Source organism: Bidens hawaiensis, unplaced genomic scaffold (genome assembly GCF_021521415.1).
Source record: "Bidens hawaiensis isolate Kalapana, Puna unplaced genomic scaffold, B.hawaiensis_p1.1 tig00015702_1, whole genome shotgun sequence".
Lineage (NCBI taxonomy): Eukaryota > Viridiplantae > Streptophyta > Magnoliopsida > Asterales > Asteraceae > Bidens > Bidens hawaiensis.
Window position 1 is genome coordinate 70038 of NW_027492401.1, and position 72089 is coordinate 142126.

Here is a 72089-nt window from a genome sequence, read left to right on the forward strand (position 1 = left end):
ATCATTTCTATAAATTTAAAACTCAAATGTGTGAAAATTCATTATTAAAAATATATATACTTCACGCACACCATTGCTGACCATGAAGTATAATTTAATTTGAGTATTTAACAAATTGTAGGTTGGTGGGTCTCGTAAAGTTGCGCGCTTGACACATAGGTAGTTTGAGTTTCTAGGGGATTTACAAAATTGTGTTTGGTTCATGTGTTTTTTTAGTTCTTGCTAATGTTTTTCTTTTATTTTTCTTAACTAAGTTTCCGTTCTTTTAATGTGTCTGTTCACGTTACGTTTAACTTTAACGGTTTCGTCGAAGACGCTAAGTATTTTGGGATTTAACGACAACTTTTTTTACCTTTGTTTTTTTCCCATAAACTAACCACCACGACAAAAGAATATTCGGCTTCGTTGCGTAGTTTATCACGCAACACACGTGGGAAACACCTAGTTTGCAAGTAGCGCACAAGAAGATAACAATTGTAATCATAAGAAAGGTAGCCAAAGTTGACACGTTAATTAGTTTCGCATGAGATCTTGTAGTTGTAACATCCTGAAATTTCTAAAGTAATATTTAATATATTATTTTGTCGGGTGAAATAAACGAGTTAGTGGAACGATAATAATAATAGCAAAATATGAAGACTTAGTAGGATAATTAGATGGGATTAGATATGGACCAAAAGGAAATATGGGCCTTCGGTCCATGGGCTTAAGGGAGTATAAATACCCCCTTAAACCCCAATCCTTTCCATTCCATCCATTTATCCATCCTAATCTCTACACACTCCAAAACACACACAACCCGAACCAAGATCCAAGGCGAGGACCCGAGCTCGTTGGTGCTAGATCGTCGTGACGAACCAAAGCAACAAGACCAGCTCGTGTTCGTAGTTCGACTCATTTACGGTACGTTTATATCAAGAACATGTTCGTTTAGGTTTGGATTAGTATAGAAATGATAGATCTGTGTTTGTATGGTAAAAACGAATCCAACAAAGCTAAACTTACTGAAAATGGTTACGATTTGATGGGTTAATCGATTGATAAAAGAACCCGTAACCTATATGCCTAAATCGCACCCCTTAAACATCGATGTTAGGCCGATTTGATGGTTGGGGTTTGTAGGCGCTGGTCAGACGATTCCGTGGATACCTAAATCGAGTTGTTTGGTTAAGAAACGAAGATGATTAAGGACGAACAGTAGTTGCAGCCGACAACTTCGCCTGCAAGCTAAGTTCGCCTGATGAACTTCGCCTGCAAAGCTAAGTTCGCCTGATGACAACTTCGCCTAAAAGCTAAGTTCGCCTGATGACAACTTCGCCTAAAAAGCTAAGTTCGCCTGATGACAACTTCGCATAAAAGCTAAGTTCGCCTGATGACAACTTCGCCTAAAGCTAAGTTCGCCTAAGGTTTAACTTCGCCTAGAGTCAAGTTCGATTAGAAAATAAATTAAAACGATAAGTAAAAGTAATCTAATACTAAGCCACTAGATTAAATCAGGCGAGTATTGATACGTGTAACTTATACAGTCAGCCGAGCTCAGTTAAAGAAGGGATTTACAACTATCGGAGGAAGAAGCAGAGTTCAGGTGAGTTTCTAGCCCCATTCCTTGTTATGTTTTCGGGGCTGTGTGGATACTCGATGTGTTGTTAATACATTTATCCTAAGTGATAAGTGTATGCCATATGTGATATATGTGATGGATATGAATGATTGCTTGTCGGTACGCGAACAATCTTCGGATATTGCGCGTACTGTCAGGTTAAAATAAAGATACGAATATTATATATCGAAGATGTATGAACATTACAAATGAATACTTGTCGGGGCGTGAACGATCTTCGGATATTGCACGTATCGACAAGGGGTATGGTTGTTAAATGAATGATGTAAAGAACGCCTAGAGTGTTCTTATGCTATAATGTAATTATTGTATATGTGAAGTATGTGTATACAGGTACACGAATGGTATGTGAGTTCTACGTTCGACATAGTAAGTTAGGATGGCAAATCCCTCTAGCTTCTATCGGACATAGACTCGGCTGGTGATGGCGTAGTTAAGGACTGCGGACCTTATACGTATTATAGATAGGCATCAGCATAGGAAAGGACTGTGGACCTTATACGTGCTGTATTTGTATTGTGGTAGCATAGGGGAGGACTGCGGACCTCGTACGTGCTATGTATTTGTATTGTGGTAGCAGAGGGGAGGACTGCGGACCTCGTACGTGCTATGTATTTGTATTGTGGTAGCATAGGGGAGGACTGCGGACCTCGTACGTGCTATGTATTTGTATTGTGGTAGCATAGGGGAGGACTGCGAACCTTGTACGTGTTGTGGATGTAGGATGGTATAGGGAAGGACTGCGGACCTTGCACGTACCATGAATGGTGAACATAGGTAAGGACTGCGGACCTTTTACGTGTTCACGACCTTGAGTACAGGTATAGACGGCGGACTATGAACGTACTCTCGGTAGACTGAGGTTAGTGATTGTAGATATGTATGTATGTATGGTAGTAAATATGTATGTAGAACAGAAGGGTAACTAGTCAAATATGGATATGTATCTTCGGATATGTATGTATGTGTATGTATTGTATGGCGTCCGATTAACTAGAACTCACTCAGCGTAGCTGACTTTTAGTATGCACGCAGGTGAGTAGAATGAGACAGCTAGCTTGAGCGGGCACATGGTGGGCGAATAGGAGACTAGCATCTGAAGACTCAAGATGTTTTAATGTAATTGACGTTTATTTTTGAAAGTCAATAATGTTTAATTAAGGCAAGTTTTGGATTGCTGTAAGGTTTCATGAAAGTTTTTTATATTCCGCGAAAGTTTTAATGAACTCTGATTTGTAAGAACTGTGTTTATGAGTAAATCCGACGCTAAAGTAGGGCTACCGGGTTCGGGGCCTTATAGTAGTGTAATTCCATTTGTACATAAGATGGATACATGACTATTATTGATGCGCAACTATTGTACGTAATGGATAATGGCTATCTACAAATTTAATGAATTATTGATAAAACCACAATGACAGTTATAACATACCTTTTTTTAATAAAAGCTCTTTAGCAACTTTTGCACATTAAATGTTACTTTTGAACTAAACTGTGAAAAATAAATTTTAGCAACTTGAAGCTGGTACATCAAAATTGTTTTAAAAAAGAATAGAGAAAACAATATAACTATGTAAAAACAATCACTCAAGAAAAATAGCCGGGTGTATCGATTCCAAATTGTCTGAAACTTTTTTTGTACTTTTGTTCAAATTTCACATGTAAGACTTTAATGTGAAAAAAATTGTTAGATGGCTGCCATGATAAAAAAAAAACTAGTTCTTCGTAACCGGAAGAAATAGTTGATTATATTATTGATAGATGTGTTCTATAATAAGATACAAGAGTTACGTATATAGAAGAAAGACTTATACAAGCTAATTTATTTAAGTGCCGATAACTATAATAATATTTACATTTGCAAGTTGTAACAATTTATAACATTAGTTGTACAAAAAGTATCAACACATTGCACAAATGACAATCCTTTATACCAAGAAATTAATTATTGACAAACATTTTTAACGTCCATTATTGATGTATAAGACAAAAAACTAACTATTAGTATTATTTTTTCTGAAAGCCGACAAACTAGAAATAAATATAAGATACTCCTATTATTTTACAAAAAGTAATTAAATATCACAACCTAGAAAGCAACGTCGGAAGGAATAGTCCAATCCTCGCAATTTACGTTTCCAAATCTAGAAGAAATAATGGTAAACAAGTCTTCAACGAGTCATCGTTGCTATTTTCGGAGTAATTGTCTTTCTTGAATTTCTTTTCACGTTAAATGTTACCTCTACTTGACTCTATTTTATATTACACTAAATATATTATTCGTTTTGGATTGAATAGAGGAGTTCTCAGCTAATAAACTTGCACCTCTATCATATGAGTTAGTTTTACATTAACAAAATAACATTATATACAAATGTTTAGCCCTTGAGGGCGAAGGTCACAAGAGGTGAGTAAGGCTCAACAGGGGCGGACCTACATATGTTCATACGGGTTCATGGGAACCTACTGAATTTTTAATTTTTATTAGAAAATGCATAAGTAAAATATGGGTGAACCCATAAATAAAATGAATGGATACATGTAACGAATTGAAAGTTGCTGGAGCGCTTAAGCTTTGTATTTGTCTATTTAATTATTGAATTTCGCTAGTTCGAATCCTGTTAACTGCAATTATCTTTTGGTTTTCCAAAAACTAAAAGCATTAATTCCTCATGGAGAAACGAGTTGAGAATTAAAACTATTAGGTGTATATTAAAATTATTATATCTATATTAAATTCTCGTCCATGCAATATTACTAGCTTTAAAATTTTTGATCCCAACAACTAAAAACATTTTATTTAAAAAAAAATAAATGTTCTTAAATTTTAGTAGGAGAAAAATATATAGATTATCCCTTCGGAGAAAAATATGCAAATTTGGCCCACGTGTAGAGATGAGTTTCTGAATTAATGGGTATAATATTTTAAGCTTCCATTGTTGCATTTGGAGCAAGAAGGATTTGAAGTTCATTTGTTGAATTTGTTCTGAACCTATGAAGATAAATTTGGGATTTTAGTTCCCCAGCTTGACCCGACCCAACCCAAAAAGTTGATGTTTGGTTTTTAGAACCGAAAAAGGTGATTCCATAAGGAAAAAATCATTGATCCGACACTGGGGCTCAAGCCCCCATATATTTCTACTAGGTCTTGTGGTAACCACTTGATGAGTGCTTGGTTAACCGATCATTTTTGTCGTTAGAAATAAAAGTTTGTATTTAAAATTTCATCTACAACTATAATAACATTTGTCAAACACTTAGGTGCTGGGTACACAAACTTTTATTTATTTATTTGTATCTATAATCGAACTCGAGTTCTTTAGTTACCCAAAATTTATATTTTTAAACTTTGCATTTGAAGTAATTAGATAAATTTAACTATATCACCCAAAAATTAAGATAAAATCAACAAAAAGAACAAAAACTTTCAACAAAGATTAAACTAATAATTGTAAAATAATGAATCAATCATAGTAGGCATCTTATTTCCCACACGTTTACATCACTTCTAGACACATGCAACAATAATATAGTAAACTAATAATATATATCACCATCCATGATGTTTCCTGTCTAGTGGTCTTCATAGGCGGCTCTCCTAAGTCCTAAAACAACCTCTTTCTATATATACCTCTCAACACATTCAACCTTAACACATACAACATTAGTCTTTCAACCATGATTGAGTTATTTTCATTCGAGAATCTTTTGATCAAAGCCGCTGTTTTTATTATTGTACAAGCTTTGGTTTACCTTATATAAACCAAGTCATCTGATTTGTTCTCCAAGACCAAGATGAAGAGGTCGTTTAGCTTCAAACCAGCACGATCCGTTAGTATTCGCCGCATGTTTGCTGCTATAGCCGATATGCCTCCAGGCGGTGAGCCGTCTCCTTCCTCGTCAAATAGGGGGGTTCCGGTCTCATCTTCGGAAGATGACTTTTGTAAATTTGAATAGGTTCTTGATTTGTTACTTGATGTATGATTGTATGTATACATTAGTTTGATTATTATCATTAAAATGGTTTGTTACTTTTTTGTGGTACATATGTGTCATGTTAAGTTTTTAAGTAATCACAACAACTTGTTCTATTTGATTATTGTATATTTGTATAGTAATTTAGTAGTTATATTATTGATATAAGTTAAAGTTATAACTCATCAAAATGAAAAACACACGGTGAATTTGGATTATACAACTCTCAATCTTATTAATCAGAAGTCTATGACTCTAAAACTGATTACAAACGCATAACCATAATTACAATTTCGATTAGGTTATGTGAACCATAACTCGGTAGAATTAGAGTGCACTTGAACTATTTATTAGATAATAAATAAAACTAACATGTTTATCTACTAATCTAATTAGCTATCGTAACTTAAATACAACTCATTTAATTTGATCTTAACTCATTTAACTAATTAATTAATCCAATTCCATCACTCGAAATGCCCCACTTGATCCAACCGGACAATGTTTTGTGTTCTAGAGGGCATTAAATCCAAGTAACAAAATCGATCTCTATAGAAGAGTATTTTTTCCTAGTGTCACGCATGGAAATAAAAACACCATACTTAAAAGAGATTTTTTTAAGTTAATCAAAACACTCTATATCTCTGATGGATTTAAATGTAGTCTCTCAATAAAATCAGTAAGAGGCTACCAAAATCCATTACAGTAACGCCACTTTTTTCCGATTGTCACATATGAAAATTCATTACAATACTTCTAGCCTGGACTCTAAACATGTTTGTTGGTATATTTAAATAAAAAAAAACGTTAAGTAGTTGAATATTAATTAGTAGTTGGTCATTAAAAAGTTCGGCATTTGTTATATACGTGTTTGGAATTGTGACATTGCGTATCACTAAAACTATAAAACATACTTATTTAAAAACATATAGATAAGGGGATAATGTATGGGAGGTTGAAAAGTGAGGACAGTGGTCCAAACATGAAAGCAACTTACTAGTGGAGATATCAAATTATACATTATAGAACCTAACTTATTTGTTAAAGGCCACATATAATAATTGCTTTAATAATTCACTTTTAGTAATAGATATAAGAGATTTTTTACATTTTTTTGATATTCATTATCTATTTCTTACTACTTAAACAATACCTTATAGAAATTTTGACATGAAAAACTAGCATATAACAACAAAGTGAAGAACAAAAACATGACAAAATCCTAATATTATAACTATACACAGTATCGTTGTTAGTCACGTATTACATCACTCATCGTAAATACGTTGATTAATAATGATACCTATTGAAAAGCTTATACGAGAATATGATGTCATTTTGTCATGTACCATCTTACTATATACATTAAGTCAGCATTGATTAAAATACAAACTCATACACTGTGACATGCGAAAAATTTGAAACAATAAAATAATAAAAGTAATAAATGTCGAATAATAACGAGTTGATAATTATTAAAACGATCGAATACTAGCGTCAAGTAACCGAATTGTTTATAATAATAATGACTTTGAATACGTTATTAATTTTAAAGTACAGTGTTCAAATGAATTCAAAGCTAAGGTGGAGGGTTGATTTAGAAATTTGTCAAAACTATCAACAAAACAAATAAGTAATATAAGATATGCTCATGCGACGGAATTAAATAATGGTTATGCATTTTAGAATTTTTAAAGTATAACATATATATGTATAATAATATAATAAACATGCAGTTAGGATATTTGGATAGATACCATCGTTTTAAATTGCTTATCCCCAACAACAAACATACGGAAACATGCAAGGGTTTTTGAGTTTAGCGATAACTATCGATTTGGATATCTCTATATAAGGCTCATTAAACTCCTATATCTCTATGCTAAATTCTGTTGCTCCCTCGCCATCTCTGTCTCATTCGGAACCATCGCCGCCGAGCGAAATCCATCGGAAATCACCACCGTGTACCACCAACGACCGCCACAATTTAGACTGCACCAGCGTCTTCGTTAGTTCGCATCTGGTTCCGGTGACACACGTCGTGCACCGCCACTCGTTTCAGTTTTCCGCAAGCACCGACCGTTCGAGTTCCGCCTTCGATTTGTTCGGTTCGAAGAACCGTCTCGTTTCCGTGCGTTGCCAACTTTGTTTGACAATAGAGGTAATCGCCGCCTCCCACTCTTCTAGTTTGCATGCCTAATTGGGTTGTTCGAATACGGTGTCTATGATTGTTGATTTTTCCGACGATGAAAACGTTTAAATATAAATTGTATCTAAAATTTATAATATAAACCACGCATGCATGGTATAAGGGAAAAAAAAATCAATAGCCTCTGTTGGTTTGCCTTATTCTAATTCACATCAAATATTACAAGCATATTGAAGAGGTAGGTCCCAGCAGGGCTCAGTTGGTCCCGCATGACTCACCTTGAACAGGGATGTCTGCGCAAAGACCATCTACTCCCGCAGGACCCACCATGCTCAGAGAAGCCTACGCGCAGTATGCAAGCTGCATACGCAGGGAAAAGCCTCCCAATGGTAAAGTAACCCGCCTGTTCCCGCAGTTGCGGATACAAGCCATCAGGGAAGGCTACCCGCACAGCATAGCTACACGCATAAGGCTTAACACTTACAAATATTCAGTGTCACCTGAAAGAATGAGCAAAGGCGGGAGGGGGAAAACTCCCGCCAAAATGGGCCAGTCCGTATGATGGAGGATCTTTTGCGTGATACCTGGCGAGGTAAAGACAAAAGATCTGACCAAGAATGCGACAGCTCACTGACAGCAGCGTGGCAGACAGCACGCCACTGCACTGTGACCAATAGCCGCCGCCTGCTCACCAACTCCTGCCAGAGCACGTGCCTAGCCTGCAGTTGGTAGAAGACGAAGAGTGCACGGCACGCCTGCTCTATGTCAGACGCTACCTGTCCACCACTCACAGGCAAGGCACGTGCATAGGTTACAGTTGGTAGCGTGTTGGGCCGGCTAAACCCCTTGGATACCCACCTTCGGCTATAAAAGACAGCAAATGGTATTATCATTTCATCATCTACTATCTCGTATAACTTACTTGATAACTGCTCTAATAGTATTCATATACTTTGATATTCAAAGAGCAATATAGACTGATTCTCACGCCGGAGGGTGGTCACAAGGAGGAACCCCCCCCTTCTCAGTGACGAGCTTACGGTGTCTGTTTTGCAGGTTCCCTGAAGTACAACTTACTCTGCTGGACCTAACCTTCGTGGGAAACATTACTTAGCCCCCAGATTACCTATAATCTGCCCGGGGTCACTTAGTGTTTCTTCATTGGCGCCATCCGTGCATAAAAGCTAGAACTACATCTTTCTCCAGTTTTTCAAAACTTCCAAGATGACTAGAGAAACTCCGGTAACCACAACCCCAGCCACTGGGGTAAACACCGGCAACACAATGTTTACAAACACTACCCCAGCCACCCAAGCTGGGGGAAGTGAAGTACATTTTACGAACACTACCCCAGTCACTCATGTAGGGGCAAGTGGAGTAAATATTCCACTGGGATTCACTGATGCCCAGCTGGAAAAACGAACTCGAGCCCCTCGCCAAACACTTGATCAAGTGAAGGCATGGGCCGAGGCACGTCAAAGAGAATTTCAGGCTGAGTTGGAAGAACGCTTGCGTTCAGTCCAACAAGCTGAGGAATTCGGTAGTACTCGCCAGCACCTCAACATGAGTAGTGAGTGCGAGTACTCAGACGACGAGAGGGAAGACTCCGACACCGACGCGAACCCTCGCCATAGGGCGAAAGGGAAGCGTAAGGAAACGGACCCCCAGCCAAAAAGGAATTTTGGGGAAGCATTCCAACCGGTCACGGAGAGAAGCTCGCGTGACTTCTCCAAGGCCTTTAGACCTACTGCCACAAACGCAGGAAGGTCAAAATTTGCTAGGGACATTGCAGAAGCAATCGCCCCGAGGAGTGCCAAACAAATGTCCAACATTGGCACATACGATGGTCTATCCGACCCAGATGACCATCTGAACAGGTTCATTGCGGGGGCAACCGTCAGTAACTGGACGGAGCCCACGTGGTGCTACATGTTCCAGATGACTCTGGTAGGAGCAGCCAGAGCATGGTTTGACCGTTTACCGGTCCACCACATTTATGACTGGGCAGACTTCCAGAACAAGTTCAGTCAACAGTTTAGTCAACAGAGGAAGCACACTGAGGAGCAGTGGACGATCCTCAACTGTGTGAGAGAAGAGGATGAATCCTTACTGGACTTCATCACCCGCTTCAACTCCAAGAAGCTGAGTCTGGGCAACGTCAGCGAAGACCTCGTTCGCGCCGCTTTCATTCAGGGCGCTGAGTACCCAGAACTTATCCGCACTTTGACGGGTAAAGACGGCATGCCATCCACATGGGATGCCATAATGACGGCAGCCAAGCGCTTTGCCGAAACGGAGAAACAGCTGGGAAGAGATCTCCCCCAGAATACAAACCTCTACACACAGAGGACAAGGGAGAACAATGTGAGAGCCGCCCGGCTAAACAAAAAGAGGCGGCAAGGTATTTGGCAGTCAAGGATTAACTTTGACACCCCCTCAAGCTCTCGCCCTCTGGTTGGCGGAAGGGACAACACGCACCCTTCCAACCGGAAGAACCGTTGGACGCCACTCACCAAGAGCGTCACGGAGATATTTGCCACGGAAAAACTGCCATGGCCAAAAGCCCCAGCGATCCGACAGAAACCCAATGCGGATCAAAGCAAGTCTTGTGACTTCCATGGGACAAAGGGCCACAGCACTGAGGAGTGCACATCCTTGAGGGACATCGTTGAGACATTCGTCAAGGATGGGAGGTTGCAACACCTCGTGGCATCTATCAAGAAAGGGGGAAGAAACGACAACAGGTACAGGGGTAACGGACGAAAGCCCGTCGACATCAGCATCAACATGGTCCATGGTAAGGTCAGAGGAAGAAAGAGACCGATGACCGAGCCATGCGCATGGAAGGAAGCAGAAGTGCGCTTCCCGCGAGTGCCGGGAGGCCCAAACAAAGAAGGCCCCATTGTCATTAAAAGCCAGCTGGGGCACTACATCACCTCCCGCACACTCGTTGACAATGGCGCATCGTCGACAGTGATGTACAGGCAGTTCTTCGACAAGCTCGACGATGAAGACAAGGAACGCCTGGAGACGGTCTACGCTTCAATGGAGGGGTTTGACGGTAGCATGAACACTCCCTTGGGCATCCTATCTTTCCCCGTCACTCTCACCGATGGGAATTATTCACGCACGGAGGATGTGGATTTTGTTGTAATGAAAAAACCACATCATACGTATGACATCCTATTCGGGAGAGACGGGATGGCAAGATTCAACGCCGTGGTATCCTCAGTCCACGGCATGATGGGATGGCCAACAACTGACGGCGTAGCGATGATCACGGGCATTCCCCAGGTATGCATCGCATCTGTCTCTTCTAAACCCAAACCGAAGATGGCCAAACAAACCATCACTGAACCTGAACAGTGGGCATTCAATGGGAAATATCCTGATCAGGCCGTTACCATTGGCCCGACAATTGTTGATCCAACACGCACCTTACTCAAGCGCTTACTGCAGCGAAACGCAGACATCTTCGCGTGGACACCAGCCGACATGACTGGTGTACCCCGGAGTAAGGCAGAGCATAAGCTCAAATGCGATCCGGCCGTTACGCCGATCGTACAAAAGCGCAGAGTAATGGGGCCCGAGCAAACCAACGCGTGCAGAACCCAAGTCAAGGAACTCCTTGATGCGGGCATCGTGCGCGTTAGCAAATATCAAACGTGGGTTGCAAATCCCGTAATGGTACCGAAGAATAACAAACAATGGCGCATGTGCATAGATTTCAAAGATTTGAACAAAGCATGCCCCAAAGATTGTTATCCGTTACCAGAAATTGATCTCAAGGTGGATTCGGTGGCACCATTTCGCCTTAAATGCTTCTTGGATGCGTATAAGGGGTACCATCAAATCCACATGGCTGTAGATGACCAGGACAAAACCGCCTTTCGGACGCCCGATGGCACATTTTGTTATAAAATGATGCCGTTCGGACTTAAGAACGCCGGGTCCACGTACCAACGACTAATGGACAAAGAGTTTCACGCCCAAATTGGGAGAAACTTGGAAGTCTATATGGATGATTTGGTCATCAAAAGCCCCGAGCCAGAGGCGATGTTGAAAGACATTGAGGAAACTTTCAACACGCTCAGAAAGATAAACATGAAGCTCAACCCGAGCAAGTGTTCATTTGGGGTGGAAGAAGGGAAGTTCTTGGGAGTCATTATTACTAAAGATGGCTTCAGAGCGAACCCTGAAAAAGTCGAAGCCATTGTCAAAATGGAATCACCTACCACCATAAAACAGGCTCAAACACTGAACGGACGACTAGTCGCGCTTAACCGCTTTTTGGCAAACCATGCGGATAGGTCGTTCCCATTTGTGTCAACACTAAGAAATTGTTTAAAGAAAACGCACTTCCGCTGGACACCAGAAGCGGAAGCAGCTTTCCAGGAGATTCGATCACGCCTGATCGAACTCCCAACACTCACAGCACCACAAGCGGGAGAGGAGTTAATCCTATACCTCTCCGCAACAGATAGAGCAACCGGGGCAGTCCTGCTTGTAGAACGAAAAGGCATCCAGATGCCAATCTATTATGTTAGCCGCGTGCTGGCTGACGCGGAAACCCGGTACTCTACCCTGGAAAAACTGGTCTTGGCACTTATACACGCTTCACGCAGGTTGAGACGATATTTCCAGGGTCACCCGATCACTATTCTCACCAACTTCAAACTCTCAAATGTTCTAGGCAAACCCGAGTTATCGGGACGCCTAGCCAAATGGGCAATTGAATTGGGAGAATATGCGATTCAATACAAGCCGAGACCAGCCATTAAAGGCCAGGTCCTGGCTGATTTTATTGCAGAAGTCCCCGCTGTGCGGGAGAAAGAGTGCCAGGAGGAGGTTCAACCCTCCCCAGCACACGAAATCGATGAGGTCTGGCGACTCTACACTGATGGAGCAGCTAGTAACGAGGGTTCAGGCGCAGGGTTAAAATTAACAAACCCAGCAGGCCAGGAATATACTTATGCTATTCGGCTGGATTTCCCAAGTACGAATAACGAAGCTGAATATGAAGCATTCCTGGCCGGATTGAGGATTGCGCGTAAAATGGGTGTAAAAAATTTGGAAGCCCATGTAGATTCCATGCTAGTGGCAAACCAAATAAACGGGACGTACACGGCTGTAAATGACACAATGGCCCTGTACCTCGCCCAGGCCAAAGCCATCATGCGCGATTTTAATGATTGTAAAGTGATACATGTCAAGCGCAGCGAAAACAAATCTGCGGATGCGTTAAGTAAGCTTGCATCACTGGCCTTCACCCACTTGGGAAAGGACATCCGCGTGGAACTCCTCGAAACACCATCAGTCCCGCACAAGGAAATTTGTGTCATCCAAACCGGTACAGAAACATGGATGACCCCAATAATAAAATACCTTGAAGCAGGAACGTTACCAGAGTCGAAGTCACAGGCAAGAAAACTACGCTGTAAAGCACTGAATTATCAGCTGGTCAATGACACCCTTTACAGACGTAACTTTCTTGGCCCATTGTTAAGATGCGTAGACAACCAAGATGCTGACTACCTCCTAAGGGAGGTTCACGAAGGCATCTGTGGAGTACACGCAGGTCCCCGCGCTGTGGTAGCCAAGCTAAACAACGCGGGATACTTCTGGCCGGGTATGCATATGGACGCGTTGGCATACATCAGAAAATGCAGATCTTGTCAGCTTTACGCACCCAACACGCATCGCCCGAAAAATGAACTTGTTCCTGTCACTTCCTCGTGGCCATTTCAGAAGTGGGCCATTGACGTGACAGGCCCATTTCCAACAGCAGCTGGGAATGTTCAGTTCCTAGTGGTAGCCATTGACTACTTCACCAAATGGATAGAAGCGAAACCTTTAGCCCAAACAACTGCAAAGCATATCAAAAAATTTATTTGGGAATTTATTATTTGTCGTTTTGGACTTCCACAGAATTTGGTAAGCGACAATGGCACCAACTTTGCTGACAAGAAGCTACAGCAGTGGCTGAAAGAACTTCAAATCACCCACACCTTTACCTCAGTGGCACACCCGCAAGGTAACGGTGAGGTAGAAAGAGCAAACAAGAGCATCGTCGAAGGCATCAAGAAAAGACTCTTGGAACACAGATCCGGCTGGGTGGATGAGCTTCCGCACGTCCTTTGGGCAAACAGAACGCTGAAGAAGACCAGTACGGGAGAAACCCCGTTCAGTCTCACTTATGGCACTGAAGCCATGATCCCAGTCGAAATCGGTTTACCCTCACCAAGGGTCTTAATCCAACCAGAAGACAATGATGCGGAAAGACGGTTAGACCTTATGCTAACCGAAGAGCGCAGAGACTTAGCCGCCGTGCGTGAAGAAAACTACAAACGACAAATGCAAAAGTACTACAACACGCGGGTAAAACTCTGCAACTTCAAGGAAGGAGACTACATACTGCGTAACAACGAGGCTTCGAACCAACAACGCCCAGGAAAGTTGGCCCCGATTTGGGAAGGGCCATACATTATCAAAGAAGTTCTGGGAAAGGGCGCGTACCGGCTCGAAAGGCTCGATGGCACTCCCATCCCTAGAACATGGAATGGAGCTCAATTACGCAAATGTTATATGTAGATCAATTCCAACTTGTAAAGAAAAGGCCTAGAGCCACTTCTAATGGAAATGATTCTCCTTTCATGATGTATTGATAGCTTGTAACCTATGAACTTCCCTTACGGGAAGTAGTTGCGTGTGGAAGGCGGCAATACCCGCATAAACACAACGCCAAAATGTTAAAAAGTTCTAAGGAAAACCTACACGCAGGTCAGATGAAGGTAAAGTTTAGCCATCCTTGTAAGTGCAAGTGACGGTCTTACCCGCACAATCACGAACAAGGAAGCCAAACTTAACTTACCATCTACCACGTTAAAAGGTTAACTTATGAACACTTAAAAAAGGAGAAGAAAAACCTACACGCAGGTCAGATATAGGTCTAAAGTTAAAGCCATCCTACTAAGTGCAAGTGACGGTTACACCCGCACAATCACGAAAGAGGAAGCGAAAACTTTAGTCCATTATCAACCACGTTCAAAGGTTTAACTTAATGCCTTAGAAATTTCGAAAAGGAAACCTACACGCAGGTCAGATAGAGGGTAAAGATTAGCCATCCTACCAAGTGCAAGTGACGGTTTTACCCGCACAGTCACGAAGGAGGAGGCGAAACTTTAACCCATCATCAACCACGTTCAAAGGTTCTTATTCTAAACACTTGGAAAATTGCTAAATCAAACTAAGTATGCAAGTCATAAGTTTATAAAGCAAGGAACCCAAGGAAGGAAATAACAATCTTATACGCAAAGAGATTAATATTTCACAATCAATTACAACAATGGCTGGGTAACTACCCGCCTAAAAGAAATCTATACAAAGCTAAGTCTATCCTAGCAGCAGGAAGGGATCTTCAGGATCAGGCTTCAGGGCCACCTCCGCTTGGGCCAGCACCATCAGAGCGCGGCTGCCCAAGGAAAGCCTTAAGGATGTTTAGCCCATCATCAGCAGCAGCAGCTTCATTCACCTTCTCCACCACTGGATGCGGGAAGGCAGCGTACTGGTTCACAGCTTGGTCATAAGCAGCTTCAGTGTTAACATTGAATAAAGGGAAGTTGGAGGGCGGAAAGCCTCTCTCAGCAAACCCTAGACCAAGCAGGAAGCCAGTCTTCTGCCCATCCTCATGAGAAGCGTTGAGGGCTGCGCTCATCGCATCGTCATAAGAGGTCTCTGAAAGGACCTGACGCACAACCTACAAAAGAATTAAAGTTAGAACATTTTCTAATTACGAGCAGAAAGCGTAAAGAAAAAGAGGATACCTGAGGCAACGCTTCTCGAAGCAGCCATTGGAGGGTAGCTTGACTTTCTTTGTAAGCACGTTCGGCTCCGCTTCTATCAAGGTTGGCAAGTTGAATTTCCTTGGCGGCAGCTTCTTCGACGCTTTGAAGTTTCCTCTCAGTGCGGTCAAGCACCCCCCTCTGGTCAAGGATCTCTTGCAGCTTCTTGGCATCTTCCATTGCCAAGGCGTCATGAGCATGTTGAAGAGCTTTTAATTTGCATTTAAGCTGCTCATTCTCTTCGCGAAGCGGCTCAGCAACAGCTTCAGCCTTGGCAGCCCTCTCAGTTGAGTTTCGCGCAGTCTCCTTAGCCAGCCGAAGCTGTTCATTCACAGCTTGGGCAGCCTTGGAGCGGGCCTCGAGTCGCGCCTGGACTTCAACCTCGAGGGCCTTGAATGCCTTCTCCTTCTCGGCTGCGGCAGCGGCCAACTGCCGGTTCTCCTCCCGAAGAGCCCGCGCTTCAGATACATCTTTGGCGCGAGCTGCTTTTAACTTGTCGTTTTCACGACAAAGCAGCTCGACGCGGGGCTGCGTTCGGGCCTGGAGAACCCGAAGCTCATTGGTTAGCCTACCCTCTTGGTAGCTAGCCATGGCTTCCCCCAACGCACCATGAGGAGCAGCGTGGCGAGCCCAGTCCACGCACTCCACAGGGGTGCGAAGGGTTGTTCCTCGGCGTATGTTCCATCTTGGAACATACACTTCATTGGAATCCGACACTGCAAAAGAAACAAAGGCAGTTAGGAAAAGATGACAAAAATATACAAAGAAAAAAGAACCCTACGTACCTGTAGGGTCAATAACAGGCCGATAGCCGCCAAACCCATCACCTGAACCTAAAGGAAATCCATCCAACAGGTCAGGCAGACGGGAAGGTGGCATAGATCGGCGGGAAGCCCGGCGCGTACCTGATGGTCCGGCCGTCGGTGCCGTTGGCGCAGGTATAGTGGCAGCCGCCGTGGTAGCCATTGTTGGCGCCGACTGCTCAGCAACAGTAACCGCCGGCTCCGTGAAAGATGCTGTAAAAACTGCACTCACGGCCGGCGGAGACACCTTCGCAGCTGGAACAGCCTCAGGAAGGCTGGAACCAGCGGAAGCAAGCGTAGACGCTTGGGTCGACGCCTCGGGAAGGCTGACCGAGCCTACCGTCATTGGCGGGGGAATACTTACTCCAACTCCACCCTGGAATGCGTCAACATCCGCACCTGCACGAGCAAAAGTGTTAGAAAAATTTATTCGAAACAAATCTAGACAAGAATTATGGGGGTACTTACGGGGTCTCTTGAGCTTGAACGCACGGACGAGCGGGGGCGAACCCGATGGAGCCGGCCTCTTAACACCGGTAACCGTCGTCGTCGCTGCCTCCCCGGAGGTAACACCTGCAGCCTCCGGAACGGTGGTCTCTTCACCACCGGGCTTCCCCGCCACCTCTGCATTATCTGACTCCGAGTCAGATAGGACTACCGGGTCGGCCGTAGAGGCCACCTTCTCCTTGCCTTTCCCGACGGCAGCCTTTTTCTTCCGCACCAGCGGAGGACCTTCTGCGGATTCCTCAGAAGAAGAAATGTCATGAACTCCAGCAGCAGGCACAGCATTGAGAGGATCAGGGTAGAAGATAGGCTTACCTGGCCGTCGGTGGCTCAGGATCTCTTGGCCTGGCGGGTAAACCTCCACGAACCGACCCGCAGTCTGCTCTAAGATGGGCAACTCGTTCTCGTCCAGAGCACGAGTACCCATCCGCGCAGGACCATCTTCCTCCCGCGGATTCAGGAGCGATTGAAGATCGTTACCCTCTGAAATCAACAAGAAAGTTAGAAAAAATCGTAGTCAGCAAAAAGAAACAAGACATACCATAAGGGGTAGAGTTCGAACCATATTCAAGGACGATCGGAACCTTATCCGCATTCGCCGCCTTCCACACTCGGCTCATCCCCAGCATCACCATCGCCGACTCTGGAAAACGGAAAACCGGGGACTGGACCCGGGATATCTTCGCGAACCATTCCGCCTCCTCGTAGTTGATGGCGGGAAGGTTCGGAAGCGGCTGGCCATTCTTGAACTTCATGGCAATGGGGATGGCTCGAGCGGATATGAAGAAGAACTCTCTCCTCCATGAGCGAAGACTCCGCTCGGTGGCACAAATCTTTAAACCCTTGATACGGGTTGTAAGAGTGTACCACCCTTGGATGCACCTCCAAGTATAGAAGGTCATCAGGCGGTCAACGAGGGGCTCAAGGCCCAGTATCCGGCACACCCACTCAAAGTGCCGGACCTTGGCAATAGCCATGGGGTGCACCTCTGTCAAGTGCACACCGTGCCTCTCTAGGACACGGTACACAAACTTTGTCAACGGAAACCTAAGGTTCCCATAGACAAAGAATGCAGCATAAACCCCGATCTTGCCACTTGGGGCATCGTACACAGTATGGTGGGGCTCAGGAAACTCAGGCTCGAGAGACTCGAGCATGAACTTCCTGACGATATACTGGTACAGCTCGGCAGGAAGAGAACACTGGCATTCACCAGCAGTCTTCTGGTCATCAGCATCGTGAGAAGACATGGTGGAAGAAGAGATTTCGGAATAATGCTTTACTGAAAAAGAAATTCGCCGGAAATTACTTGAGAAGAAGAGATGAAAGTGGAAAGTGTGAATTGCAAATAACCTTCTCCCCCTTTATATAGTAATCGCAATTAATGCGATGCATTTAATACGGAAGAAAGAGAAAGCAAAGGTGCAATGACACCATGACGCGTGGCAAAAACAAACTGGCAACAGCTGTCAAAAGGACGTGTGCCAGAGATTTCGCGGCCACGCGCCCGAAATCCCGTGCCCACGCGCCTGGAAAAGCAACTGGAATGACCACATAATGTCATGTCGCCATAACTTCTGGCACGTCCTGACACAGTCAGAAGAAACCGTCGCACGACGTTTGAGGTATTGGGTTGTTATCCATCCACCAACCCTTCAAATTTCAAAATTTAAAAATTTGAAGACTTAAGGTTCAAAAAATAAGCGGGAAAATACCCCTTGGCAAACAAGTAACCATAAGCCGGGTGTGGGTACAGTGTAAAGGCGAAACCCTTCACATACCTAACACCCGCAGGGAATTGAAGCCAAAATATTTGGCAACCAAGTAACCATAAGACGGGTGCGGGTACAGTGTAAAGGCAAAACCCTTCACATACCTAGCACCCGCAGGGAATGGACGCCAGGAATACCTTGGAAGTAAAGTAACCGTAAGACGGGTGCGGGTACAGTGTAAAGGCAAAACCCTTCACATACCTAGCACCCGCTGAGAATTGAAACCAAGAAGGATCTTCTGGGCAATGCTTGCGGAAGCGGAAATAACATCCCCGCATAGCGGGAACATCGAGTACTACGTTGTTTGAGGCTCCAAGATGGAATTGGTGGTTTAAACATAATTGATCACTATGTTCAAAACCTACCAGAACCACAGGGAGAATCCGCACAACTAAGACTCAGTGCTCCTGACTTGCGAGGAGGTTACAGACCTACCCGCATCATACCCAAAGACCAAGCAGGAAACTCGGGAATTTCTGCAAGTGACAAGGACTTCCGCGGGAAGAACCCCCATGGAAAACCTTACAAAAACCCCTTTTCAAAACCCTTTGCTTAAGTCCAAAAGTTCACCTCACTTTATTAGACATTCATGAGAAGAACATTGGACTGGGGGGACTTGAAGAGGTAGGTCCCAGCAGGGCTCAGTTGGTCCCGCATGACTCACCTTGAACAGGGATGTCTGCGCAAAGACCATCTACTCCCGCAGGACCCACCATGCTCAGAGAAGCCTACGCGCAGTATGCAAGCTGCATACGCAGGGAAAAGCCTCCCAATGGTAAAGTAACCCGCCTGTTCCCGCAGTTGCGGATACAAGCCATCAGGGAAGGCTACCCGCACAGCATAGCTACACGCATAAGGCTTAACACTTACAAATATTCAGTGTCACCTGAAAGAATGAGCAAAGGCGGGAGGGGGAAAACTCCCGCCAAAATGGGCCAGTCCGTATGATGGAGGATCTTTTGCGTGATACCTGGCGAGGTAAAGACAAAAGATCTGACCAAGAATGCGACAGCTCACTGACAGCAGCGTGGCAGACAGCACGCCACTGCACTGTGACCAATAGCCGCCGCCTGCTCACCAACTCCTGCCAGAGCACGTGCCTAGCCTGCAGTTGGTAGAAGACGAAGAGTGCACGGCACGCCTGCTCTATGTCAGACGCTACCTGTCCACCACTCACAGGCAAGGCACGTGCATAGGTTACAGTTGGTAGCGTGTTGGGCCGGCTAAACCCCTTGGATACCCACCTTCGGCTATAAAAGACAGCAAATGGTATTATCATTTCATCATCTACTATCTCGTATAACTTACTTGATAACTGCTCTAATAGTATTCATATACTTTGATATTCAAAGAGCAATATAGACTGATTCTCACGCCGGAGGGTGGTCACAAGGAGGAACCCCCCCCTTCTCAGTGACGAGCTTACGGTGTCTGTTTTGCAGGTTCCCTGAAGTACAACTTACTCTGCTGGACCTAACCTTCGTGGGAAACATTACTTAGCCCCCAGATTACCTATAATCTGCCCGGGGTCACTTAGTGTTTCTTCACATATGGTTTTGATGTTTACTGCATGTGCATATGTAAATTTATATTGTTATATAAAGTGCTACAAAAATTTATATGTAATGCTTAATCAAATGGAAGAGTTTTTCTAGTTTTAATATTATTTCAAGATTAGTTACTTTATTCCAGATTATTTCCTTTATAATGAACTAGAGATTTAAAATTCAACATTTACATAGTACTTATTTTTGGTAGCTCTAACGATATTTAAAAAAAAACACCACCGAAACAAGCCAATGGTTAAACAAGTTTTCTTATGGATTCTTAAAAGGGTTCTCCCGGAAAAAATCAACGAATCATCCATCGTAATTATGTTCGTATATCTAAATTAAAATGTAAACAAATCTTAGGTTCTTAAATATTTTTGAAGACTAGCCAATTTGTTACATTGCTTAATAACTAAGGTACGGTTTCTGTTTTTGTTCACTCATAGTATATTATATGTCGTTACTTGGTAGTACGGATTATGTTTTCTTCACTCATAGTATTGGTTCTAGTCCATTTTATATTCGATGTCCGTCACTTCGTAGTGCGGATTTTTGTTATCTAGTTCGGTTTATTCGTATGATATGGTTATATTAATTTTATAGCATGCAATAGGTTATATATATTTTGAATTCATTATTGCATGTTCCTGTTTAAATATCTTTAGTTATACGACTTTAGTTCAGTACTCTGTTACCCGAGCATTTCTGACTTGTCGTTGGGGCGTCAACGACATGGCACTTATCGTGACAGTGCGAAATCAAAGTTCACGGCGTCTCTGAAAGTACTCATGTAGTACCTTGGCCACTTAGAGGCGTATAGATCGATCTTAGCTCCAACTCCTGACTCCTGACTCCTGACTTCTGTTTGAGATGGAACAATATGTGCACGCCACCCACACCGTCTCCTTGGTGCATGGACTAGCTAGCTGTGTACCCCTCTGTTTAGGCTCTGGGTGCTTCCGTATTACACGACCTATTTATTTTAACATCATCGTCGTGTATATTAGTAATTATATTTTTTTCGCTATATTTCTGGTCCGTTTTGATATGTGTATATGCATTTGGTTAAATTTGAGTATATTCAGATTACGTCCCGATCGTGTATCGGATTATGTTTCGCATCTAATTATAGTTCGGTCTAAAGCATGGTTTTATATCCGCAATAGTTTCAGTTTTATTTCAGTATGTGTTTTGTCTTATGTATGCCTTTACCTGTACTATTGTTCTCTCCGTTACTAGGCAATTTTTGGCTCAGCCGTATTTTCTTGTTTGTGTCTGTCTTATTTGCTAACAGGTAATTCGGAAAATCGGGGAGATCAGTGATGAGAGTAAAATGAAGCTCAAGAATAAGGACTTGATTTAATTTTCTTTTATTTAAGCATTTAATAAAATTTGACTTAGAATTTCTTTCAGTGTTTTTAACTCTTTTGGTTGCCATGGGATTCTTTTCATTTCATTTAAATGAATTTTGTTTGGTCTATGATATCTGTAATAGTGACACGTTAGCCTGCTCCGGGTTGGGGTGTTACATACACGATTAAAATGGATACACGGCTATAAAATCATGTATCTAATGATTACAGGCTATTGATAAGACTTTTTTCAAAGAACACAATCAATAGAATGAATGGAAGTTCCCAAAAGAGAGAGAAGGATGAAGCGACATCCCTTCTCTAACATCAATTTGATCATATTATGTCGTCAATACTCACGTTCAAAGTCAAGTTAAGAGCTCGAAATAAGTCAAAAGCGTTCGTAAGAAAGTTTAAGGCTATGGTGTTTGGTTTCCGCTTCAAGATTTTTGGATCAATGTTGAGGTGAGCAAGTTTTTGTTCTAGTAAGTTGTTGACAAGTGGTAGAAACACGAAGGTAGTTGATTATTGGTCTTCACTCGTTCATGTCTATCTTTAATAAGTCAAGTGTCAAAGGAAGTTGTTTTCAAGTCATTTTTTTCCTATAGTGAAATGAACCCAGAAATTAAATAAAGTGGGCCAGTGTTGTTATTACATGGGCCAGGAATTATTTGAAGTCGGCAAGTTGTGTTTTTGAATGGGCCTAGAGCCTAAGAGGGGTTATGGACTTATGGGTGGGTTGTCTTGGACCTTGGTTGTTGTTTCATTTTTCTAAAAGGCCGAAGTCCATTCTAGAAAATAAAGAAATGAATAAGTCCATAAACCTTCACTATTTGCCAATTTTATTCAATAAAATCTTATATATAATTACTCAATTGTATTCAATTAAGTAAATAAATGATGTTATACAGTCAGAGGAAGTAACCCCATTTTTCACCTTGAATGGTTATTGGATAAAATATGAGGACTTTCTTACTTTTTGTGAGTTTTTAACCAGATTATTTTACTCCTAGACTTAACTTAAAAATACTAAGAAGAATCCTAAAAAGAGATTTTTATTATTGCATAATGAGTTATTTGTTATGAAAATTTTATCAAAATAACTCATTTATTTGTCAAAGTAACATAGCTCAGCTACTAAAAAAACTCTAGCTAACTCATTTATTTGTCAAAATTATCAAAAATTTTAATTATTACACACAAAAAAACAAAATTTCAACATACAAAAAATCTGAATTAACTACAAAATTTATGACTTATAAACTTTGTTCAGTCTCTGCTCGTTAACAAACCTCAAACGAGCCCTTTCAAGCTTTTTCCGAACAAGCCCTAACAGGGACGAAGCTTACTTAGGGCCCAGGGTCCCCCCCCCCCCCCTTGCGTGGTAGTGTAAATTGACCATTTTTTCGTTTGAAAATTTGTATACGTAGTATAAATTTACCTGTTTTGAGCCGAAAATTTGAGCCCAACCCGCTAGCTTATGATTTTTATAATACATTTTGAGTCCCCCCACACACCACGAACTCGTCCAAGCTTGCCACTGAACCCCAAAACACGAACTTTCCAAAGCATCTCCACTATAAAAGAAGATATTTTAAAGTCCTTATAAGAAAAGGACAAAAGCACCGAATCTTTAAGGACCGTGATAGCAAATAATCGAATTTCAACCACACGTTGGCGTCTCGTTATGCCACTGTGACAACTTACAATCGTCACTCTTATATTATCTATCGGTTACCTGCACTGCATGTTCTTCCACATTCATCATCTTCATATATATATATATATTATTCTCAATCTCAATTTCATTATTTTGGGTGTAAAAATAATATTATTACTTAAAAAGCCAAGCAGAGATGGTGAATGCACTGACATTGCAAGTGGTATCCCCTGTTCCCACAGATATAGACATCGCTAATTCAATCCAACCACAACACATTTCACTAATTGCTAATAAGCTTAACCTAAACCCCAATCATTATGATCTATACGGCAAGTACAAGGCTAAGGTATGTGTTTATGATGCTTGATTATGTATAATTGATATACGTTTCAGTTAACTCCTTCAATTGCGAGAATTAGGGTTTCTTATTATTGCATGTAAGTTCTATAGTTGATCGTTAATATCACACAATTTGGAATTATCATCAAAAAATTATATAAACTGAAGCTAATATTATCGATTTGAATATGAAATTAACCATGACAGAAGCGTTAAAGTGTTAATTATGTTATAGTTTAGCAAATTACTAAGAAATTGATGATTGCTAAAGATTTACTCAAAGAATTGAAAGTTCTTTGACTTTGTAAAAAGTCAAAAAAAATGAAAATTCTTTGACTTTATAAAAGTCAAATAATACTGCAAGTTTTTTGAGGTTGTAAAAATTGAAATATGGTTGAAGTGTTTTCACCATATTTGTATGAATTTGTTGCATGATATTTGTGAATAATTTTACAAAAAGTTTCCATGTTCATTGACTTTGTAAAACGTCAAAAAACATTTTGCAAATTCTTTGACTTTATAAAAGTCAAATACCATTGCAAGTTTTTTTGAGGTTGTAAAATTTGAAATATGGTTGAAGTGTTTTCACAATATTTGTATGAATCTGTTACATGATATCTGTTACTAATTTTACAAAAGGTTTCCATGTTAATTGACTTTGTAAAAAGTCAAACAGGATACTATCAATGGCATCAATTTTGGATTTAAAATGCAGTGTTTATGTAAACATTTCAGGTTTTATTACCCGTGATCGACGACCTTAAAGGAGTCAAAGACGGGTACTATGTTGTTGTTGGAGGAATTACACCAACTCCTCTCGGGGAAGGCAAATCGACAACCACTGTCGGTCTTTGTCAAGCTTTAGGCGCCTTTCTTGATAAAAAGGTAAAACTTTGTTTAAACTTGTAATAAAAACTAATACGAATACTTATTATTATTGTTGTTATTAATTGTCATTCATGATATTAGGTTGTCACCACCCTCAGACAACCATCACAAGGGCCCACATTCGGCATCAAAGGTGGGGCTGCTGGTGGCGGTTACAGTCAAGTCATCCCGATGGACGAGTTTAACCTGCATTTGACTGGTGACATCCACGCCATAACCGCTGCAAACAACCTCCTAGCCGCTGCAATAGACGCACGAATGTTTCACGAATCAACTCAATCCGATAACGCCCTTTTTAACCGGTTATGCACACGAGACAAACGTGGTAACCGAACATTTAACCAACTCATGTATAAACGGTTAAAAAAACTAGGTATTAATAAAGTTAACCCTGAGGAGTTGACTTTAGATGAAGTCAAACGGTTCGCACGGCTCGATATTGACCCGGAGAGTATTACATGGAGACGGGTTATGGATGTAAACGACCGGTTTTTGAGGAAAATAACAGTGGGTCATGGCCCGGATGAGATAGGGTTAGTGAGAGAAACAGGTTTTGACATATCGGTGGCAAGTGAGATAATGGCGGTTTTAGCTCTAACTAACTCTCTAACCGACATGAGAAACCGGCTCGGGAGAATGGTGGTTGGAAACAATCGGGCTGGTGAACCCGTAACTGCTGACGACCTCGGTGTCGGTGGTGCGTTGAGTGTGTTAATGAAAGACGCAATCAACCCGACACTAATGCAGACTCTCGAAGGCACACCGGTTTTCGTTCACGCGGGCCCGTTTGCCAACATAGCTCACGGGAGCTCGTCGATTGTGGCGGATAAGATCGCATTAAAGTTGGTGGGCCCGGGTGGGTTTGTGGTGACGGAAGCAGGGTTCGGGTGTGATATTGGGATTGAGAAGTTTATGAATATAAAGTGTCGGTATAGTGGTTTGAGACCGCAATGTGTTATTATTGTGGCTACGGTTCGGGCTCTTAAGATGCACGGTGGTGGGCCCGCAGTGACAGCTGGAAAGCCACTTGACTCGGTTTATGTTAGTGAAAATGTTGGGCTTGTAGAAGCTGGTTGCGCGAATTTGGCTCGTCATGTTAGGAGTACGAAGGGTTATGGGGTGAATGTTGTGGTGGCAATTAACCGGTTTTCGACTGATACGAATGCGGAAATAGGAGCCGTGAGGTTGGCCGCGTTAACAGCGGGTGCGTATGATGCAGTTGTTTGTACTCACCATGCCCATGGTGGAAAAGGAGCGGTAAGTGTTTAATAATGCGCTAACTTAAAGCTGGTTCGAGCTCGAGCTAGGCTCGTTTAACTTACAATGATCAAGCCTGGCTCGTTTCAAGCTCTATTTCTAAAGCTTGAAGTTGGCTCGTTTATTATCTATTAACTAATTTATAGTTATTTTAATATATATTTTTTCATTATAACTTTATGTATAACATAATATAATATCATTTAGTTATTATTATTGTAATTCCGTATATAATAATAATTATTAAATCAGTGTATATTAAATACATTAGATAAAATAAAAAAAGATATTATTTTAGGTTCGTGAACTAACTCGAGCTTAGTAAGTGAAGCTCAGGTTCAAGCTCTATTAAACAAGCTTATTTTCAGGCTCAAGCTCGTTTAAGCTTAGCTCAACTCAAGCTTTTAGCGAGCCGCTCTCGAGTAGCTCAAGAGCGACTTTGCTCGATTATGTGTGACTTAATAAGTGTTATCCAAATACTATTTCATGTGATTTTACCAGATTGACCTCGGGATCGCGGTTCAAAAGGCTTGTGAAAGTGCTACCGAGCCTTTTAACTTCTTGTATCCGTTGGATGCAAGCATTGAAGACAAGATAGACGCTATAGCTAGATCATATGGTGCGTCTGGCGTTGAATACTCCAAACAGGTACTTGATATATACATTCGGTTTTCGGTGTTGGTTTTGAAAACTGTTCGGTTCGGCTTTTCGGTTTCCGGTTTCTGGTTTTCACAATGGGTTCGGTTTCAATCTTTTATGTTTTGCCATTTGAACTTGAAGTTTTTGGGCCGAAAAAGATAAAGACACAGAATAATATAGTATTACAACCTTTGGGCCTAAAATTTTTGAATTCCACCATTTATCTATTTTGTATGAATTACTTAAAACATTATAAAAAATATAATCCATAAATTCAATAAAAAAAAATTTGTACTTCACGTTTATGGTACACATAAAACCGAAACCGAGCTGGATTTGGTTATGTTTGTTTGGTTATTTTGGTTCCATGCATACTATTTTGAGGGGCAAATGTGTAAATTTTCTTATGTGTTTCGTGTAGGCGGAAAAACAGATTAAAATGTATAGCAGACAAGGGTTCTCGGATCTCCCGGTCTGCATGGCGAAAACTCAGTACTCCTTTACAGATAACCCAGCTGTTAAAGGTGCGCCTTCGGGTTTCGTGTTGCCAATTAGGGACGTGAGGGCAAGCATTGGTGCTGGGTTTATATACCCGTTGGTGGGGACCATGAGCACGATGCCCGGGCTTCCAACCAGACCGTGTTTCTATGACATTGATCTTGATACTGCTACTGGGATGGTAAAGGGGCTTTCATGAAACCTTTGTGTTGTTTAATGATCGTGTTTTTGTTGGGTTAAGAGTGTTAAGAATGTTGGATTAGACGCCATCTCGTTTAATAATCGTGTTTTTGTATGAACCGTTGAAGGATAAACTAGGTTGAAATGTTTTTAAGCGTCAGTTGAATGAAAGGAACCGAATTAAATCAAAGTGTACGGTTCGGGTCAATCAGTCAATGCACCTCGTATGAGACTTGTTAAATCTTAAACCGAACTGTAAGCAGTTAAACCATTAAAACCAGATTGTAAACCGGACCGTATATATCTCAAACTCGTCGATGTGTTTTGGTTTTGGCTGTGAATGGCTCAGTTTCTGACTGTTTATGAGCATGCTTCATATTATTTGTGAAATGCTTATTACAATTCCAAACCTAAATATTTTGTATGTGTATCCAACATTATATTACAAAAATTAAAACAGTACCTGTCATGTTATGTCATTCTAAAAGTACTAAGGGCACATAGAGGAAGCCGAATCTCCATGAAGAGTTAAAAAAAATGGTAGGGTGGAAATCGACTAAGATTCAACATGTTCCAACCAATCACATGATATTCGGGGTTTGGGAAACCGTAATCCTATTGGATATTTGACATGGAGAGATGCTTGGGGTGTTTAAGAGGAGTATCCAATTGGTACTACCAAAGGAAAACCGAGTGGTGCCCCTAGCACCGTGATAAATTTACGTTACACAATACCACCACCCGCATAACACCTACGTGCATGATTTATATAATTAAATATATAAGAAAGATTCAAGGAGAATGAGAAATTAAGACCGGGGTTAAAAAGCTTTCAGAGGTGGATGCCAAGTTTTTGGTCAGCATGTTTTCGAAAGAAGAAATTAAAACAGCAGTATTCGAGTGTTGTGGTGATCGTGCTCCGGGGCCGGACGGGCTGAACTTTTATTTTATTAAGCAATTTTGGGAGTTCTTTGAATATGACTTCGAGAAGGTGTTGGCGGAATTCCATTTAACCAGGAAATTTAATATAGGAGTCAGCTCGTCCTTTATTACTTTGATTCCCAAATCTGCTAACCCGGTAAGTTTAAATGATTACAGGCCTATAAATTTAGTGGGGGTTATAAATAAAGTGGTCTCGAAGGTTTTAGCCAACCGGCTAGAAAAGGTGCTGGGGACTGTCATCTCCGATTCCCAATCGGCTTTCTAGGTGGTAAGGTGATTCTTGATGGTCCTTTGATTGTGAATGAGCTATTCGCCTGGGCTAATAAAGCTAAATTTCAAGCTTTCCTTTTGAAAATTGATTTCGAGAAAGCCTACGATAATGTTAACTGGAACTTCCTTGTGTCGGTTTTGGCTCAAATGGGTTTCCCTTCGGTTTGGTGCGAGTGGATTTTTGGGATTCTTTCTTCAGCTAGATCCTCGGTGCTCGTAAACGGGTCTCCTACGTTCGAGTTTCACTGCTTCAAAGGTATGCGACAAGGCGATCCTTTATCTCCATTTTTATTTTTGGTGGTTATGGAGGCTCTCTCAAGTATGGTTAGTTCGGATGAAGAAGCAGTCATAATAAAGGGGTTCCAAACTCCAAATCAGGGGCCGATTGTGTCCCATCTCTTATATGCCGACGATGCTATGTTTATAGGAGAATGGACTAAAAGGAATGCGGAAAATGTGAATAGATTATTAAGATGGTTTTATTTGTGCTCGGGCCTAAAGATTAATTTTAATAAATCCAGCCTGTTTGGGTGTAACGTTAATGCAGTTGAGATCGTTGAGATGGCAAGTGTGTTTGGGTGTAAATCGGGGAAATTGGCGTTCTCGCATCTAGGTATTCCGGTCGGAGCTAACATGAATAAAATTAATAATTGGAATGGAATAATGGATATTTTTTTAAAAAGATTGGCGAATTGGAGAGCCCACTCGTTATCGATTGCAGGTAGGGTAGTTCTTATTAAAGCAGTGTTGGAAAGTTTACCGGTATATTATTTGTCTTTGTTTAAAGTTCCAAGCAAAGTGGCAGAGAGTTTTGAAAGGATTATGAAGAGCTTCCTGTGGGGAGGGACAAGTGAGTCCCGGAAGACCCATTGGGTGGCTTGGGAGAGGGTCACGATGCCGAAAAATAAGGGTGGGCTAGGGATCTCGAGAATAAAAGATGTCAATAACGCTTTGCTTTCAAAATGGGGCCGGAGATACAAAACGGGGGAGTCTGGGTTGTGGAAAAGGGTAATTGACTCTATTCATAACCATCCAAAAGATCGTGAGGTGGTTCCGGTTAAAAATGGTATTTCGGGTGTTTGGGCCAACCTGGCTAAAACTATAAATAAGCTCAAGTGGGAAAGTGGCAAATTGGTCGATTTAATAAAAGGGCCAGTTGGTGATGGTAGGAAGAATTGGGTGGGTCCTAACAGTCTTAAGGATTGTTGCCCTTCTCTTTTTAAGTTGGAAATATACAAAAGATGCAAAGTTAATGAGAGGTTTTGGAGACCAGGAGGTGAGTTTGGGTGGACTTGGTGCTGGAAAAGAAAACCAAAAGCAGGTGTTGAATTAGAAGAATGGGAAAAGTGCATTCAACTTATGAATGCAACAGTATGGGTTAATGGGCCTGATCGGTTGGAATGGTTACCGGAAAAAGATGGTGTGTTCTCCGTTAGTTCGGTTAAAAGGTTAAACATGAGAGATAAAAATTATGGAAATAATTTCATAATGAAGTGGAGTAAATGGGTTCCGAACAAGTGCAATATTCACGCGTGGAGAGCGGAAATGGATAGAATTCCAACCCGAAGAGCCCTCCTTCGAAGGAATATCCGGGTGAATGAAATTGTGTGCCCTTTATGTGATATGGGGGAGGAGACAGCGGATCATATTTTGACTGGGTGTGGAGCTGTTTCGGTGGTGTGGGACCATATAAGTCGTTGGTGCAAGGTTCCGCCTATTTTTGGTTTCTCGGTCAGAGACCTTCTAGAGCTTCATAAGAACATTAACCTTGGAGCTAATAAAAAAGAGGTGTTCCATGGAATTATCATAATCACTTGTTGGAGACTTTGGAAGACGAGAAACGAAAAAGTTTTTGAAGGAAAGGAGATTAATTTGAAAGAGATCATGGGGGATATTAAGGCAAATGGCTTCCTTTGGTATAAGTATAGGTGTAAACAAAGAGCTTTAGATTGGTTGAGTTGGTGTAATTTCGATTTCATGTAACTCCTTTTCTTTTTGCGGCTGTCCTCCGGGTTGTGGGGGCTTCCGTAGGTTTTTTTTGTCTGTGTTTGTGTTTATAAAAGTTAACCGTTCGAAAAAAAAAATATATAAGAAAAATAATAATATTTCGATAAATGAACATTGAACATAATTTTTAGCCCTGAACTGACAAAACACCAACAGTGATAAACTGATAATAATATATCAGACAACGTACATTCAACTGTCTCAGACATTTTGTCGAACAGCTGGGGAGCTATAATAAGTTAACAACAATAATAATATCTTCTTCAGTCAAAATCTACACTTACTTTTTGGCTAAAGCTGAGCGATTGTTAACCAATGATAAAACCCAAGTGGGGTCAAATTTTATCAAAAAATCGAATAATAAAATAATAAAAATATGAACCAGAATGTTGTGGCCGTTAATCATCTTCTTCTCCAAGTTTAAAGTAAACCCATTCAATATCATCATCACCATCTTTCCAATTAACCAAAATGCTGGGGCTCCGATTCAATCATCTTCCTCAAATTACCAACACCACCACCATTAAACAACGAAGGAATTATCATTATATTCTCCGACGTCATGTTTCGTGTTCTGCCGTCAATGAAGAACAACAGATTCAGCAAAGTACGAGTATTTCATTCAGTGATGCTGAGAACTCATTAATAAGTAGTGTGCTTGGGATTCAAGGACGTGGCCGAACTGCTTCACCAGACCAACTCAAGGTCCCTCACTTATTATTTTATTTTGTAACTTAAATGATCAATTTTAGATCATAAATTAACAAAGTGTGGATTAAGTTGTTTAATTTAACTGTATTTTGATGACCGTATAGGCGGTTGAACGAGCAGTGGAAGCTTTAGAAGCTGCTAAAGGCGTCCCTGATCCGGTGAGTTCGGCTCACTTTTGCCTTTAAACGGTTTAGCTAAACGGGTCGTGTTTGGGTCAACACGCCGGGGAACCCATTTATTATTTCCTTTTAAATGTGCCTTTTTTTGTGGTCATATAAGTGAAAATTAAAAACGTAAAAGAGAAATTGACATAAGATTTTATAGTTAAAATGAAATTGTTTTAGATACCTTTTTATTTTTTGTTGAAAAATTGTAATATTATATATTAATAATTTAATATGTGAAAATATTATAAAAAGAAAACACAAAAAAAGTTCGGGTTAAATGAGCTGTGTTCGTGTCAACCTCTGAATATCCATCGTGTTCAGATTATGTCTGACGCAATTTTCAGGCACGTGTCGGGTTGGAACTGTCAACCAGCAAACACGAACTATTTAACACGAATTTTATTATTAAGCGTGAATTCAGTTTTGCAGACTAGCTCGAGTCTGATCGAGGGCCGATGGCAGTTAATCTTCACAACAAGACCTGGAAGCGCGTCCCCAATACAAGTTACACCTTAAACTTATCTCTCATAAACATTTTATACCAACATTTATCTCAAAACATTAATCGAAATGTCATGATTTTCATTCTTGTAGAGAACATTTACAGGTGTTGATGTCTTCAGTGTATTTCAAGAAATCTATCTTCAAACAAACGATCCACGTGTTTCCAATATTGTCAAGTTCTCTGATGCAATAGGTGAGCTTAAAGTCGAGGTACGTTTATTGTTTATGCATTGGGTTATATAAGTACGTGTCATTGCAGTCAACCTAAGTATGCTTATTGTGTTTTTCACACGCGTGTAAAACACAGGCTGCAGCTACAGTTAATGACGGGAAACGGATTCTTTTTCGGTTTGATAAAGCTGCATTTTCGTTTAAGTTTCTTCCGTTTAAAGTACCGTATCCAGTGCCTTTTAGATTGTTGGGTGATGAAGCAAAAGGTTGGTTAGACACGACTTACTTGTCACAATCTGGGAATCTTCGGATCTCAAGAGGAAATAAGGTAAATTTGATTAGGTGGCGAGTTTGGCCCGTTTCAATACCCACACAAAATTATTTGATTTTGACGATAACTTATTTTGACCCGACCCGTTCGAAATTAAGGACCATGAGCTATTTTGGTGTAGTGCAGGGGACAACATTTGTACTTCAGAAACAAACCGGGCCTCAACAAAAATTGCTGTCTGCAATTTCTTCGGATAGTTCAGTGATTCAGGTGCCATTCCAGATCTTTAAGTTGAATCATAGCATGTTTTTGCTGATAAAAATCATGTCAAATATTTGTGTTTTTGCAGGCAATTGACGAGTTTATTTCAGTAAGTAAAAATGTTACCACGGGTGAACAACCGCTCATTGAAGGTGAATGGAAAATGATTTGGAGTTCACAGGTCGGTTTTTGCTAAAAATTACCTTTTTGCCCACATAAAATTATTCGGCCGTATCAATGCTGAAGGGTATTTAAGATATTTGACAAAATTATTTTTTTCAGATGGAAACAGATAGTTGGATAGAGAATGCAGCCAATGGACTTATGGGATCTCAGGTGAGATCCTCAATTTGTGTTGAATAACTGTCGTTATTATATTATTATAGCAAGGACAGTTATTCAACACATTATTTTTATATTATTTAAATTGAGTCAACTCAAGTTGTTACTTTTATTTTTTAGATTATTAGAGAGAACGGGAAAATCAAGTTTCTTGTGGACATACTATTCGGGTTCAAATTCTCCATGACCGGGACTTTTGAGTAAGTTTTGTATTAACCAAGCTCAATATCATATTACATCTTAAAACATTTTAGCTTAATTGTAACTTAATATTTGGATGCAGAAAATCGGGTACCAATGTGTATGATGTGACGATGGATGATGGTGCGATCGTGATTGGACCATACGGGCTACCAGTTGAGCTAGTGACCAAATTCAAGTTGGAAGTCTTGTATGGTTTCTAAACTTGTGTTTTTACTATTGTTGTCTAATTCGGACTTGTTGTGAACTATTTAGTTTTTTGCAGATATTCGGATGACAAGATCAGGATAACCCGAGGGTACAATAATATTCTTTTTGTGCATCTTCGTGTTGGCTAGTTGACAAAAACGCGTACGTGTGTTTTCATAAAAAGTAAGTTTTCGGGTTATCTTTATTTAAGATCCAGAAAAACCACATTTAACGGACGTTGAACACCATATTTTGAATTTTTTTTAGGTTTGAGAACTTAGAAGATCATCGGTGTGTATATGATGTTTAAAATTAAATTATAGTTCTTTTTGCTATGTTGTAGATACTAATTTGAATTTGTAATTAATATATTGTTTCTAGTTTAATGATAATTTAATATCCAGTCAGTCTTATATATGTGTCTAAAGATTTGATGTTTTATTTGTCGGATTACTAATCAAAACTGTGTTTCTATGATTAGTTTGTTTTGTATGATCGATGAATTTTCTTTTAAGACATAATGAAGATGCGTGTGTAGGATGTTATAGTTGGGATAATAATGTTGGATTGGCAGGTTGACGGATTGAACTGATGGTCGATGGACCCGAACATGATCTGTATATTTATTTGTGTCAAAGATATGAACCATAATTTGGATATATGTAAAATTGTGTAAGCATAACTGAATTGTATAACCCATTTATCTAAACAAATCAAACGGTATAACGGGTAAACATGTTAAGCATGTCATAAAAGAGTTGGTTGGTTGTAAATTGGTTAATCGGGTTGTAAATGAGTTTATCTAAATGACTTGTGGTGACGCAAAATGCAAAGTGTGCCACATCACATATGGTGTTAAGAAGCACTTGGAAGTGTGAGTTGCACCATTTTAAGGCCCCAAGTCTTATGATTAAGAAAGTAATAAATCTTCTTGTGATTAAGAAAGTAATATATTTAGTTTTTTTTTTATTAAATAATTTCTAATACAAAAGTAGTAACAAATAACTAATACACAACAAAGTGTGATGTGCTTAATAGTGAGCATGTGCATGACATATATTAAAATAGCAATTTGTGCTTAATAGTGAACATGTGGTGTGCCATCAGCAAGTACTTGAAGAGAGTGTTAATTAGGTGGAAGTGTAGAACCGTGGAAGAACTAGTTGAAACATCTCGTATGGGATATTAACAAGAAATGACTCCGGTTTAATCTTTAGATTTGTTTAACTACTAGCTATCGGATTAGTTGGGTTACAACTTAAGGTCAAATCGGTTAGTTGTTTTAACCTGCGCTCGTGAATGTATCATTTGCGATATCTGTTAAACATTTCATATTCTTAGGTAAAACATTGCAATATACATCCATCTAGCCTGATTAGTAAAGAATAATACACTTTGAACTTCGTTTGTAATAATTTAACTTGCATCATTGAAAGTAACATTTTCAAGTCTAGACATGCTATTGATTTGACATTAGTTGTTGATAAATTTATTAAATAATATTTTAAAAGAAAAAAACGAAAAGAAGATTTTGGTAATCCATTTCAACCACAACAGGTGAGACCCACAAATGAATTGATTATCCACAGAAAATATTGTTCAAGAATATGCAACCAGGCCAATTACTTTACTATGATACGTTTGTTTTCTGAATGTGTTGATTAACCATTAAACCTTAAAAAGTTTCATGGAAAATGATTGCAACGGTATACGTTATATTAAATATTAAAAAAATTATATAATATTAACTTAAATAATTTAAATGGACTAGGTTTAATTCATTTATTACTTTGTTGTAAACTTACACTCCTATATCAAATCCGGAGATGGTACAAAACCAGAATCAATTGTGCACTCTTCTATTAAAAGTAGCATTTATTAATTTGTTACATTTTACTCAGAATCAAACCAGAGCACGCAATATAAATTCTCAAATCACGAGTATTTTTCAATCAAGATCAAAATATTATTTAAGAACAATAAACCCACATATGTTTACATCAAGATTTTGCATAAAAGCTGGTTCATGAAACATTAAATTGCAAAACACCATTACCTTTTTACCTAAAACCCTCTTTTATCCCCTCCCCCCCACCCACCCCACTTATCAAACCTACAAAATAAAAATAAAAATAAAAATAAAAATAAAAATAAAATAAACCAAAATACAACAAACCAAAATGTAACCCAACTTGAGTCCTTACTCATTTGCAAATTTGGATTCTTCATATAACCTGACAGCAAAATATAATATTATGAACATAATAAGCTCTTACCCATTTGCTGCACATTTTATTCATCTTTTGCAGCTTCTTCTTTTCTTTCCAATTCTTCTTTCTTTGATTCGGTTTCGTCAATTTTATGATCGTTATCCGTGTTCATGCTATCACATTGCTTGATTTCAGTATCCTCGGTCTTTAACTCGATTGCTTCAATCTTGTCAACATCATCTGTGTTCATGCTATCAGATTGCTTGACATCAACGTCTGTGGTCTTTATATCAGTTTCTTCAGTCTTTTGAACATCATCCGTGTTCATGCTATCAGATTGCTTGATTTCAGCATCACCAGTGTCATTATTACTATTACTATTATTATTAGTATTATTATTACCCTCAGAATGTTCATGTGTTTCTACCATAACCTCATTATTATTATCCTCAACCGACCGACCATACCCACGGCTCTCACTCTCATTCTCAGAATCATTATCAACCACCTCTTCATTCAACCGTTCACCACGCCGACTCTGCCTCTCGAGACACTGCAACCGCATCCTCAAATCATCAAACTCCCTTTCCATCAAAAACAATCTCTCTTTCAATATCAAATTCTCTTCTTCAAGCTGCGCTATATGCGTATCCTGATCATCCACCCTATTCTCCAACAAATAACTACTATGATCCGCCCCACTATAATTCGGATAAATCATCTCGAACCGACTCAAATCATGATCCAACCTCCTCTCAACCTCAACATGCTCTTCCACATCACTCTCACTCGACCCACCCTCATCTTCCTCATCATCCTCCGCCGCATCCGCTTCATTCCCAGGCGACCTAAGCCTAATCAACCCCTTCATCGAACCATACCCGTCCACCCCCCACTCTTCCTTCGCCATATCCACCAAAACCTCCCTCGACGGAGAAAATATCGGTGTCGGTAAAACCGCAGGCGTCACCGGACACGGCGACACCAACGAAGTAATCCCACCCGATTTCTTCGCTCTAATCAAAAACGAAGTCGTGTTCCTAGGCGCATACGGAGCCGACCGACCTCCGTGGTTAAACTTCTTCTTCGGAAAGTATCGTCTCGCCTTTAACCGATTCTGCTGCTGTAATTCATTCAGCGTAGGCGGATTATACGCACCACCACTGCTTCCAGAGTTACTAGTAATGCTGCTACTACTTCCTAAACCGCCTAATACACCGATAACCGGTAACTCCTTTCGAATATTATTATTAATCCACTTATCATTCCCTTTCTTACCCTTCCAATTCTTCTTATTATTATTCCTAGGTCCTATAGGCTTCAAATTAGGGTTTTGGAACTTAAGCTGATCGACCTGCGGAGGCGGCCACATGCCGTAGCCTCCACCGCCACGGTGCGGTTGATTCGGCATCATTTGAGACGGATTCATCAACTGGTTGACAAACATCTGCGGCTGCTGTGACTGATTCATCACCGGTGGGCCCAAACTCATCATCTGAGACTGGTTCACCATGCTCGATTGATTCATCATCGGTGGCTGCTGATCCTTCATAACTAATTAAAATCACTAGATCCAAACAAATTAATCCGAAATTCAAAATTCAAAACCCAAGGGCTCCGATTACGAGATCCTATATAAATATATAAACAATAAACAAAAGAAACAACGGATCTGGAATTTAATAGAAGAAAAATGAAGTATGAAAGCACAGATTGAAAAAACAAACCCTAAACATAGCGGACAAAGATAAAAGAGTGTGCGATCTAAGACGGACGGGATGGATTAACAATAATAAGATTTAACGACTCATGAAATGGAAATTGAAATTGAATTGAATTGAATAGATTTTATGAATGAGTTTTGTTATTAGGTCTCGTTTCTCACGAATCGCTATATGGTATGTGTAGCGTTTATGTGGAGGCGAATGACGCCTGTTGCTTGTATTTATAGGCGGGTAACTGACAGATCTACGATTGATACTTGTTCTCTTTAATTGGACGGCTGTGATTGGTGTTGCGTGCAACCTTGAGTCGGTTGTGGCTAGAATAATATGATTAAAATTTTAACTTCTACTATGGTATTTTTTATTATTTTTTATTTAACAAGATTAAGATAAAATTTCTGGAGATGTAACAAAAATTATTTAAATTGTTATCTTCTGTAAGAAAATTAAATTAAGCTAATATAATGGATGTATTACATTTAATAGGTTTTTGAGACTGATAAGCTAACGACACGGCATCCATTTTGAACATGTATTGTAAAGAGTCGACAGTTAAGGTTGTGTGTTGTAAGGAATTAAACTCGTGTGTGACTAAAACATTTTGTCTTTCTTTGTTGGTCTATCCACCATCGCCACATCAAGTCATCCTTGCAACATGACCTCCATCGCACCTCATATACTAACTTGATTGGGTTTTTAGTGATTTGTTGGAAATATTGACAAATTGGGGTTAACTGTGAACGAAGTGACTTGGGTGTGGGATCGGGGCACCGTGTCCATCGGGCCTGAAAATAAACCGCTTGGCTCAGGGTCACCACACTAATTTGAGAAGGAGACAAAGAAGAAAAAAAGGTATGAAGCGAATAACTGCATGCAAAGTCCACCTAAACATAGAAGAATCTAAACCACTGAGATAAAGTTAGGACACAAAAGTATCAATCCCCACAAATCCTAAAGACAGAATTACAAATTTTGTCCTTTAAACATAAGCAATCTATAGATAAGGTAATTTAAGAAGTTTATTTGCATGTGATGTCCTTTACATGATATGTTTGTTTCATTTATGTCATTTTGACTAATTGGTATCCAAAAACCCCTTTAAGTCGTAGCATTCGTGGACATTTAAGTCTTTTTACGGATATTATTTAAGTATTTATAATTAAAAAACAAATTAAATATATTATTAGGAAAAAAACTAAATAAGATATGTTAAACAAAAACCCCGTTAAGTCTTAACATGTTTGGAATTAACTGAGTTTTTGGATGACAGCTAGTGTATAAGACAAAAAGCGAATGTATTTTGTCATATAAAGGACATTGCCCGCAAATAAAATTTTAAAATGACATGATCCATAAATCACATATATTTAAAGGACAAAATATGTAATTATGTCAACCCTAAAACTCAATTCTGTCTCTCCATAAACTCATATCCTTGATCATGTTCTCAAATAGATGCAAATTTAGCAAATCTTATCTAATTTGCTCCTCCAAGTAAACAAGCCAAAAAATAGAAGAAGCAAGCAATGTTTTGTATAAAACGTTGATGTACAATTGATTATAATGTTATGTGCTAAATGGCTACAACAACGTCTCTAATTTGGCCAATTACCCTAGTGTGTTTAAACTATTATAAAAAGCGTCTAAGGGGTCAAATTTGACGCATTAACAAAATTGTGTGAGCATAATGATGCATATAAACATTTATAACGGTTGTGACTAAACACATCTTTTACTTTCCAAACACGTGTCTGTAAAAGATAACTTGTGATAACTAATCAAGTCACTAATTTTCAACCAAACCATAAAATTTAGAATTGTCATTAGTATAACTCGGGTTCGGCATTCATTTAAAAACTTAATTGCCTCTAGTAATATTTTTGAAGTTTTGTTTGAGACGTTTGTGTGTGTAAAATATTAATCTAGAATAATTAAAAAGAAAAACGGGAACACTTGTTTCAATCAATATCATTAGCTTAAAGAATTGTAGATAAATGTTGAATAAAGTCATTTGACATATAATGCAAAAGGGATATTATAAAGGTCTCCCTCATAATTCATCGTACCTAAACTTACCACACAAATTCTATTTTCAAGATTCCTCAAACTCAACAAAACTCCATTTTCCTCACATGTTTATGTCTATACAGGTTTTAATCATCAATCGATAGGAAAAAATATATTATTTTTTTACTTTTACGAGTTTTGACATGTTACCCTACGAGCCACAATTGCCTATTTAACAAACTAAGTAAATCAAGAGACCAACAAAAAAAAAGGTAAGATAAAAACAAAAACCTTAGGTATAGCCGTACAAGATGAAGCGATAATACGATGAACATACATTAGTTTAACCCGTATTAACCCAACCACTCAATGAGAATCTAAAAATGAGTGGTTGAAGAGTTGTATTATAAAGCATTCCAAAGAAGTTGACCAAGGTTCTTTCCTGATTAATATTTAACCTTTTATCATACTATCACTCTCTTTCTTTAAGTTAGCAAAGCACTTCATATATATGTCTTGTATTGAACATGTCTCAACCCTTGAAAACTATTTTTTTATTAAACAAGAAGTAAAAAAAAAGTTGCTTAAGATCAAAACAACACAAAAAAAAAATGACTTAAAAAGTAGTTTAGATTCAACGGGTAACAATATAAATACAAATCAAGTTATCTAAGTATTAACCCAAACCAATAAAGAAGAATGAGTGATTAACCATTGAAAACTATATCATTTCAATGTAATTGAGCATATGGGAAATAGCAGCGTGAGATATCGATTATACACAAGGTCCCAAACACCTCTTTCATGGACCATAAGACTCATGGTGGCTTAAGATAGAGCTCATGCCTTGGCATATCTACATGAACAAATGAAATTTCAAGAATCTGACATAAAATATAGGGGTTTGTGTCGTTTGTATTCGAACCCATCAATATGTTCAAAATAAGGGAATGGGTTCGAGGGTAAACTATTAGATTGGTTAATTTAAATGTAATTGTCTTATATATATTGTTTTGTTGTAAATATATATTTTTAGAGTACTAATAAAAACAAAATAATATAAAACTTTTGAAGTTAAAAGGTCTATTTTGTGTCAAACCGGATCAATAAAAGGTCATAGAGTAAATTTACACTTTCCCCCTTAAGGTTTATACAAAACCTCAACAAAATCGGATAGCCCGTAGCCAAGTTGAAAATAAAAATATATATGAGATTTCTTGAGCTTTTGTTTTTCATGCATACTTACACCAAAAAGTTTTTTATGTCACAACTAGTTTTCTGATAAACCCTTTATCTTTCAAGAGAAGTCGTTCCTATTTTTACAGAATCTTATAAATATCGACGTGACTATACTCTTATTTGAATTTTTACGAGATTCTCATATTTTGAGTCATCATTAGCTACTTGCGCCACTGAGTACAACCATAACAAGTAGTTATACTAGCAATAAAATAAATCAAACAACTTTAATACCACAAATTATGAACCAAATATCAAATTAGAAAATCACATCGTCTTTATAACAAAAATGGGTTGGTGAGTGACAACGGTTCAATATTAATAATTGTTGGTTATTTTAGTGTTATTGGATTAACTTGTCGATGGAAGAAATAACGTTAAGAGATTAAACGAGTTAGGTGATGCGGGAGTGTGGGCTTATTTAACAATAATGTTATTTGGGCTTTGTTATTCAGTTTTATACCCGGGCTTAAGTATAATGTTAAATGAGCTTTTAATTAATTTATTGGGCTCATGAGAGAATTAGATTTGGATTAATATATTAGTCAATATTTTCATTCCCTGGAGAACATCTTATCTCTATCGTATATACAGAACAGAGAAGACGGTTACTTCTTCTCTGGTTCTTCATCATCACAAAGAATCATCAAAATCCAATTTCAACTACAAAAAATCTCTGTCTTATCCGATAAATCATTGCGTGTAACCCACAAATATGTTTATCTGAAAGTGATTCACGATTCAGAGATTAATCCAGGCAATTGTTCATTAAACCAAGATTGAAATCATGACTACAGGTTTGCATCATTGATCGAATTTATCCTCCAGGTACGTAATTTTACAACAATAATTGCTTTGAGGAACCACCTTAATATATGTCATTGTTTGTGTGCAGGAAGATCAATTTGGTTGAACTAACTATTTGAGTAGGCCACTCAACAAAATTGATTTAGTTCTCATCAGAACGGTTTAACATAGATCAATTTTAAGCCTTTAAGGTTATTATATTATTTATATAATTCAATCATTTGAGTGTAACTCTTGAAGACTTGAACTCGACTCATTTAAACTCAATTGGTATTTATTAAATCTAGTTTTTTTATTTTTATATATTTACGTTTATAAACTATATATTATTTAGTTATTTTATTATAATTTTATTCAATAACTAAAATGTATATATATATATTAAGTAAAACTACATATATAGCAAACTCATATACCCGTTTAGGTTTGTAATCCTAATCGAGTTAAATAATTGAAGTTTAGGGTCATCCTCGTTCAATCTCGATTTGATATTTTGTCAAGTCGATCCCGAATTGTTTATAAGCTGCGTAATTCGTTTATAGTTGATGTGAGCTAGTGTGTCAAGATAACTTAATATAGTTGGTCCGAACATAAAAGATAAGATCAAAATTCAAAACATTTCATTTGTATTCACATTCAATCATCAACCCACAAAATAACAAAGGTACATATCATACTTCTAAAATTACAAACCGTAAAATGCACTCATGCTATAAAAACCGTCATAGCATTGAAAACTTGTACCTTGCATTAAACTCGTACAAGTCATCAATGCTTCTTCTTCTTCTTCTTCTTATTATTATTATTATTATTACTTCTCCATTCTCACCGCTCTCACTTTCTCTCCTCGACCAAAATGTCGACGGAATCACCACCGCCCGCCGCCATCGCCGCCGCCGTCACCGATCCTGCCGCGTCCGTCGATTCCGCCACCGATGAACCGGTTCAGCACAGTTCAATTGACAATTTAAGTGTTAAGCTGAAGCTAGAAGATCTTAATTGGGATCATTCATTCGTTCGTGAGTTGCCAGGCGATCCACTTACCGATATCAGTTCTCGAGAGGTTATTTTCGTCATTTCGTAATATACGTATACACAGTTTACGATTTGTAACTAATTGTTCAATTTTAAGTTATTAATACAATTAGGGTTTAAGTTTATGAATTTAACTGCTATTACTATATGGATATGAAATTAGGGCTAAAATAACAATTAGAATGATGAATACAGTTCTTTTAGACTGTTTTAATGCATCTTAAATTGGTTAGATGTTTAAGAAATGCGTATTCACTTCTCGTGACACGAACGATGCTTCGTTACGGTGGTTTTTAAAGCGTAGAGTAATGATATTTTCAAATCTGTTGTGCTTTCAGGTACTTCATGCTTGTTATTCGAGAGTAGCTCCGTCTGCTGAAGTGGAGAATCCTCAACTGGTCGTGTGGTCCGAGTCTGTTGCCGATATTCTTGATTTGGATCTTAAGGAGTGAGTTTATACATTATATCATTGTATATGAGTATATCAAGTTAACTTGTGGTATCATGTAAATTAATCTTCTTATGTTTACGTGTCAAAATCTTGCAGATTTGAAAGACCTAATTTTCCGTATCTGTTTTCAGGCGCGTCTCCTTTAAAAGGATGGTGAGTAACATTTCTAATCATGTTTTTCGTTAACTCGTTTATCTCTATAAATGCTGATGGTATTAATTACTTGTGACTTAAGGTTATCTTATGCTCAATGTTATGGTGGACATCAATTTGGAGTTTGGGCTGATCAGTTAGGTGATGGTCGAGCCATCACACTCGGTGAGGTTTTGAACTCCAAGTCCGAAAGGTGGGAGATTCAGCTAAAGGGTGCGGGAAAGACTCCATATAGTCGGTTCGCCGACGGTTTAGCGGTTTTGCGAAGCAGTATTCGCGAATTTCTTTGCAGTGAAGCAATGCATAGTCTTGGAATCCCGACCACGCGTGCACTTAGTCTTGTACTTACTGGAAAGTTAGTGAGTCGCGACATGTTTTATGAGTAAGTTTTTACAAATTAGGGAACATTTTTTTTGTTTAAGCTGAGTTAAAATTTATTATTTGCGTAAATTACAGTCTTCGTTCTTTAGGTATTTAGCAAGTTTTGTTCTTTACTTGAGAAATAACAGCAATCGCCCTTTATGTTTAACAACGTTTGCATGTTTTTTTCTTTCTACCAACGGATGTTAGGTTTTTTTCCGTTAAATCTAGTCATTTGCAAGGCTACAAATGAACCGAACGTTATGTGAGTCGTTTGGTTGGAAGTTTGTTTATTTAATAAGCGAATGAACATGGACAAAAGTTTTTGCTCATTCAATTAAATGAATGAAATATGAACACATGTCTCTTTCGTTCATTTATGTTTGTGAACGTTCGTTTACGTTCGCTCATTTAAATTCCTTTATGTTTGTTTGCCTTCACTTATGTTCTTTACTTTTATCTTTGTTTTAGTTTGTTTCCTTACAGTCATTAATATATTTAAAGTTTAGGTTCATTACAATTTAGTCTAGTGTTAATAACATTTTAGGCCCAACACATTGCTATTCACATTTACTTTTTTTTATTGGTTTTAGCTTCGTCATGTTCGTTTATCTATGTTCAGTTATATTTATTCCTTTACTCTTAATTTCTAAGCAACCTATGCAAAAACGTTTCAGTGGGAATCCAAAAGACGAGCCAGGTGCTATTGTGTGCCGTGTCGCACAATCGTTTCTTCGTTTTGGGTCATTTCAAATTCATGCCAAAAGAGGAAAAGAAGATCTTGAAATTGTTAAAACTTTGGCTGATTACACCATTAAACATCACTTTCCTCATTTAGAAAGTATGAACAAAAGTGACAGTTTATCTTTTTCAACCGGTGAAGGAAACAATGGCGTGGTAAATCTTACTTCCAATAAGTATGCAGGTGAATATTTTAATTATTTTTACAATCTAACATGGACTTTTATTTACTATATTTTGAATAATTCGGTAATAAATTTAAATTTATATCAGCTTGGTTGGTGGAAGTTGCTGAGCGTACGGGTACTTTAATTGCAAAATGGCAAGGTGTAGGTTTCACACACGGTGTGTTAAATACCGACAACATGAGCGTATTAGGGCTCACGATCGACTATGGCCCATTTGGGTTTCTTGATGCGTTTGACCCAACTTTCACACCGAACACAACTGATTTACCGGGAAGACGGTATTGTTTTGCAGAACAACCCGATATCGGGTCGTGGAATATAGGCCAGTTTGGATTAGCTCTTTCAACCGCCCAACTAATTAATAAAAACGAGCTTAATTATGCGTTAGAAAGGTATATAGAAACATATAAATTTTTTAAATTCATCATTATTGTTGTTGTTACACTTAAGTTTTATGACTTATTGCAGATATGGTAGTAAGTTTATGGATGAGTATCAGGCTATAATGACAAAGAAATTAGGTGTGCAAAGGTATAATAAAGAGTTGATTGGTGAGCTGTTGAACAACATGGCGGTTGACAAAGTTGACTACACAAACTTCTTTAGACTATTATCCAACATTAAGGCGGATTCCGATGTTCCTGATAAAGAATTGCTAGTTCCACTCAAGGCTGCTTTGTTGGATATTGGCAAAGAGCGAAAGGAGGCGTGGACTAGTTGGGTGAAACGCTACAGAGCTGAGGTGGCGTGATTTCTAAACTTTTTTCAATATTAACGTTTTAGTTTGTTTCCGTTAGGGCAGTAATTGGCTGGTTTGGTAAGAGTCAAAATGGGGTTGACTTTTTATTTTGGAAAAATCTACTTCTAATTGTTTTCTTTCTAAAATAATCTACCAAATCGGTTTCTTTTTGTTGGGCTGGTGTTACCGAAAATGGAGATCTCGACATCCGTGCCCAGTTTACTAGTTCCAAGTTTACAATCTATTTAAAATACATATCTTTTGGAAGATTGCATGTTTTTGTTCGAGAGAAAATACCATATTACTTAAGGTTTCGGGAACTGGGTACATACTGATCGGGTTAGGTCTATTTGAACCGCTTCTGCTTGAACCAGCTGGTTATCGGTTGAACCATCAAACCGGACAGGGTCTTTGGACTGGATTTCACTTTTTTTATTTACAAAATCTTATTTACAAATACATTTACTACCTGAGGCTTTATATTTGTTTCCTTGATATTGTATTACATTGCAGTACACGTTGCAGAAGATAAAATATTTCGATACTTTGTTTCTTTATACACACACCCACACACGCAAATCGTTTCATTTTTTCTATCAATGGTTTATGTTTTATAAAGTTTTACTTTCATATTAATGTCTATCTTATGTATATGAACAATTACTAAACTAATTTGTTCGTATGTTTTGTATTTATATTTATTTTAAACGTTTACCTACGAATGTTTATGACTTCATCTGTTTATTAAACGGTTCGACCAATTAACCATTGGCGACCGGTTTGATAACAGGTTTTGTTATATTTTTAAAATAGCTCTTTATAGAAGAATAATATGACTTTTTGAAATAATTTGATTCACAAGGTTATGTCAAAACTGCCACCTCAGTGTTGTCCCAAATGACAGTTTACTAGGTTGTTAGTAATGTTTATTGCTGGTTTGTTGCAGCTATCTTCTACTGGAATATCCGATGAAGAAAGGAAAGTTTCAATGAATTCTGTGAATCCAAGGTACATTCTGAGGAACTATTTGTGCCAGAGTGCAATAGACATGGCTGAACAAGGTGATTTTGAAGAGGTGAGACGACTGTTAAAGGTGATGGAAAAGCCGTTTGATGACCAACCCGGTATGGAAAGGTATGCTCGGTTGCCACCTGCGTGGGCTTACCGTCCGGGTGTGTGCATGCTCTCGTGTTCCTCATGAGGGCTTTTGTTTTAAAATACAGATTATATGAAAGAGAGTAAAATGTGCATAATAGATTATGATTATGTACCAAAATGGTTTAGTCTTTTTTTGTTATAGTTGTGATATTGGAGTTGGTTAGTGTTTGCCTTGTGAGATTCATATCATCTTTGTTAAGAATTCTTATAGTAGAAAAAAAAAAAGATAAAAACAAAGATTACATATTTGTGTCTCGATGACATTGAATAACTTGAGGCACAAATATGCGATTTTAGTTACCTGTTGGGTTCGTTTTTTTAGGATTTAGGCTTTTGTTGTAACACAACCCAAGGTTTTTACTAGTTTAGGGTTTATGGTTTAGTTATAACATAGCGTTGCGTTTGAGATCCTAACTGAAATCTTTGTTTGGGCTTTAATGTTGCTTGTTCTTTAAGATGAAAAATACTAAGGTTGTAAACTTGGGTTGTAGTTTGGAACTGGATGTCGAAAAACATATGTTAACCATTTAAAAATATAAGTGAAAGCCAAATTGGAAGGAATCAAAATAGGCGAAAGTGAAAGGTGCAAGTTTTCTACATCATTTTGGGTCAGCCTTAAAAGTTTTGAAGGGGTACATGTGCTCCAAGTGAGTTTAAGTACTGTATGTCGTCTACTAACAAGGGTTCGATTTTGGTTTAATAAAGTCATACAAGAGTTACCATTATAGAACTTGTTAACTTCAAACAAGTCGGCACCTGCTTGTCGGCAATTTGGCAATCAGTAGGAGATTCTGGGATATGAGGTGCCTGTCGGCAATTTGGCAATCAGTAGGAGATTCTGGGATATGTTTTGAGGCTGATTCCAAATTCATAGATTCTTTCTGTTATGGGCTTCACTATAGATGTTGCAACACCTCTTTTATATCCCTAGTACCGAAAGTTCAAGAACCGATTTCCCTCCCGGATTATAGGTTTATAGACTTCTTAGCCTTAACCTCGTTGGATATGTCCAAATGATGGTAATTTGTGTTTTTGGTCCCTAATTGGAATTCTTGGAGTTAATGTAATTATGCTTCTGGTGGATTGTGTGTTGGGCCGATTCAGTCATGTTTGCTAGTTGGGCACTGTATTCAGATTTGAGGCCTATAAATCCGTTTCTGGGCCAAAATCGGTTTGTGTTGTAAACTGAATCGGTTTGGTCAACTATGGTCAAACCACTTTGGCTTGAAATCGGTTCTGGTTGAAACCAAGTATTGGGAGGGGATTATTCAAACCAACAGGAAGTAATTAGGGTTGGGCGGAGACCGTTTTAAAAAAAAATAAATTATCAATATGTTTGTTATGAACTAACATAAACTAACTAAATTTCACTATTTAATTAATATTTGAAAGTTATGATCTTGAAAAAAAAATACAACTACTAAAATGTTTTTTTCAACGTTTTATATTTTACTCGTCGACTCGCCGTTATTAACGTCACGCGTTTAATCTTCACCCGCTGAACTCGAGTTACTGTGTAGGTAATCATCAAACGTGGCTTCATTGCCACTTTGTTATGCAGTAGGCCCCATCTAGCCCGATATTGTTACGTTGTCACTATAAGTCGTTTATGTGATGGACCCCATTTAATTGTGAGAAGATGTGCGGTTTGTTCCTAATATCATTAGATCCGATGTCAAGATACGTCGAATTTCATTCTATACCCATTTTGAAAAAAAAAAAACATATACAGTAAGGTAGAGAATAATTTTCAATGTTATAAAGTGGTCTTTAATAGGGAGCTGAAAATTTTTGAAAGGATAATTATAGATTAGTAGAAGTAAAATTAAAGATATGTTATACTTCTTCCTTGTTTAAAGTCTAGGCATTTAATTACGTGTCACAAGATACTTTGTTAATTGACTCAATCATAATACATAATATAAAAATCAATTATCTTTGTCTTTATAACTTTTGCTTGTTTCCCATGTTGCACATCATTCTATCAGTTTCCAATGGCCTTAATCTTATACTTCATTCTTGTAACCATTCTCCAAACGACGTCAATCATCGCGCAACAAAGGAACGGGACAGTACCGGTTGGTGCGTCACTCACAGCAACAGACGACGCTGAACCATGGCTCTCACCTTCGGGAGATTTTGCCTTTGGATTTAAACAAATTCAAGGAAAAGAACACTTTGTTTTATCCATATGGTATGCCAAGATACCCGACCAGATCATCATCTGGTACCCGCAGACAAGTCCAACGGTTTCTAGAGGATCGAAAGTTGAGCTAATCAATAGACATGGGCTCGTACTCAAAGATCCTCAAGGCATAGAGGTGTGGAGTTCCAGATCCATCTCGGATATTGCATATGGTGTTATGAATGATACGGGCAACTTCGTGATTGTTGGCACGAATTCTAGCGACGTCTGGGAAAGTTTTGATTATCCAGCGGATACCATGTTGCCTACTCAGGTTATGAACATAGGTGGAGTCATCAACTCAAAACTGAGCGAAACGAACTTCTCTAAAGGAAGGTTTCAGCTTCGGATGCTTCAAGACGGGAATCTTGTTCTTAATTCTCGAGATATTGTTTTTGATTTCCCTTATGTAGCTTACTATGAGAGTAGAACTAATGATACCTCTAATTCGTCGAATTCTGGAAGCCAACTGATCTTTGATGCAACGGGTTACATGTACATACTGAGAAGAAATGGCCAAAGGTTTAATCTTACTCTAAGAAACACCGCACTTTCTTCTGAAGAATATTATCATCGAGCTACTCTAGATTCTGATGGGGTTTTAACTCTTTACGCCCACCTCAAGAATTCCACTAGCAATGAAAGCTGGGATAATATATGGTTTGAGCCAAAGAAAATATGTTCTCATCTTACCCTGATCACTCTAGATAGCAGGGCTTGTGGTTTTAACAACGTTTGTAACCTTGATACCGAGCGGCCAAACTGTGAATGTGCACAAGGGTTTTCGTTGCTTGACCCCAATGATCCTAATGGTGACTGCAAGCCTGATTTCACTCCAACATGTAGTGAAAGTGATTCGAACGAAGAAATTGATTTTATTGAGCTCACTAATGTAAATTGGCCGCAATCCGACTATAAGTACATCAGGTCAATTCGTGAACAGGATTGCCGGAATAGTTGCAAGGAAGATTGCTTCTGTGCTGTTGCGATCTACAATGATAACCAGTGTTGGAAAAAGAAGCTTCCACTCGTCAATGGAAGGAAGGGGCGTGGAGAAGTTAGCAAGGCGTTACTGAAAGTTCGTAAAGGTGATATTCCTCCTTATATCCCCACTATGTTTCCTAGAGAAAAAAAGGATCAGAAAACTTTGATTACCGTAATATCAGCCCTCTTAGGTATCTCCGTGTTTGTAAGCGTGGTGTTAATTGGTGTTTTTTTTCATGGTTTCTTCATGAACTACAAGAAGAATGCCATAAATCAATATACAAATAGTAAAGTTGTCAATACTAATCTGCTTCATTTTACATATCAAGAGCTAGTTGAAGCAACTAATGTGTTTAGGGAAGAATTGGGAAAAGGGGCTTTTGGGATAGTTTATAAAGGTGTAATAGGGACGAACATTGTCGCGGTGAAGAAGTTGGATAGGGTTATTGATGATGGCGAAAAGGAGTTCCAGGCCGAGGTGAATGCTATCGCAAGGACTCACCACAAAAATTTAGTCCAACTTCTTGGCTACTGTGATGAAGGAGATCAACGGCTATTGGTTTATGAGTACATGAGTAATGGTACGTTGGCGAGCTTTCTTTTTGGTGATGTCAGACCGAGCTGGAAGCAAAGGAGCAATATAGCACTTGGCATTGCAAAGGGACTCTCATACCTTCATGAAGAGTGTAGCACCCAAGTCATACATTGCGACATCAAGCCTCAGAATATACTTCTTGATGATTACTACAATGCTAAGATTTCCGACTTTGGCTTGGCAAAGCTTTTAAAGATGAATGAGAGTCGAACAAATACTGGAATAAGAGGAACAAAAGGTTATGTTGCTCCTGAATGGTTTAGGAACATACCTGTCACAATTAAGGTTGACGTATATAGTTTTGGTGTCTTGTTATTGGAGATCATTTCTTGTCGTAAGAGTGTGAAGGAAGTTCAAAGTGGTCATGTTGAATATGGAGCGATCTTGACGGATTGGGCATGGGACTGCTATCAAGAAAGGATTTTGGATGCATTTGTAGAGAATGATATGGAAGCCATAGATGATTACAAGAAGCTAACAACTTTTGTGAAGACGGGTCTTTGGTGTGTGCAAGAAAACCCGTCTCTAAGGCCAACCATGAGAAAGGTCACACAGGTGCTTGAAGGAGTTATTGAAGTTTCTGAACCTCCATGTCCATTTCCTTTCTCTGTTTTCTCAAGCTGATCATTTATTATTTATGGAATACCCTGGTAACGGTTTATGTTTAGTGTGTTTAGATTAATATAGTTTGGTCGTTATCGCATCTTCCTACTTGAACTCTTATGAATTTGAAGGTCCATTTGTTCATCGTTTAACAACTTTGTTATCAAAATGCTGTAATGTTATGTTCATTTATTTTTCTTACCTTCTTTGCACAAAGTTGTGTTTGTTTATAACTTAGTGTTATCAAGTCATTTTATTTAATACAAGTTTATTTAAAACCAAAACAAAGTTCGATTAAGTTTTGCCACGGGTTAGAATTTTGAGACTACTATGATTTTCGGCTTCAGTCAGGGGACAAGAGATCAGCTGTCCCGAAAACAAATGTTTTGCACACTTACTAGAATTATCCATCAAAGCCAACATATATACATATATTTGTAGCAATTTTGTTAGAAAAGTTGTTGGAAAACGGTTGAAAACAATTTTCAAGCATGTGTTTTTCCAAAACAACCTTTTTGTTGGAAAATTGTTAGAAAATGGGTTTTCCAACAAATTTCCTACGAAATCAGTCGTAGAAAGTTGCATCTTTTTCTAGTAGTGATAGGCATCGGTTCTAGGCAACCTATTTACCTGTCAAATACTAATTTGTGAAATGTTGTTTCGTTTCAAAAAGTTGGTTGTGATTGTGCACTACCATTAAAATATAGTCGTTGGTCTATGTTTAGAGGTACACTTGGGAAGCGTATTAAGTCAATCTAATAACCAATGGTTCTAGCTTCTTAAATAATATACAAAAATTGTTTAGTCAATTTCATAGGCAATGATTCAATATTTCAAAATTATTATTTAATGGGTAGATGGGAAATTTCAAAGGATAATAAGATTAGGAAAAGTACAACTAATAATGTGTTAATCTTCTTGTCTCTTTAGTCATTTATGTGCCACGAAATATTCATTGACTCACTAAAAGCAATGATATTTTTGTCTTCATTACTTGTTTGTTCCCGTGTTACACATCATTCTATCTATTTCAAATGGCCTCAATTTTATATTTTACCTTTTTAACCTCTCTCAAAACAGTTTCAGTTGTCGCGCAACAAAGGAACGTACAGTTTGGCATCCATAAACAAATCCCATGCTTTCTAAAAGATCAAAAGTTGAGGTAATCAATACGCGTGGGCTCTTTCTCAGTGATCCTCAACAAGGCATAGAGGTGTAGAGTTCCATATATCCATCTCAAATGTTGCATATGTTGCATGTAACTTCCAGTGATTATTGTGACATCAAGCCTCAGAATATACTTCTTGATAATTACTTCAATGCTAAGCTTTCTAACTTTGGATTGGCATATCTTTTGAGGATGAATGACAGTCAAAAATGTTAGGCGGCAATGCGGAAGCGACAACACACAATCTCGCACGCACCATAATCAATCCAGTAAGCAGAAAATAATAAATGATTAAAGACACAGGAATCTTATGTGGTTCGGTCCCATCGGGAGACTTAAATCCACAAGCTGCAACTAGGTTATTTCATTAAGCTTAGACAAAAGATTACAACTACATACATTGTATATATAGAAATAAAACAAGTTTTAACAACTTGTTGAAGAAGAAACAATAATGTGTCCGAGCCCTTGTTCTCCTTGTTGCCAATTTCAGACCTAACTCAAAACCGGCATTTTGGGCCCAAAGCTTTCACAAATCCAAACAAACAATTATGGAATAAGAGGATCAAAAGGTTATGTTGCTCCTTAATGGTTTAGGAACACCCTATCTATTAGAATGTATTATTATATAAGTATCTGGTATATCTTTATATTTGTAAAGGTGATATATGTTTTCTTGTATAGTGGCTAGGTTGTTTTGGTTATTCCATATATTATGGTATTATATGTAATTGAGAGAGGACAAGGAAAGTATCACAGATTGATGATCTCTTTCATGGTATCGAGCCTCATCTAACCCTAGCCACCATTTTTTTTCTTCTTCTTTTCTGCCTTTAATTTTTTTTCCTGTGATCATTGCCATTGATTCGTCATGGCAGACGACACCGGAGATACATCAACCAAACCCGATCCCAAAACTCTTCACCCTGTTTATTCTGTTACAAACATACAACAAAAAATCCGTACCTTGGATGGTGAAGAAGTCACTTATTTCGCATGGACCAAGTTATTTAAACTTCATGCCAAAGGTTACAAAGTCTCACATCACATCGATGAGACACCACCTCCGGCCAAAACTGATGAGACTTACGAGTCTTGGGCCGAGATCGATGCCATTGTTCTACAATGGGTTTACGGGACCATCTCAATGAAAATCTTGTCCCGGGTTCTTGAAGCCGATTCAACCGCTCAAAAAGCGTGGGATAAAATCCGGGACGCATTTCTCAACAATATGGCAGCCCGTGCACAACTCCTTGAACACAAGTTCACCAATCTCACCCTCGCCGCGTGCTCGTCATTGGACGATTATTTCCAGCAGCTGAAAGATTTGGCTAACCAATTGGAAGATGTTGAAAGACCTGTGGACGAGTCAAGACTTGTCCTTCAAATGATACAGGGCCTTCCACGAGAATATAACGTCGCCGCCGCCATCGTCAACCAAGGTCAGGCTACATGGGAGCATGCCCGTAATCAAATTGGACTGGAACAATTAAGGTTGCAAGCACAAGCTCAAGCCTACCCATCTCAAACCGCCCTGGCTGCACCAGCCCAATCCACTCCGACAGCTTCGGCACCACCCTCGCAGACTCTGACCCAACATCAATCGTACCCACAAAATCAAACCAATCAATATCGGGGACGAGGCAGGGGCGGTGGTCGTGGATCTTCTAGTCGCGGGTCCTATGGACGCAATCAACAACAACAGTATGGCTATGGTTGGAATAATGGATATGGGCAACATGAATGGGGGGCAGGTCCTTCGGGGTGGACCAATTGGAAGGGACCGACTCAATATGGGTGGAATGGGCCTCCACCATGCCCACACCCCGGCCCAACCAAATTGGGGTTCCCCTTGGACTAATAAACCACCGGCTACTCCAAATATGACATCGGACTTTCAAGCCCAACCGCAACAGGCTAATATGGCACTTCACGGGTATGGGTCTGCACTCGGGCCGAACCCTCTTTGTCCTACTGAGCTCGGAGCTGCACTTCAGGCCATGCAAACTGACACTCCTTGGCACTTTGACTCTGGTGCAACGTCCCATCTCACATCTAATGCAGGTAAAATCCAATTCCCATCTACTGTTCCTTTTAATGGTAATATACTCATAGGTAATGGCCAATCTCTACCAATTTTTGGATCGGGTAATTCCACCTACCACCTCCCAAATAAAACCGTTCACTTAAATAATATACTTCATGCACCTCATGTTATTAAAGATCTAATCGTTGTTCGTAAATTTAGTCGTGAAAATCTTGTTTCTATTGAATTTGACCCGTATGGTTTTTCTTTGAAGGACCTTACGACTGGAAAGATTCTTTAACGCCATGACAGCACGGGGGACCTCTACCCATTCACCGAACCTACTATAGCTTCCGCAAACTGCTTACTCGCCACCACTACCAACAATTGGCACAACCGTCTTGGACACCCGGGACATCCTATCTTATCTTTACTTTCTAGTCGATCTTTTATTTCTTGTAATAAGGATAATTCCAATGTTTGTCATTCATGTCAAGTTTAAAATAGTAAACGCTTACCTTTTATTGAATCTAGTTCTATAATGGTTGCACCATTTGATATTGTTCATTGTGATTTGTGGACCTCCCCGGTTCTTAGTAATCCGGGCTACATATATTACATGGTACTTATTGATAATTTTACAAACTATGTTTGGGTTTATCCTCTTAAATTTAAATCTGAAGCATTTGCAAACTTTTAAAAAATTTTATAAGTTTGTTCAAACCCAATTTCAACGTAGCATTAAAACATTTCAATGTGATTTGGGTGGCGGATTTGATAACCGGGATTTTCATAATTTCGCTTCCGCGCATGACCTCGTTTTTCGTTTCTCGTGTCCTCAAACTTCTCCGCAAAATGGTCGCTCCGAACGTATGATTCGGCGCTTTAATGACATCATTAGACCACTTCTTATGCATGCACACCTACCACCCTCGTTTTGGGTCGAAGCCCTTCACACCGCCACTTATCTACATACTATTCTCCCAACTAAAAGACTTAATTACCTTACCCCCACCTATGCCTTATACAATCGCCACCCCACTTACGATCATCTACGAGTTTTTGGTTGTGCATGCTATCCTAACCTCTCCGCAACCGTACCGCATAAACTCTTTCCTCGATCCACCCGATGCATATTTCTCGGCTATCCCTCAGATTTTCGCGGATACCGATGTCTCGATCCTCTTACCGGACGGGTTCACATATCTCGGCACGTCGTCTTTGACGAGTTTTCGTTCCCTTTCAACGAACCAGTTGCCAATACACATTATAATTTTCTAGATGAAGAACCTTTTATGCATCCAATTGCCTTTCCCAGCTACTCTCTTGTCACCCCACATGACCAACCCACAACTCCTTCCACCAATCACACCACTCCTACCCCACAGACCCATTCATTACCCTCACACACAACCCAAGCCGATAACCCTCCTACCCCTCCACCTCATGCTTCAGCCAACACTGATCTTCAACAACCTACTATTTCCACCTCTCCACACCAAGCCGAACCCATTTCACCTCTCACAAGTTCACACACCATGCAAACTAGAGCCAAATCCGGGATCACAAAACCAAATCCAAAATATAATCTTCACACCACACACTCCAATAACCCGATTTCCCCCATACCCACTACTTACTAAAAAGCGTTATCCGATCCAAACTGGAAATTGGCCATGATAGACGAGTTTAAAGCATTAAAAGATAGTGGTACATGGGACTTGGTGCCTTTCCCGGCTAACCATTCCGTAATTCGTTGCATGTGGTTATTCCGTCATATGTTTAATTCTGATGGATCTTTGGAACGGTATAAAGCTCGTTTGGTTGTTAACGGTAAATCTCAAACTTTGGGCATCGATTGTAATGAAACGTTAGTCCGATTGTTAAACCGGTCACGATACGCACCGTTCTTTCACTTGGGTTGTCCCGGTCTTGGCCGATTCATCAATTGGACGTAAAGAATGCTGTTTTGCACGGTAATCTCACCGAGACTGTTTACATGCACCAACCGGCTGGCTTTGTGGACCCGAATGCACCAAACTTTGTGTGCAAACTACGCCGATCTCTATACGGTCTTAGACAAGCATCGCGGGCTTGGTTCGATCAGTTTTCTCAGTTCATTCTCAGCAAAGGTTTTAAAGGGAGTTCTTGTGATAACTCGTTATTTATCTATCGACAAGGAAACGATATGGCATATCTACTCCTATATGTTGATGACATTGTCCTAACAGGTTCCTCAACCACCCTTCTTAACAACATTATTCAGTCGCTTTCCCGAGAATTCGCGATGAAAGATTTAGGGCCCTTGCATCACTTCCTCGGCGTAACCGTGACCCGCGACCGACATGGCTTATTTTTATCCCAGTCGCAATATGCCATGGACATTCTTGAAAGAGCCTCCATGTCCACATGTAAACCTTGTGCTACTCCTGTCGACACGGGTGCGAAACTTGGGGCTGAAGACGGACCACTACTTGAGGACGGGTCTCATTATCGTAGTCTCGCAGGAGCTTTGCAATACCTCACGTTCACTCGTCCTGATATCGCATATGCGGTTCAGCAGGTATGTTTATTTATGCACGCTCCGCGGAAACCGCATCTAGCATTCATGCAAAGAATATTACGTTATATTCGCGGAACACTAAACTACGGGTTACAACTTACGCCTTCTGCCCCTACATCCATGACCGCGTATTCGGATGTGGATTGGGGAGGGTGCCCCGATTCGCGACGTTCAACATCAGGGTATTGTGTGTATTTGGGGAACAACCTTGTTTCGTGGTCGTCCAAACGACAACCCACAATATCTCGTTCAAGTGCCGAGGCAGAATACTGAGGCGTAGCTAATGTGGTTGCCGAAACCACCTGGATTCGGAATTTATTATTGGAGCTTCATGTTCCAATGACCCGGGCGACGATAGTATATTGTGATAACATATCTGCGGTGTACTTATCTAGTAACCCGGTACAACATCAACGCACGAAACACATCGAAATTGACATCCACTTTGTCCGAGAAAAAGTTCGTCTTGGCCATGTTCCAGTCCTTCATATTCCGGCTCCATATCAGTACGCCGACATATTCACCAAAGGATTACCGCGTGACCTGTTTCAATCTTTTCGGACCAGTTTGAGCGTCGGACAAGATCCCGCTTGAACTGCGGGGGCGTATTAGAATGTATTATTGTATAAGTATTTGGTATATCTTTATATTTGTAAAGGTGATATATGTTTCCTTGTATAGTGGCTAGGTTGTTTTGGTTATTCCATATATTATGGTATTATATGTAATTGAGAGAGGACAAGGAAAATATCACAGAATGATGATCTCTTTCACTATCAACATTAAGGTTGCTGCTTATAGCTTTGTTGTCTTACTACGAGCTGAAAGAGTGTGTTAAGTAAAATGAGAGTGGTGTTGAATATGTACCGATCTTGACGGTTTGGGAATGGGACTGCTATCAAGAAATGATTTTGGAGGATTTATAGAGAACGACATGGAGGCCATAGACGATTACATGAATCTAATAACTTTATGATGGGTTTAAGGTTAATTCTTTTATAAAAACAATAAAGTTGTGCAAATAATAATTTATTTATTAATGTATTACACTAATTCCTTTTATAAATAGTTAGATGAGTTTATCAAACTAAAGTATATCTTCAAAATATTATATAACTTAAATCCTAGCTTAAACTCAGGGCATTAAACCCGGTTCTGGACGTGACCTGACTTATTAACCCAGAACCGGCCTCGCACTACCCGACTCATGGGTACAAACCAGGTTTTAGTTTCTAAGAGAAACCGTATATGGACTCGGCCCGGCTAAAAACCGATAAAACCTTGCCAAACCGGTCAAAAACCTGACCATATCTAGAACCGGTTCCTACCTGACCATGTTCTTGACTTTGTTGACCAAACCCAGAACTCTCTTCTTCTCCATCTACCGACAACGCGCTTTCAAAGACTTACCTTATTATTTCTTTCAACGATGTTTTTTCTCTCCCAAACAATTTCATGACTTGGTCTAGACAATAGATACCAACATAGTTTGACCTAATTAAGTGTATAATCCAACAATAATGCTCGCCATCGATCCTTGATTAGCTCACGAATTTAGCAAAGTAGGGCCATGAGTTGGAAATTTGGTATTTGCAATGGTCCAAAATCCTAATTTAGACGTAAAGTTGCTGCTTCAACTTTATTATGTGGGACTTTAATGGGTTGACTAGACAGGAAATGTAAGTTTTTCAACATATTTATTTATTTTGCATTGAAAACATTGTTTAGGCACATATTTAAAGGGAGGACACGAAAGAAAAGGACAAGGTTTTAGGCAATTAGAAATTTGAAATACAGATCCTAGCTAAAGAATTGCTTTAATTCTTCCGGTGAAATATTCAAACATTGACCAGTCACAAAAGACTTTTTGACTCCTGTATATTTTCAGATACATATCAGTAATGTTTAGGTATCGATATTTTATTATTCTAACCACTTTTCGAGCACATCCTAGCAGAACAAATTATGGTCTAGTACAAGGTAGTTCGTAGCTCACAGTAACAAAAGAGAGCGAAGGGCAAACTCGTTGAGCCTCAAGCATCTACGTGCGCGGGCCGAGGGATTGAGGCTATAGGGTCACTTGGGCATGATGCATACATCCTTACCGTGCATTTATGCAAGAAGATGGTTTCACAACTCAAACCTCACATAGTAGCAACCTTATGGTTGCGTCTAGGCTCGCCCCTCATGGAAATATAGACGATGCCAATAGGTTTTCTTGATTTCGTAATGACCGCCATATCTTTCTGAAACGTGTTAATTATTTTCAAATTAAAATATATCACATATACGGAATCTCTAATCAGATAAGGCAACTAGTGTTTCTTATGAACGAGATGTGATTTATGAGAAAACAAAGTTGTGAATACACAAGGCTAGTAAAACAGCGCCATGACAAGAACATATGAGTATGTTACTTATGTGTATATTATGTTCATGTATTCAAATGAATAACAAGGGCTCAATCCATAGACACCTCAATATTCAAGTATTTGACATGTGTAATATATTAATATGCACGTTCAATCGACATGATAATTTTATTTATGTGTGAGTTGTTTTAGTGAATGTACGTTATTCCGTTGAGTGAATCAAGGAATACACTAAAATGAGGGAGAAATGTTGGCGATTTTAGTGTCATCATCATTTAAGGTATTTGGATTTTTTTAAGACCAACTAAGAAGTGAAACTACATATTGGTTTGAGTTTCGACATGCGGAATACACACTCTCTCAAGACTATTCTAATTTCAGCATCATAGAAACTCTAAGTTTGTTAGGGGTGAAGCCTCTAGTGGGGTCCAATGAACAAAGATAGCCCCTTGCTGTGGTTAAGCTGACTTGGAAGTTTCTTTGGAATCGCAAAATTGCCAAAGAGTTGGTGTAATTTGATGTTCGATATCAAAACTGACTATTCGTGTCAAATTCAATCGTCTGTACCTAACTTGGTATTCGTATTAATATTTCTCGTATGTACCAAATTTGGCCTTCTGCATCACATTTGGTATTCAGTAGCAACTTTGGTGAACAATACCAAATTTGATAATCAGTAAATTTGACTTCAGAGATAGTAACTACAAACGCTATCAGCAACTGCTATACCTCATCATGAAATGTTGCGATGGTTTATGATGACCGAAAAAGGTTGAGTTATATTAAAGAGTTGTTCAAAAAGGGCTAGCGACGCAACTTGCTGCACGATTGCCTTCTGTATTGATACAAACGCTATTTTTTAATGAAATAATTGTTTCAATATGATATTTTAAATACAAATTTAGCAATGATAAATATTAGTGGTTGAGGATCCATAAAAAATCCTTCACAACTGCCTATCGTTAAAACATCCACGTCTCAACTTAGCGACTACCTTGTTTGTCATAGTAATTACCTTCAGGTTGGGAGGATTTGGGAGGTCTTAAATTCAAGTACCACAGACGATAAGAATTTAAAAAAAATTCACCGTTCAAAAATAAAAAATGCTGACAAACAATTTAGGAGGTTGCTATTATGCTAAGACACCATGAAGGATTCGTGAAACTAGATAAGCTAGGCTCCTCAATGTATTGAAATAGTTGTTGATGGCTAAATGCGAACTTTGAAAGGATATAATTAGATTTGTGAAAGTAAATTACAGACGTACGTGTTATACTTCACTTCCTTGTTGACTGTTTATTCATGATTCAAAAGTTTCACCTACTTTGTTGACTTATTGATGCAATGGGCTTGGTCTATATAACCTGTATTTTTCTTTGTTGCACATCATTCTAGCAATTCCCAATGGCCTTGATCTTACATTTCATTCTTTTAAACCATTCTCCAAACACTTTCAGTTGTAGCGCAACAAAGGAACGGTTCAATACCACTTGGTGCATCCCTCATAGCAACAGAAGGTACCGAACCATGGCTCTCACCTTCGGGTGAATTTGCCTTTGGGTTCAAACAAATTCAGGGAAAGGATATCTTTGTTTTATCCATTTGGTATGCCAAGATACCTGACCAGACCATCATCTGGTATCCACCTTCAAATCCCATGGTTTCTAGAGGATCAAAAGTTGAGCTAATCAATAGGCGTGGACTCGTACTCAAAGATCCTCAAGGCAGAGAGGTGTGAAGTTCCTTATCCATCTCGGGTATTGCATATGGTGTTATGAATGATACAGGTAGCTTTGTGATTGTCGGCACCAATTCTAGCAACATCTGGGAAAGTTTTGATTATCCAGCGGATACCATGTTGCCTACTCAGGTTATGAACATAGGTGGAGTTATCAACTCAAAACTGAGCGAAACGAATTTCTCTAAAGGAAGGTTTCAGCTTCGGATGCTTCAAGACGGGAATCTTGTTCTTAATTCTCGAGATACTGTATTTGATTTCCCTTATGCAGCTTACTATGAAAGTAGAGTTAACGATTCATCTAATTCATCGAATTCTGGAATCCAGTTGATCTTTGATGCAACAGGTTACATGTACATACTGAGAAGAAATGGCCAAAGGTTTAATCTTAGTGTAAGAAATACAGCACTTACCTCTGCAGAATATTATCATAGAGCTACACTAGATTCTGACGGGTTTTTGACTTTGTACTACCACCCTAGGAATCCTACTGATAATACAAGCTGGAAAGTTATATGGTTTGAGAGCGGAAACTTATGTTCTTATGTTGGTAAGCATTATAATAGCAAGGCTTGTGGGTTTAACAATGTTTGCAGCCGTGAAACTGAGCGGCCAAATTGTGAATGTTCACAAGGATTTTCGTTGCTTGATCCGAATGATCCAAATGGAGACTGCAAGCCTGATTTCACTCCAAGCTGTAATGAAGGCGAGCCAAGTGAAGACTTGGACTTCATTGAACTCACCAATGTTAACTGCCAGAATCTGACTATACGCACGTCAGACCAGTTAATGAAGAGGGCCGTAGAAATAGTTGCAAGGAAGATTGCTTCTGTGCTGTTGCAATCTACAGCGATAGCGATTGTTGGAAAAAGCAGCTTCCACTCATCAATGGAAGGAGGGGACGCTCAGAAATTAGCAGGGCGTTACTGAAGTTTCGTAAAGTTGAACTTCCTCGTATCCCCACTAAGTTTGCAGGAGAAAAGAAAGATCAGAAATTAGCTCTGTGTTTGTAAATTTCATGTTAATTGGTGTAATTTGTCTTGGTTTCTTCTTGAATTCCCATAAGAAGGCCAGAAATTATCAATATCCAAGTAGTAAAGTTGTCAATACTAATCTACTTCATTTTACATACCAAGAACTAGTCGAAGCAACTAATGTGTTTAAAGATGAACTCGGAAAAGGGGCCTTTGGGATAGTTTATAAAGGTGTAATAGGGACAAACATTGTCGCGGTGAAGAAGTTGGATAGGGTTTCTGATGATGGTGAAAAGGAATTCCAGGCCGAGGTGAATGCTATCGCAAGGACTCACCATAAAAATCTAGTCCAACTTCTTGGCTATTGTGATGAAGGAGATCAACGGCTATTGGTTCATGAGTACATGAGTAATGGTACGCTGGCGAGCTTTCTTTTTGGTGATGTCAGACCGAGTTGGAAGCAAAGGAGCGATATAGCACCTGGCATTGCAAAGGGACTCTCGTACCTTCATGAAGAGTGTAGCACCCAAGTCATCCATTGTGACATCAAGCCTCAGAATATTCTTCTTGATGATTACTACAATGCTAAGATTTCTGACTTTGGCTTGGCAAAGCTTTTGATGATGAACGAGAGTCGAACAAATACTGGAATAAGAGGGACAAAAGGTTATGTTGCTCCTGAATGGTTTAGGAACACCCCGGTCACAATTAAGGTTGATGTCTATAGCTTTGGTGTCTTGCTATTGGAGATCATTTCTTGTCGTAAGAGTGTGAAGGAAGTTCAGAGTGGTCATGTTGAATATGGAGCGATCTTGACGGATTGGGCATGAGACTGCTATCAAGAAAGGATTTTGGATGCATTTGTAGAGAACGATATGGAGGCCATAGATGATTACAAGAAGCTAACAACTTTTGTGAAGACGGGTCTTTGGTGTGTGCAAGAAAATCCGTCTTTGAGGCCAACCATGAGGAAGGTCACCCAGATGCTTGAAGGAGTTATTGAAGTTTCTGAACCTCCATGTCCATTTCCTTTCTCTGTTATCTCAAGCTGATCATCTATTATTTTTGGAATGCCCTGGTAGCGGTTTCTGTATAGTGTTTTTAGAATAAAGTTTGGTCGTAGTCGCATCTTCCTACTTGAACTCTTATGAATTTGAAGGTCCATTTGTTGTTGTTTAACAACTTTGTTATCAAAATGCTGTAATGTTATGTTCATTTATTTTTCTTACCTTCTTTGCACAAAGTTGTGTTTGTTTATGATTTTAGTGTTATCAAATCATTTTATTTAATACAAGTTTATTTAAATTTAAAACCAAAACAAAGTTCGATTAAGTTTCATCATGGTTTAGGATTTTGAGACTAATATGATTTTCGGCTTGAGTCAGGGGACAAGGGATCAGCTGCCCCGAAAACAAATGACTAGAATTATCCATCAAAGCCAACATATATATACTTTGGCTTAGGATCCTTCCACACCACTTATGATCTTTACACACCATTTTTTTTTCCTATACGGCTTGTATAGGGCTGTACGGTCGTATAACACCTGAATCGTGTCAGTTTGTGTCTGATGTTGTCGGCCATCGTTTATTGTGCCTCGTATAGCCCTATACGGGTCATATAGGCCTATACGGCCGTATATGCATTTTTTTTTGATATATTATTTTACTTGCACTATTTTTTTTAGCAATTTTAAATGTTCTCCTTTACGACCATTTCATGTGTTGTTTCACTTATATATAATTATGTTTTATATTGAAAAATTGAATGAGATGATATTTTAGAATATAATAAATTGTCTTTTAATATTTACGTAACACGTTTGGCTAAGTAATTTGTAGTTGTACCCAAAGAACATTCGTTCAATATTATATTATGTTACACTTTATAATAGTCCATATACAATAATCAATCAATGATTAAGCAAACAAAAAAACATTTGGCGAAAACATACTAACATACTGATAAACATCTGGTCCACATACATTAAAATAAAAGTGCACCCCCAAATACATCATGTTCCAAACACATGGTCTACACATAAAAGTAACGAGTTCACCCTAAAATACATCAAGTTTTAAATATGGTCGTATAGCACTATACGACTCGTATAGTCGTTTTCCGACAGCGATTAACAGTTGTTAAAAGGCAGTCTGAATTTTTCTACCAATGTTTTCTATACGGCCGTATATCCCTATACGACCGTATAGGTTTTATGGTTTGTTGGAAAGCAATACGAGCCATTTAATGCCTATACGGCCCGTATAGGCCTATACGGTCGTATAGGCTGCAAAAATCTGTTTTTTTGTCCCCTTGTTAGTTATTCGTACCCTATACGGCCGTATAGGCCTATACGAGCCGTATAGACATGTGGGGGGGATGGTGTATGAGGATCATATCCCTATACTTTTGTAGCAATTTTGTAAGAAATGTTGTTGGAAAACGATTAAAAACAACTTTCAAGCATGTGTTTTTCCAACACAACCTTTTTGTTGGAAAATGGGTTTTCTAACAAATTTCCTACGCAATTAGTCGTACGAAAGAAGATTAACACATGTATTAGTTGTACTTTTCCTAATCTTATTATCCTTTGAAATTTCTCATCTACCCATTAAATTAACAATTTTTGTATATTACTGTATTTAAGAAGCTAGAACCATTGGTTATTAGATTGACTTAATACGCTTCCCAAGTGTAACTCTAAACATAGACCAACGACTATATTTGTATTGGTAGGGCACAATCACACCCGACTTTTTGAAACGAAACAACATTTCACAAATTAGTATTTGACAGGTAAATTACGTGTCACAAAATAATTCATTGACTCACTAAAAGCAATGATATTTTTGTCTTCATAACTTGTTTGTTCTCGTGTTACACATCATTCTATCTGTTTCCAATGGCCTCAATTCTATATTTTATTCTTTTAACCTTTCTCTAAACTTCAATTGTCGCGCAACAAAGGAACAATTTGGTACCCACAAACATATCCCATGCTTTCTAAAGATCGAAAGTTGAGCTAATCAATGTGCGTGTTCTCTTGCTCAGTGATCCTCATCAAGGCACAGAGTAGTAGAGTTCCATATATCCATCTCAGATGTTGCATATGGTGTTATGAACGATACATGTAACTTTGTGATTAGTGTGACATCAAGCCTCAGAATATACTTCTTGATAATTACTTCAATGCTAAACTTTCCAACTTTGGATTGGCATATCTTTTGAGGATGAATGACAGTAAAAAATGTTAAGCAGCAATGCAAAAGCGACAACACACAATCTCGCACACATCATAAGCAATGCAATAAACAGAAAATAACAAATGATATATAAAAGACACAAGAATCTTATGTGGTTCGGTCCCATCGGAAGACCTAAATCCATGAGCCGCAACTAGGTTATTTCGTTAAGCTTAGACAAAAGATTACAATCACATATGGTATATATAGAGATAAAACAAGTGTTAACAATTTGATGAAGAAGAAACAATAATGTGCCCGAGCCCTTATTCTCCTTGTTGTCAATTTCAGCCCAAACTCAAAACCGGCGTTTTGGGCCCAAAGCTTTCACAAATCCAAACAAACAATTATGGAATAAGAGGATCAAAAGTTTATGTTGCTCCTTAATGGTTTTAGGAACACCCTATCAACATTAAGGTTGATGCTTAAAGCTGTGTTGTCTTGCTACGTGCTGAAAGAGCGTGTTAAGGAAAATGAGAATGGTGTTGCATATGTACCGATCTTGACGGATTGGGAATGGGACTGCTATCAAGAAATGATTTTGGATGGATTTATAGAGAACGACATGGAGGCAATAGATGATTACATGAAGCTAATAGCTTTTATGATGGGTTTAAGATTAATTCTTATATAGAAACAAAATAAAGTTGTGCAAATAATAATATATTTGTTTATGCATTACGTACACTAGTTCTTTTTATTAATAGTTAGATGACTTTATCAAATTATCAAACTAAAGTATATCTTCAAAATAGTATAACTTAAAGCCTAGCTTAAACTTAGGGCGTTAAACCCGGTTCCGGACCCGACCCGACTTATTGACCCGGAACCGGCCTCGCACTACCCGACTCATGGGTACAAACCAGGTTCTAGTTCCTAAGAGAAACCGTATCTGGACTCGGCCCGGCCAAAAACCGATAAAACCTTGCCAAACCAGTCAATACCTTAACCATATCTAGAACCGGTTCCTACCTGACCTGGTGTTTGACTTTGTTGACCAAACTAAGAACCCTCTTCTTCTCCATCTACCAACAATCCTTCAAAGACTTACCCTAATTCTTTCAAAGACGTTTCCAGATTTTCTCTTCCAAACCATTTCATGACTTGGTCTAGACAATAATAGATATCAATATAGTTTGACCTAATTAAGTGTATAATCCAACAATAATGCTCGCCATCGATCCTTGTTAGCTCACGAATTTAGCAAAGTAGGGACCTTGAGTTGGAAATTTGGTATTTGAAATGGTCCAAAATCCTAATTTAGACGTAAAGTTTCTGCTTCAACTTTATATGTGGGACTTTGATGGGTTGATTAGACAGGAAATGTAAGTTTTTCAACTTTATATTTAAAGGGAGGACACGAAAGAAAAGGACAAGGTTTTAGGCAATTAGAAATTTGAAATACAGATCCTAGCTAAAGAATTGCTTTATTTCTTCGATCCGGTGAAATATTCAAACATTGACCAGTCACAAAAGTCTTTTGACTCCTGTATACTTTCAGATACACATCAGTAATGCATAGGTATCTATATTTTATTATTCTAACCACTTTTCAAGTACATCCTAGCAGAACAAATGATGGTCTAGTACAAGGTAGTTCGTCGCTCATAGCAACAAAAGACAGCGAAGGGCAAACCCGGTGAGCCTCAAGCATCTGTGTGCGTGGGGGCAGGGTGTTGGGGCTGTCGGATCACTTGGGCTTAATGCATGCATCCCTACCGTGCATTTACGCAAGAAGATGTTTTCACAGTTCAAACCTCACATAGCAGCAACCTTACTGTTGCTTCTAGGGCTCGCCCCTCACTAGGTTTTCTTGATTTTGTAATGACCGCCATATCTTTCTGAAACGTGTTAATCATTTTCAAATAAAATTATATCACATATACGAAATCTCTAATTAGATAAGATAGGTAGTGTTTCTTATGAACGAGACGTGAATGTTCTTCCGTTGAGTGAATCAAGGAATACACTAAAATGGGGGAGAAATGTTGGTGATTTTAGTGTCATCATCATCTAAGGTATTTGGATTTTTTTAAGACCAACTAAAAAAGGAAACTACATAGTGGGTTGGGTTACGATATGTGGAGTGCACAGTCTATCAAGACTATTCTAATTTCAGCATCATAGAAATTCTAAGTTTGTTAGGGTGAAGCCCCTAGCTGGGGTCCAATGAACAAAGCCCCTCCTGTGGTTAAGCTGACATGGAAGTTTCTTTGGAATAGCAAAATTGTCAAAGAGTTGGTGGAATTTGATCTTCAATATGAAAACTGAATATTCGTATAAAAAATGGCTAATGACGAAGCTTATTGCACGGTTCTGTGTTGATATAATAAACACTATTTTTTTAATGAAATAATTGTTTCAATATGATCTTTTAAATACAAATTTAGCAATGATAAATATTAGTGCTAGAGAAACCATAACAAATCCTTCATAACTGCCTATTGTTGCAACTTGCAGCATCCATCTCAACTTGGCGACTACCGTGTTTAGTCATAGTAATTACCTTCATGCTGGGAGGATTTGGGAGGTCTCTGGTACAAGTCCCATAGACGATAAGAATTAAAAGAAATTTGCCGTTCAAAAAAAAAAAGAAAGAAAAGCTGACAAACAATTTAGGAGGTTGTTATTATGTTAAGACACCATGAAGGATTCGTGAAACGAGATAAGCTAGGCTCCTCAATGTTTTGAAATGGTTTTTGATGGCTAAATGTGAACTTTGAAAGGATATTCTGATTTGTAGAAGTAAATTACAGACGTATGTTATACTTCACTTCCTTGCTGACTGTTCATGATTCAAAAGTCTCATCTACTTTGTTGACTCATTAAAGGCAATGGACTTGGTCTATAAAACCTATATTTTCCTTTGTTGCACATCATTCTATCAATTCCCAATGGCCTTGATCTTATATTTCATTCTTTTAACCATTCTCCAAACACTTTCAGTTGTAGCGCAACAAAGGAACGGTTCAATACCACTTGGTGCATCCCTCATAGCAACAGAAGGTGCGGAGCCATGGCTCTCACCTTCGGGTGAATTTGCCTTTGGATTCAAACAAATTCAGGGAAAGGATATCTTTGTGTTATCCATATGGTATGCCAAGATACCTGACCAGACCATCATCTGGTATCCACAAGCAAATACCATGGTTTCTAGAGGATCGAAAGTTGAGCTAATCAATGGGCGTGGGCTCATACTCAATGATCCTCAAGGTAGAGTGGTGTGGAGTTCCTCTTCGATCTCAGATGTTGCGTATGGTGTTATGAATGATACGGGAAACTTTCTGCTTTTTGATAGCAATTCTAGTAACATCTGGGAAAGTTTTAATTATCCAGCGGATACCATGTTGCCTACTCAGGTGTTGGAATTAGCTGGAGTTATCAACTCGAAACTGAGCGAAACGAACTTCTCTAGAGGAAGGTTTCAGCTACAGCTGCTTCCGGGAGGGAATCTTGTTCTTAATTCTCGAGATATAGCTTTTGATTTACCTTATGCTGCTTACTATGACAGTAAAACTGACGATCCCTCTAACTCGTCGAATTCTGGCAGCCAATTGATCTTCGATGCAACGGGTTACATGTACATACTGAGAAGAAATGGTCAAAAAACTGATCTTACGGTAAGAAACACTGCACTTTCTTCTGATGAATATTAATATAGAGCAACTCTAGATTCTGATGGGGTTTTAACTCTGTATACCCACCCCAAGAATCCCACTAACAATACAAGCTGGGATACTATATGGTTCGAGAGAGGAAACTTATGTTCTTATGTTGGTGGCTATGAAGATAGCAGGCCTTGTGGGTTTAACAATGTTTGTAACCTTGAAACCGATCGGCTAAATTGTGAATGTGCACAAGGGTTTTCCTTGCTTGATCCCAATGATCCAAATGGTGACTGCAAGCTTGATTTCACTCCAAGTTGCGTTGAAGGAGAGTCTAATGAAGATTTGGATTTCATTGAACTCACCAATGTTAATTGGCCTATGTCAGACTATATGCGCATCAGACCGATTGACGAACAGGGCTGCAGAAATAACTGCAAGGAAGATTGTTCTTGTACTGTTGCAATCTACAACGCTAACGATTTCTGGAAAAAGCAGCTTCCACTCTTCAATGGAAGAAAGGGACGCAGAGAAATTAGCAAGGCATCGGTGAAATTTCGTAAAGGTAAACTAGCTCCTCGTATCCCCACTAGGTTTCCCGGAGAAAAGAAAGATCAGAAAACTCTTATTGCCATAATATCAGCCCTCCTAGGTAGCTCTATGTTTATAAGTGTCGTGTTAACTGGTGTAATTTGTTTTGGTTTTTACATTAATAGCCATAAGAAGGCCAGAGATCATCGTCCGAGCAGTAAAGTTGTCAATACCAGTCTATTTCATTTTACATATCAAGAACTAGTCGAAGCAACTAACGTGTTTAAGGATGAAATCGGAAAAGGGGCTTTTGGGATAGTTTATAAAGGTGGAATAGGGACGAACACTGTCGCGGTGAAGAAGTTGGATAGGGTTATTGATGATGGCGAAAAGGAATTCCAGGCCGAGGTGAATGCTATCGCAAGGACTCACCTCAAAAATTTAGTCCAACTTCTTGGATATTGTGATGAGGGTAAACAACGGCTATTGGTTTACGAGTATATGAGTAATGGCACACTAGCCAACTTTCTTTTTGGAGATGACAGACCAAGTTGGAAGCAAAGGAGCAATATAGCACTTGGCATTGCAAAGGGACTCTCATACCTTCATGAAGAGTGTAGCACCCAAGTCATCCATTGAGACATCAAGCCTCAAAATATTCTTCTTGATGATTATTACAATGCTAAGATTTCCGACTTTGGCTTGGCAAAGCTTTTGATGATGAATGAGAGTCGAACAAATACTGGAATAAGAGGGACAAAAGGTTATGTTGCTCCGAATGGTTTAGGAACACCCCTGTCACAATTAAGGTTGATGTCTATAGTTTTGGTGTCTTGCTATTGGAGATCATTTCTTGTCGTAAGAGTGTGAAGGAAGTTCAGAGTGGCGTTGAATATGGAGAGATCTTGACGGATCGGGCATGGGACTGCTATCAAGAAAAGAATTTGGATGCATTTGTAGAGAACGATATGGAGGCCATAGATGATTACAAGAAGCTAACAACTTTTGTGAAGACGGGTCTTTGGTGTGTGCAAGAAAACCCATCTCAAAGGCCAACCATGAGGAAGGTCATCCAGATGCTTGAAGGAGTTGTTGAAGTGTCTGAACCTCCATGCCCATTTCCTTTTTCTGTTATCTCTAGTTGATCATTTAATTTCTGTAGAATGTCCATTTGTTCATAGTTTATCAAAAACTTGTGTTACATTTCGATTCTGACGTCAGAAAGTGTAGTTGAAGTCAAGAAAATATATATGCACTTTCTGTTTCAGCAAATTTCTATTGTTTTTATGTTTTAAGGCATGGGCCTCTAGTTATACCATTGAATGTTTTCAAATTCTTGTAACACAAGTTTATAATGTAACTTTTCATGGTTAATAAAACATTCAATCCATTTAACTCTTATATGAGTTTATAAAATGGGATGATCTCCAAAACTGTCATTTTGTACATGAATTTTACAAAATAGTCAAGGCTATTGTCTTTTTAAAATATAATCAAATACAAAAAGAGCCTATCTTGACACCTAAGCTCTTTCGGCATAAAAGTGGCGGCTGGAACCGGAATCATTTATTGAACCATGTTGATTTGTTTTCTGTCCTTTGATTCAAAAGTGTGCACTGTGCAGCGATTTGTTTATCGATTTGATGATCTTCGTTGCCTCCAGTCATTCATTGTTTACCGCCTCCTTTTTAATTAATCAAATGATCGACTTGGCCTTCGATCTTGTTCTTGATTTTATCAATCATTTTTATCTTGATTCTTTTCAGCCAAATCCATTGAATCCCAACTGAAATAACAAGTCGGCTGCATAATGGGTGTTTGCAATCGTCTGCCAGATCAATCAATCAATGGCTTTGTTCTGTTCCAGTGGTGCTTGTTGATTGAACTCTTCTTTTAGATTGAGATGTTTTCATCAAAGATTTATTTTTCCCAGAAAAAAGTTTTTTGATCTTGATCGTGTTTTTGGGGAAAAAAATTAAAATAAAAAAACTATATGTTTTCAATCATAGAACAGATTTGTTTTGTTTTACAATTTTTGTTTTTTATTCCTGTTGATGTAGCTTCTGATTTTAAACTTCTGATTTTTTGTGGATTTAATTTTATTAGTTACAATCTACCCGGAAATATTTTAAGACTTCTGATGAAGATCTTTTTGACTGGGGTGTGTTTTTCCAGAATGTTAAAGGCTTTTATCCTTGACAGAGATCTTCCGGAATTTGACGATCCGTTTCTTCTATTTGTTTTCCTGTTTACAAGGTTCTTTTACACACATAATAGTATCTGCTTTTATCTATTTTTCTGTTTGGTTGAAATTGTTCTTGGTTTTTCTTTTTTGTCCTTAATAGATGTTGATTGCTTTTAATATTGTTCTCGTTCAATGGCCCTATTACCACTTTGTAGGATCATTAGGACTTTGGATCGATGATTATCAAATATTGATAAATGATTACTGCAGCGGAAGAACACGTATTGATATGAATAATATGAAATTGGGTCAAGAGATAACAAACACACTTTTTTTATAACACACGCCGCTTAATAATCATGTTTACAATATCTATTTATACTATACGGACTAAAGGTACAACTTTGTAGAATAGTAACAAGTTTCAAGTTTGTTTCAATTAAGTCACTCGAACATCATCGTGATGATTGGATACACGGCCCTTAATTAACATAATCAATAGAAATATATAGGACATAATATACTTAGAATACAAACTATACAAATAATAATACTTAGGCTAAGATTAGATTACACAATTTTCTGTTGGTGAAAATCTCGTTTTTTACCAATTATTCGACAAACAACATGGAGAGTTCTTCACTAGATCCATTATTATCAGATCATCCGGCCACTCAATACAAGAAACCCCTTTATTTTGAAGTTAATATAAACATATTAAACAAACCATAGACAATTCAGATTGAAATACTATTTGGAACCCCCATACCAGTCACATCAGGTTCCGAAAAAGGCTTTAGAAGGTTATACGGCACGATCCCGACTCCATTCCTATTTTTCCTGGTCTCATCAGCATTCCTAGCATCAATAATTCCTTCCAACTCCTTCAACCTCCCTGCAAATACTTCATAAGCAGCTTTTATCTCCGGATTTGCCTCAAAAGTTGGCTCTATTTTCGCCCCGATATATTCCTCGTCTGGAGAATGATTAGATAACACATCCAAAACCGCCATAATTTGTGAGGCTTGAATTTGAGAAGGAAATGCAGACAACAGTTCATCTTCAGGCCTCCGTTTAAAGGCTTCCCATTCGTCATCAGTCGGGTCTTCACATGGCATCTTGACTTGGGCTATGGTGGCCCTGTTAGGAATGTAACCCGCGTAGTCATACTGCCCGAAGTTGACCGCTGCATGATGGCCTGATGCTACCCATATTATTATTGTGAGAATCCCAATAAGGTCTTTTGGAGTTTCTAGAACAGGCCACCATGGTTCGTCTTTCTTGTCGGCGTGACCCTTTGTTCGAATCTCGGTCCACCATGCTTGAAGCTCGCCATCGGATTTTATAAGATGGTCTTCTGGGTAGTAATGGTTCACGTAATCGCTTACCCAATCTTTGATGATATCCCAAAGCACTATTCCGTCATTTGCATATGGGTA

At 38.9% G+C, this 72089-nt stretch overlaps 5 protein-coding genes and 3 pseudogenes across 6 annotated transcripts in view; 6 read left to right on the plus strand and 2 right to left on the minus strand.

Moving 5' to 3' along the window:
- The first annotated feature begins 23393 nt into the window (after positions 1 to 23393).
- On the plus strand, positions 23394 to 27325 carry LOC143549593 (formate--tetrahydrofolate ligase-like). The gene is made up of 5 exons (XM_077040468.1): positions 23394 to 23576; positions 24305 to 24454; positions 24539 to 25714; positions 26216 to 26362; positions 26775 to 27325. The coding sequence occupies exons 1-5, from the start codon at positions 23424 to 23426 to the stop codon at positions 27048 to 27050; spliced, it is 1902 nt and encodes a 633-aa protein (XP_076896583.1). The 5' UTR covers positions 23394 to 23423; the 3' UTR covers positions 27051 to 27325.
- A 3367-nt stretch (positions 27326 to 30692) lies between these two features.
- Positions 30693 to 33480, plus strand: LOC143549580 (putative plastid-lipid-associated protein 12, chloroplastic). The gene is made up of 12 exons (XM_077040460.1): positions 30693 to 30955; positions 31066 to 31119; positions 31558 to 31632; positions 31723 to 31842; positions 31940 to 32131; positions 32261 to 32344; positions 32424 to 32516; positions 32618 to 32671; positions 32798 to 32877; positions 32961 to 33068; positions 33144 to 33250; positions 33335 to 33480. Exons 1-11 carry the CDS (start codon positions 30722 to 30724, stop codon positions 33214 to 33216), a joined length of 1167 nt encoding a protein of 388 aa, XP_076896575.1. The 5' UTR covers positions 30693 to 30721; the 3' UTR covers positions 33217 to 33250; positions 33335 to 33480.
- Positions 33481 to 35207: 1727 nt separating this feature from the next.
- On the minus strand, positions 35208 to 37292 carry LOC143549595 (uncharacterized). The gene has a single exon (XM_077040469.1). The coding sequence runs from the start codon at positions 36827 to 36829 to the stop codon at positions 35360 to 35362; it is 1470 nt and encodes a 489-aa protein (XP_076896584.1). The 5' UTR covers positions 36830 to 37292; the 3' UTR covers positions 35208 to 35359.
- A 4581-nt stretch (positions 37293 to 41873) lies between these two features.
- On the plus strand, positions 41874 to 46042 carry LOC143549597 (uncharacterized). Its single transcript, XM_077040471.1, has 8 exons — positions 41874 to 42117; positions 42428 to 42537; positions 42637 to 42693; positions 42776 to 43075; positions 43731 to 43978; positions 44068 to 44374; positions 44451 to 44724; positions 45668 to 46042. Exons 1-8 carry the CDS (start codon positions 41911 to 41913, stop codon positions 45920 to 45922), a joined length of 1758 nt encoding a protein of 585 aa, XP_076896586.1. The 5' UTR covers positions 41874 to 41910; the 3' UTR covers positions 45923 to 46042.
- Positions 46043 to 47693: 1651 nt separating this feature from the next.
- LOC143549596 (G-type lectin S-receptor-like serine/threonine-protein kinase RLK1) lies at positions 47694 to 50277 on the plus strand. Its single transcript, XM_077040470.1, has one exon. The coding sequence runs from the start codon at positions 47874 to 47876 to the stop codon at positions 50265 to 50267; it is 2394 nt and encodes a 797-aa protein (XP_076896585.1). The 5' UTR covers positions 47694 to 47873; the 3' UTR covers positions 50268 to 50277.
- A 9502-nt stretch (positions 50278 to 59779) lies between these two features.
- LOC143549581 (G-type lectin S-receptor-like serine/threonine-protein kinase RLK1 pseudogene) lies at positions 59780 to 62487 on the plus strand (annotated as a pseudogene).
- A 4451-nt stretch (positions 62488 to 66938) lies between these two features.
- LOC143549582 (G-type lectin S-receptor-like serine/threonine-protein kinase RLK1) lies at positions 66939 to 69654 on the plus strand (annotated as a pseudogene).
- A 1675-nt stretch (positions 69655 to 71329) lies between these two features.
- Positions 71330 to 72089, minus strand: part of LOC143549598 (linoleate 13S-lipoxygenase 2-1, chloroplastic-like) — an 8173-nt pseudogene continuing 7413 nt past the window's right edge. Inside the window, exon 9 of the transcript XR_013138162.1 lies at positions 71330 to 72089. This exon is cut by the window's right edge and continues 58 nt beyond it. The product of XR_013138162.1 is annotated as a linoleate 13S-lipoxygenase 2-1, chloroplastic-like (transcript).

Excerpts from the sequence above, each read along its gene's own strand:
- LOC143549596 (XM_077040470.1), top strand. The coding sequence starts at position 47,874 with ATGGCCTTAATCTTATACTTCATTCTTGTAACCATTCTCCAAACGACG.
- LOC143549595 (XM_077040469.1), bottom strand. The coding sequence starts at position 36,829 with ATGAAGGATCAGCAGCCACCGATGATGAATCAATCGAGCATGGTGAAC.
- LOC143549580 (XM_077040460.1), top strand. The coding sequence starts at position 30,722 with ATGCTGGGGCTCCGATTCAATCATCTTCCTCAAATTACCAACACCACC. Across the intron at positions 31,120-31,557 it reads CTAAAGGCGTCCCTGATCCG|ACTAGCTCGAGTCTGATCGA; the intron begins GTGAGTTCGGCT and ends TCAGTTTTGCAG. Across the intron at positions 32,672-32,797 it reads ATGGACTTATGGGATCTCAG|ATTATTAGAGAGAACGGGAA; the intron begins GTGAGATCCTCA and ends TTTATTTTTTAG.
- LOC143549593 (XM_077040468.1), top strand. The coding sequence starts at position 23,424 with ATGGTGAATGCACTGACATTGCAAGTGGTATCCCCTGTTCCCACAGAT. Across the intron at positions 23,577-24,304 it reads ACGGCAAGTACAAGGCTAAG|GTTTTATTACCCGTGATCGA; the intron begins GTATGTGTTTAT and ends TAAACATTTCAG. Across the intron at positions 26,363-26,774 it reads GCGTTGAATACTCCAAACAG|GCGGAAAAACAGATTAAAAT; the intron begins GTACTTGATATA and ends TGTTTCGTGTAG.
- LOC143549597 (XM_077040471.1), top strand. The coding sequence starts at position 41,911 with ATGTCGACGGAATCACCACCGCCCGCCGCCATCGCCGCCGCCGTCACC. Across the intron at positions 42,694-42,775 it reads GCGTCTCCTTTAAAAGGATG|GTTATCTTATGCTCAATGTT; the intron begins GTGAGTAACATT and ends TTGTGACTTAAG. Across the intron at positions 43,979-44,067 it reads TACTTCCAATAAGTATGCAG|CTTGGTTGGTGGAAGTTGCT; the intron begins GTGAATATTTTA and ends AATTTATATCAG.